We start from the raw sequence: 72,089 nt of genomic DNA, 5'->3' as shown, positions 1-72,089 counted from the left end.
AGTATCGCATAGCGCCGCATGATATTGTGTTTTTCAGGTCTTTTAGTGGCAGCAGACGGTGGGCGCGAGACAAGATCCTTCGTCGACTTGGCGCATGCATGCATCTCATTTCAGGCCCAGACTGATTGCAGCGCTAACATCACAATCAAATTCGCCACTGTCATGTGCACGACGATCCTTCTGTATCTCTTCCCCCAGACTCACGGATCCCGAGGACAGCGCGGCCACAGCAACCGCCAAAGGGTGTCATCACGACACCGCGGGGCGACCCTATAGAGATGGAACCTTCGCCTCCTATGCTTCCTCTCGTTCTACCGATGGACCTGGACCCGTCCACGCCACAACGGCCAACACCTTCTACATCATAGTATCTCAGGATGTGGATACATACCCTACTGATGGTGATGTGATGTTTGGTTTGTGGGGCATTGAATTGCGCAGTCATCAGCGCCCATAAAAAGTTCCAATTTCTACACAGTCCAATCTAGCCACCGCCATGAATGATGATGATGATGATGATGATGATGATGATGAAATGATGACAACACAACCACCAAATCCCCGGGCAGAAAATATCCCCAACCTGGCCGGGAATCGAACCCAGGACCCTGAGACCCAAAGGCAGCAACACTTGACACTAGACCACGAGCTGCAGATGTACCCTTCTGGGCCTTTTCCGGTGGATGTTTCCACCAAAGGGAAGGCCGGATAGTGGGTACAACCGGAAGCAGTAATAGCTTCAAAAATAAATTGAAATCATATCTCCTTGACAACTCCTTCTATACCATAGATGAATTCTTGAATAGGAATAAATAAATCTATAAATATAGTATATGCATTTTGTACCATTTGAGGCCTCCCCCCAAGAACCATGGACCTTGCCATTGGTGGGGAGGCTTGCGTGCCTCAACGATACAGATAGCCGTACTGTAGGTGCAACCACAATGGGGGGTATCTGTTGAGAGCCCAGACAAACGTGTGGTTCCTGAAGAGGGGCAGCAGCCTTTTCAGTAGTTGCAGGGGCAACAGTCTGGATGATTGACTGATCTGGCTTTGTAACATTAACCAAAACGGCCTTGCTGTTGTGGCAATGCGAACGGCTGAAAGCAAGGGGAAACTACAGCTGTAATTTTTCCGGAGGGCATGCAGCTTTACTGTATGGTTAAATGATGATGGGGTCCTCTTGGGTAAAATATTCTGGAGGTAAAATAGTCCCCCATTCAGATCTCCAGGCGGGGACTACTCAGGAGGATGTCGTTATCAGGAGAAAGAAAACTGGCATTCTACGGATTGGAGTGTGGAATGTCAGATCCCTTAATCGGGCAGGTAGGTTAGAAAATTTAAAAAGGGGAATGGATAGGTTAAAGTTAGATATAGTGGGAATTAGTGAAGTTCGGTGGCAGGAGGAACAAGACTTCTGGTCGGGTGAATAAAGGGTTATAAATACAAAATCAAATAGGGGTAATGCAGGAGTAGGTTTAATAATGAATAAAAAAATTGGAGTGCGGGTACGCTACTACAAACAGCATAGTGGACGTATTATAGTGGCCAAGATAGACACGAAGCCCACGCCTAATACAGTAGTACAAGTTTATATGCCAACAAGCTCTGCAGATGACGAAGAAATTGAACAAATGTACGATGAGATAAAAGAAATTATTCAGGTAGTGAAGGGAGACGAAAATTTAGTAGTCATGGGTGACTGGAATTTGACAGTAGGAAAAGGGCGAGAAGGAAACATAGTAGGTGAATATGGATTGGGGCTAAGAAATGAAAGAGGAAGCCGTCTGTTAGAATTTTGCACAGAGCATAACTTAATCATAGCTAACACTTTGTTCAAGAACCATAAAAGAAGGTTGTATGCACAGAAGAATCCTGGAGATACTAAAAGGTATCAGATAGATTATATAATGATAAGACAGAGATTCAGGAACCAGGTTTTAAATTGTAGGACGTTTCCAGGGGCAGATGGGGACTCTGACCACAATCTATTGGTTATGAACTGTAGATTAAAACTGAAGAAACTGCAAAAAGGTGGGAATTTAAGGAGATGGGACCTGGATAAACTTACTAAACCAGAGGTTGTACAGAGTTTCAGAGACAGCATAAGGGAACAATTGACAGGAATGGGGGGAAAAAATACAGTAGAAGACGAATGGGTAGCTTTGAGGGATGAAGTAGTGAAGGCAGCAGAGGATCAAGTAGGTAAAAAGACGAGGGCTATTAGAAATTCTTGGGTAACAGAAGAAATATTGAATTTAATTGATGAAAGGAGAAAATATAAAAATGCGGTAAACGAAGCAGGCAAAAAGGAATACAAACGTCTCAAAAATGAGATCGACAGGAAGTGCAAAATGGCTAAGCAGGCATGGCTAGAGGACAAATGTAAGGATGTAGAGGCTTATCTCACTAGGGGTAAGATAGATACTGCCTACAGGAAAATTAAAGAGACCTTTGGAGAAAAGAGAGCCACTTGTATGAATATCAAGAGCTCAGATGGAAACCCAGTTCTAAGCAAAGAGGGGAAAGCAGAAAGGCGGACGGAGTGTATAGAGGGTCTATACAAGGGCGATGTACTTGAGGACAATATTATGGAAATGGAAGAGGATGTAGATGAAGATGAAATGGGAGATACAATACTGCGTGAAGAGTTTGACAGAGCATTGAAAGACCTGAGTCGAAACAAGGCCCCGGGAGTAGACAACATTCCATTAGAACTACTGACGGCCTTGGGAAAGCCAGTCCTGACAAAACTCTATCATCTGGTGAGCAAGATGTACGACACAGGCGAAATACCCTCAGACTTCAAGAAGAATATAATAATTCCAATCCCAAAGAAAGCAGGTGTTGACAGATGTGAAAATTACCGAACTATCAGTTTAATAAGTCACGGCTGCAAAATACTAACGCGAATTCTTTACAGACGAATGGAAAAATTGGTAGAAGCCGACCTCGGGAAACATCAGTTTGGATTCCGTAGAAATGTTGGAACACGTGAGGCAATACTGACCTTACGACTTATCTTAGAAGAAAGATTAAGGAAAGGCAAACCTACGTTTCTAGCATTTGTAGACTTAGGGAAAGCTTTTGACAATGTTGACTGGAATACTCTCTTTCAAATTCTAAAGGTGGCAGGGGTAAAATACAGGGAGCTAAAGGCTATTTGCAATTTGTACAGAAACCAGATGGCAGTTATAAGAGTCGAGGGACATCAAAGGGAAGCAGTGGTTGGGAAGGGAGTGAGACAGGGTTGTAGCCTGTCCCCGATGTTATTCAATCTGTATATCGAGCAAGCAGTAAAGGAAACAAAAGAAAAATTTGGATTAGGTATTAAAATCCAGGGAGAAGAAATAAAAACTTTGAGGTTCACCGATGACATTGTAATTCTGTCAGAGACAGCAAAGGACTTGGAGGAGCAGTTGAACGGAATAGACAGTGTTTTGAAAGGAGGATATAAGATGAACATCAACAAAAGCAAAACGAGGATAATGGAATGTAGTCGAATTAAGTTGGGTGATGCTCAGGGAATTAGATTAGGAAATGAAACACTTAAAGTAATAAAGGAGTTTTACTATTTGGGGAGCAAAATAACTGATGATGGTCGAAGTAGAGAGGATATAAAATGTAGACTGGCAATGGCAAGGAAAGCGTTTCTGAAGAAGAGAAATTTGTTAACATCGAGTATAGATTTAAGTGTTAGGAAGTCGTTTCTGAAAGTATTTGTACGAAGTGTAGCCATGTGTGGAAGTGAAACATGGACAATAAATAGTTTGGACAAGAAGAGAATAGAAGCTTTCGAAATGTGGTGCTACAGAAGAATGTTGAAGATTAGGTGGGTAGATCACGTAACTCATGAGGAGGTATTGAATAGGATTGGGGAGAAGAGAAGTTTGTGGCACAACTTGACTAGAAGAAGGGATCGGTTGGCAGGACATGTCCTGAGGCATCAAGGGATCACCAATTTAGTATTGGAGGGCAGCGTGGAGGGTAAAAATCGTAGAGTAAGACCAAGAGATGATTACACTAAGCAGATTCAGAAGGATGTAGGTTGCAGTAGGTACTGGGAGATGAAGAAGCTTGCACAGGATAGATTAGCATGGAGAGCTGCATCAAACCAATCTCTGGACTGAAGACCACAACAACAACAACCATTTGAGGGAATGGGGTAAATAATAGAAATATTAATCTTTAACTCTGTAATATATATATATATATATATATATATATATATATATATATATATATATATATATATATGTATATTAAAAAAATCTTGTTTCATATGTGCATTTCTTGTTCACTTGACACATTCCACATCATAATGGCTACTGTACCGTGTGATTGATCAGTGGAACATGCAACCAACTAACTAACTAACTAGTCTGCCACCCCTGCAGTCACTACTTCTACTCCATCAGAGCATCCACACTCCTGCCTTCCCCCTGTTGTCGAGCTCCATATATGAAGTCTGTCGGTCGCTTTTGGGGGGGGGGGGATGTTATGGCGTAACGTCAGCGGCAGCTCGCCAGTCAGTAACGACAGGGAGGAGAAGGCTATGAGAAGAAGTCAGCCAATCACACTCTGAACGAACTCCCTCCAGGACAACAACGTGACAGCAGTGGTGCCTACGTGACGACGACATAGGCGCCGCACCTCGCTGGTGGGAGACCACTTCGATAGCAGCCACTTTTGTAGCAGAGTCAATGTCCACTTCGTTAGGAATCTATGTAGCATAGACTTGCATTTGTCTATTCTGAGGAAGACTGATTACTTTATATGTCGCCCTTTGCTTGTGATACGTATATCAAAGTTAAGTATTGTATCTTGTCTTATTGTAATAAAACTCATTAATATGAATTGTTTGATTATTTGTCTAGCGAACCGAGTATGCAGGATTCCTAGACACAACACTTCCGATAATGAAATTTCTTAAAACCAAAGTAGGCACAAAAGCTTCTTCAGTATTCTACCAGAATCAGATGGTTCATCCCTCTATCACAGCCAACTAAATGTTACATGTTTTACAACTGCTGAATTACCACTATAAAGGTAATGGACGACAGCCAGCACGTCTACTCCTCTTTATATTTAGTCGTCAAAATTTCAATTACCTTCTGTCATGCTCTGGCACCCAGAGAGATGATTGAGCACCTTCATTATTTTTTTCCATTGCCACACACCTCTATTGACACAGGTTGTAAACGTATATCAGTATTCAACTGACACAAGTTTTATAATAGAGGTTGGAGGAAAAAATATCACAAAATTACCTGTTTAATATAATTTTACTCTGTACCACGGATTCCTACGATCTAATACTATGCCAATCAATGAAGGGTTCAGATGGCTGACGTGGTGAATGCCCACGGATTTCCCTGTTGATGACTGCTGTTAGGGTTAGGTGGTCGACATTCAATGATCTCGCCTTGTACTCTGTCTTGTTCAGGAGCAAACTCACTGTGCCTGAACTATCTCCTATTATCATTTTGACGTTAGTGTTGGTTGTTATAGACTCCTGTTTGACGTGGGTGGTTGCTGTCGTGTTTGTTAACACGTGTGGTTCCATCTCTGCACGCCCTACTTTCCAATTGTTTCCCTTCTGCCAGGTGTTGTATTGGTGATCAAGCTCATGTCTTCTTTCAGTCGTGCTCTGTTCATCCAACGTGAATTCTGATTCTCACGTGGTATTTTTAAAGGCTTCAACATCGTTACCACATTTGCAATCAATATTTGTTGGTGGTGTGGTGGGAGCTTCATACGGCAGAAGCAGATTATTTCGAAATTGCTACATGGTTGTCAAGGAACTGTTTCTGTTTGACCAGAGCCTTGAAGAATTTGGCAGGACTTTTAAATCCTGAGGCGACCAGATCCTTGCAAAACAGGATTTCGTATTTGATGCGTTCCTGCGTCTTGGTCGACCAGTAGTTCGCCAAGACATGTTGCAACAATTGTACACATTCTTTCTCCCACACTGTCCTCGGGGTGTCCACAGACAAAATTTAATTTGCCGTCGAGTATCCACTATGGAGGTAGCGAGGGGTCAAACTGAGAAATGATGGACTTCGATTATAGGGTATTCCTGTTGCCTCTATAGTTCTGGAATTTTCTGACGGACACAAAGTGTTTAGAATCGAATGTGTCGTCCTTACGTTTGTGTAATGGTGTTCTTAGCAGACTGTCTGGTACTAACTACAGACTCATAATGCCAGTGACGCTTACAACATGACTCGCCACATTGTTGATGTGCTCGTCAGTTCGGCGTAGTGGTATGCAGTTGTCTGTACCACTTGTCTTTCTGTCGTCTTGTGATGAGGTGGCGCAGTGGTTAGCACACTAGATGGTTCCTTTGAAAGGGCGCAGCCGACTTCCTTCCCTGTCCTTCCCTAATCCGATGAGACCGATGACCTCGCTGTTTGGTCTCTCCCCCAAACAACCCAACCCCAACCCTCTTCTTCTTTCACCTCCAATTTAATCTTCTCGATCACGACTTGTGCCCTCTGTTCTGCTCTCTGCACTGCCAAGCCCTCCACTTCTTTTCACCTTTGCACTGCACATGCTTCCATTTCATTTTCCCTCTGTTTTGCCCTCTTGTCTGCATCTTTTACCTCATCGTTTAGTATTTACTTGAATTCTTGTTCCTCTCTGTTGCCCTTGTTTCCATTTTTTTTAAGAACATGAACAAATCATCCCTGCTCTGTTCGTTTGCCACCCTACTGCCACATGAGGATATGCAAGAATTTTATCATGAGATTGGCCGGCTAGGAATGCCTCACTATCCAATCTGTCTTCTGGATCATTCTCAGGTCGTGATGCGACTTCATCATCGTCCTCATCTACATTATCATAGATGTGATGGGCGTTAGATCTGATTCCACTCAAACGTGTGATCGACCCCCTCATTTCACATGCACTGAGCATCCATTACATATGAATAGTAATATTAGGTGCAAAAAAGTAGTTAACTTCCTTCAGGAGATGGCGTCAAATTGGGCATATGCAAATCTCATAAATAAGGTTTCCAAAAAGTAAAAACACATTGTACTGCACATTGATGCTCACGCCGCCATTTAACGAGAGAAAATATACCATGTAAGAAAGGAGTGCCTCATTGCCTCCAGTCGTTTTCACAATTACAGTGGACCGAATTATATTGTCTCATCTTTCACGTCACTCAGACTTAAAAAATCCGTGGTCCCCCAAAAAATTTAAGCAAACAAACCAAATTATGTGCACAAAAAATTACACATCTGTTCCTCTTCTTTTGACATCCCCTACGGCTTACTCAACACCTTCTCTACCACGTCTACCTGTACTGGCACTTCAACCATGACTGAATCCTCCATGCAAAAGTCTGCCTCAGCATGCATGAGTGCTCTTAAGTGTTTCATGTCTGTCTTACTGTACTCCATATTCGCTATTGTCAACTTCTACTAAATCTTTCTGTACTTGTGCCTTACTAACTGCAATCACACACTGCTTACAAATTTCACTGTAAGACACAACAGAATAGCTCAATCACTGATAACCTTAAAGGTACCTAGATACCATTAATGAATAGAGAACAATGACAATATCCTTACAAATCAAAACGTTGATAAAAAAAGCCATCAAACGACATAGAGACGTGATGCAGAATCTTCAGAACCAAAATACATAGCATGCACTAATAAATGAAAAATAGGCACCAGCAAATTTAGGCTAGTCTAATACTTGCACGGATCTAATACAGTTTGCCTAAAATATTTGCAGAATAGAAATAACAAAATACACTTGATGTACTTACTATGTGATATATTATAAGAGAAAATGTTAGTCTGCCCACAGAATCTCCCAATGAACAAAGACTGAACAGTGTCTACCAAATTATGCAATATCGTGCAGTGCACGAGACTGTGACACTTATCAGAGACTGGACCTACCCACAGTCCACCCCCCCCCCCCTTAAGACACCATGTTAACTTTAAATTACGCAACAGAATCGCTATCTTGAAATGCCCTAACCTAGAATCATTAGGTGGAAAATTGCAATGATCATAGTATATAAATATCCGTCAGTCAACATAATAAATGCGTGAATTGAAGGAACTATTTGTGCTTCAAATAAAAATGCAAATAAAATGTAAATCAAACATTTATTATATTAAACAATTACAAAGAATTAGCATCAACATTCTGTGAAAAACAAAGTTAATTACTTTGTGGAGGGATGGCTACTGCATGCCAGCTGCTCATTAAATCATTAATCCTATATATTCCAAAGATTAATTTAGAAACTCCAGAGGTTGACTGAACATCAAACGATACTGAGGAACGAATTGAGTTTAGCGGAACTGTGGCATTTGTACGGTTCCTATCGAAACATTAACACCCATCTAGTGAGCCGTGCTACTGCATGCTCTTACCAGTTTGCTGTGAAGGTAAGTTAGAAGACTGTAATCATAGTGAAGAACCAGAATCTCACTCATCAGTACTTGGACACCTCCAAGTGCCATGACATCTCGAACCAGTGACCTGTCTCCATCCACAATCGAACCAAGAGTGTCGATTTTTACTTCACTAGCTCCCCACTCAGCAGTTTGCGCCAATCTGGCCACAAACGCCGATTAAGAGAAATGTTACTCTTTTCTGCCAATAGCATGTCAATACCACATTTAACAAATCCCCACACCAGAATGCCATCAGTCACGGGTCAATCAGAGTACATCTTCCTCATTAGTTTGTTCTAGAAATTCCCATCTGACATCAGCTAGCAGTGGGAGAATCAGAGTGTAGTTTACCTCATTGCCAAGACTTGTACTTTTCCGACATAAATTGTGGTGTCCCAGCAAGTACTTGAAACTGTTGCTCTCGACCATCTTAAGAGGCAAGTCGTGCCATAGGACTCTAACCCCAACTTAGTGAAAAGGACTGATAGGTTCTATGAGCTTCTGTCAGTAGCCACTTGACATTCGCAAGGCAGCACAAACCTTTGAGTGACCATGACATACTGCCGCATTCAGAGCAGTTTTCAGACCGTGCTTATCTCACGTATTTGCAAACTAGAAATGTTACCCTTTTTACCTACGACCACTGAAATGTTATAAGATACATTTCTCCATAATAAATGAACGTAATGAAACTTTAAGTAGATGCAGCTAAAGTGTCCTGCCTGTCGTCAGTCGTGACAAGAGCCAGATAAATTTAGTATAAATGGAATAAGGAAAGCCAGACGTCTTGTAACCTTCCACTGTTAACGGAAAATCATTGCAAGTTCTACCTGTGATGGCTGTTTCGCAGCACACAGAGTCCAGTCTGGCATTTGATTTGGATCCACCAGGATTTGGAGGTGGGTCATTGCTGTGAACTAGTACTGTTACCAATGGTTTCCTCATGAATAAACCGTTTGAGTTGTTGTTCCAGTGTCTGTGACAGGTGTTGTAGATGCAGAGTTTGGCCATGTCATACTAATTTTTTGCAATGTGAAAAATAAGTAACTAATCAAATCAGCCTCCCCACATATGTGGCTTAGGAGAGTGACCAATTTAGCAGTGTCATCTGTTATTCCATACGTGGCCATGATGCATTCAATGGCAGCACACTGTGTAGTGGTTGAATCAGCAGAAAACGGTGGATGCTTCAATGTCGAATAAAAAGTAGATGAGTAATCCCAATCTTGTAGGTATGATGTAGGTCAGAGTCCGAGCAGAAGCAGCATGTGAAAAACCGGCATGGTAGGCACAGCAGCAGTGTTGTTAGCTAAAGTTTGCTTGGCTGTACAGTCTGTTGTGATGTGGGCAGTGGAATTGTAGACATGCTCAAAGCATTAGGTGCGGGATACGCAGGTGAGAAAAACAGATCAGGACAGTGCAGTCTGTTATGCAGAAAACACTAGAAAAGTCATGAGGCGGTAGGAACACCATGCACACTCGACAAAACATCTGTCTGACGCCATTGTTCAGGTGGGAGTGTAGAAATATGCGACATTGTAGGCGTGACACACTCACGTGCAGAAAATGGATCAGAATGTTCCACAGCCTGAGGTGTGGAAATACCGAAAATGTCAGGGGTACGGTAGATGCACCATGCACAACTGACAATCAGTTTGTTTGACGCCATTGTTTAGGTATGAGGTCGACATTGTTCACCATCGAGACATGGCACTGCTGCATTCCATCCTCGATTTTAGGCACAGTCTGATGAGAGGCACGCTGTTCCGTGGTGTTGTAGCATGGCGTGTAACATGAAGTAACAGGGAAGTCGCTGTCTATTCACGATAATTGCACAAAAATGGCTGCATTATTACTGTTTATTTATTGGCGCGGTGTTACAGCGAGAAAATGCAGTCAGACATGGTCGTCGCAGGTCACCAACGTGGTTCTTTTCCACAGTGGTTGTTAAACAACGTAATTAATACACATACAGCTGGTATAAATAACGATTTATTACCGAGCTATAGGGCACGTACCAAGTCAGAGAACACCAAAAAGAGTCCACACAAAACACTGCTGTGGGAACCAAAGAGGTAGTTTTACTTCACAGCAGCGATGTTATTAGCTGAGTTCCCACATGCCTAAGATGTGTGGGTTGCGGCCCCTCATGGCCCATTAGTATGGGTGCTCTTACATGATATAAAACGCTGTTTTTCCTTGATAAATATATCATCAAACTAGTTCTTGTCCACCATTATGTAAAAAACTGCATGTGAATGCCTAGTCAATAAATTTTCCCTGTTATGCACAGCATGTTAGTGAACTTGGGTGCAGTAAGGATACCCAGTTCTTTCAAGAAGAACAGTGAGACGGCCTACTAATTCTACCTGTTATCCTCATGCCATTTTTCTGCAATTTGGAAACTGTGTCCACGTATTGTAACTTTGATACCTAGAAAGCAATCCCATATGTAAGAATTGGGTGTATGTAGCAACAGCATGTCACTGTTAAGACACTGGCATGATAGAACCCTAAGATTATAATATTCTGATGACATTCGTTTTGCCAGTATGCTTATGCATAATATTAATTCCATGATAACTGACAATCAACATTCAGTTGTTTATCCTTAATTTGTTGCTAGCACTGACTACCACACTGGAACCAAGTTCATTATCACTGCCCCCATGAGACACCATTGTTATGAAGTTAATTCTCGTGAATTACGACTGACGATACTACACCGAAAACAATGGCATGGGACAGGCCATTTTTGACATTATAAAACGAGTAGTCGGATCTTCTTTCATCATCCCAGAATGGATACCCAGTTCGCGCTTATTGAACTCCAAAAAGTAAGCTGTACTGTTGCCGCGAGTTGCCTTTGACAGTAACCACGGAATTCGAAAACTCTACGATCATGGAGGTGCCTCCATGTCTACGATAGCAACAGCTTCAAAATCACCACTACTTCTAAAGTTAGTATCGCTGGTTTTGTTATGTGTCATCGGAACAGTGGGAGGCAACATCCTGTCAAGTTAGAAGAGTCTGTCTTGATTTGTTTGTTCTCGTTAAATGCTGGGAAATTGTTTGACTCACTCATTATGTGTCATTCCTAAACGCAAGTAGGTTTCATCTAATCTAACAAAATGCACAGACGCAGGACGAGAAACAACTTCACTTACGTTAGTTCGTGCGTGAAGTACATGATATTCTTACTGAATTTCGTTTTTTGGGTAAGGCAGTTAACAAATAAAATTCAGCTGCATTTTCGATAATGTTGTATTTCTGCTTGCATGGAAATTTCAAAAATGCAATTTGTACACCAGTATCATTTTTTTCAGCTTTTTGGAGGTCTTTTGATTGGAGTTGGTCTGTACGCCTTTGTTGATAAATGGCAAGCAACAGGTCTTATTAAAGTTGAAACAATATACGATGTTGTTTTAAATATATCTCTTGTTATGGTCATCGCTGGCGGAGTCATTTTCATAGTGAGCTTTGCTGGGTGTGTTGGAGCTCTACGGGAGAACACTTGCCTTTTAAAATTCGTAAGTACACTACAGTGTATAAATTTGTTTCTTCGACGGTGTATCTGCATGTCTTTGTGTTACATGCAACCAAAAATTTTGTTCACTTGGAAGGTTTTGTGTAGCTGTAAACATGGCAACATACACTAGAATGTACTGTCTCAATTGTACCTTTACATCCAGCATAAAGCATCAAATAAGGGGGGGGGGGGTGAGGGGGGTGTATTACGAATATAAGCAGAGCTGGCAACATATTTTTTTGTTTCTGTATAGAGCCTCAGTTTATTTTTGAAATTATGCAAAAGTATCGTGCGTGATCTGGCAGAATTCACTTAACTGTCACTGAAGCACTTGTTTGTGATAATCATTGTGAGAAGGGTACTCGTTTCTACATAGCAGGATGCAGTAATTATGGAGATTCTGAATCTGACTTCCTTGAAAACACTGAAGTTACAACCATCTAGATTTTATAAATACATAAAGGACTCATCAGTTTAGTAGTGGAGGGAAGTATGGAAGTTAAAAATTGTAGAGGTATAACAAGAGATGAATACAGTAAGCAGTTTGAAATGGCTATAGGCTGCAGTATTAATTCAGAGATGAACAGGTGTCTACGGGATAGCCTAGTGTGAAGAGCTTTTTTAGATTAGTCTTTGGACTGAAGACAGTTACAAATTTCTTCCTGCGTTGTTGTTGCACCCTATTTGAGTCTATCAATGAAATCATTTCTTTTTAACTAGACAGGTTTAGCACCGAGTGTAATGATGTTAGCACACTGGAGTCATATATGGGAGAAGTGGATCTAAAACCCCCATCAACATGTTAGATGTGGTTGTCTTAAATCAATTACAGTGATTGCTAGGCCCTTCCCCTGCCTTCTCCATTCCAGTGTTATGTTTTTGTTTCTAATTTGGTTGTTAGTTGGATGTGAGACCCTGATCTATTGTCTTAGAGAGGAAGAAAATTAAACACAGAATGAATACATGAAGTATTCAACAAATCACGTGAAGGTAGGAATCTCCATTAGTTTATAAATGTAGGACAAGTATTTCTGCAACAGGATTGGTTCTTTAATTTTTAACGTATTGGTCAGTCATTAAACTTTTCACTTGCTGTTATAGCAAGAACTCCCCACTTATAGGCCTATTTGTTGCAATTTTTTCCTTCCATTTTGTGGCATGTAATTTGGAGTGCCCAAATGTTAAGAACTCGTATGTTAATATTTATCATTAGTACAGGCTGTGTTCAGTTTCCTTCTCACGTATTGGGGATGTGAATAAGTTGGTCCCAAGGGTTACTTGTTAGTATGACAAATTAACATGAGAGAAAATGTAGTTTCATGTGTCAAGGTGGAAATGTTTCATCGTTTAAAGATGAAAGATAAATGTTTCTGTAAGTGTTACCATATATCTGAATGAGGTGAACAAGAAACTTGCATTCTGGAGAAATGGGATCAAATACCCATCCTGCCTTCTGTATTAAAAATTTTGTGAGTATTCAATCACTTCACTTAAATACATGTGACAGTCCACAACATAATTTCTTTGAGTACAAAGTTCATGTGATATAGTCTTTGGTCCCCAACAATGTGACGAGATATATCGAACAGAATGACCTCCTTCGTGCCAACCAGTATGGATTCCGAAAATATTGATCATGTGAATCCCAACTCACGTTTTTCTCACATGACATCTTGAAAATCGTGGATCAAAGCAGTCAGATGGATGCAGTCTTTCTTGACTTCTAAAAGGGATTAGATTCATTACTACACAACGTTTATTACGAAAGTATGATCTTGTAGGGTACCAAGTGAGATTTGTGACTTGACTGGATTGAGAATTTCTTGGTGGGGAGGACACAATACATGTGTTATCTCAGACAGGTTAATTGATGTATAAGGAAGTAACTTCAGTTGCAGCTCAGGGAAGTGTTGGGGCCCACGCCGTGTGTTGTGTGTTAAGGACCTACTAGACAATATTCATGGTAACCACAGACTTTCTGCAGATGGTGCAGTTGTCTTATAAAATAAAAAAGAGCTGCACAAATTTATCAGTTGTCGATAAAATTTGAAGGTGGTGCAAAGATGGGCAACTTTCTTTATATGTTTATTGTATCACTTATTGTAGACATTTTCCAGGAAGACTCGTCAAAGGTTTCTTAGTTCTGGTGGTAGGTTTTTGGTGTCTGCGGTGACTTTTGGCACAATGGCCGAAGATGTTCAGAACATCATATTTTTGTACCAGATGGTGTGACTAAGATCATGCAGATACATAAAGAATAATGAGGAGGACCACAGGGCTCCAACAACAGTCATCATTGGAAGACTCTGTTAGTAAGAACCTCCTCCAGCAGGTGCAGACACACCTACCCTTCATGGGCTACCAAAGCTATGAAATAAATTACATAATGTAGTTTTGTAAGTGTCTGAAAATTCTCAAAACTGGCTGATTTATCATGTAATTGTACAATGAAATAAGAGAAAGATTGTTTTGAACTAAGGTAGGCCTACTGTCCTGAAAGGGTTTTAAAACAGTACAGTTTAGTTTGACTACAATTAACGATAACAGTACTAGTTTATCACAGCACTCGCGAGTGTTCGAGATTTCACGATACAAACAGGTATTTTTAGAATTGATGAAAGATTACACAGTAGCGATGAGAACAGTGAAATATGCAAATCTAGAACATTAAATCAGCACATTGTCTTGTGCACAAAGTCTTCCCCAAGGAAAATTTCTAACTTTTAGTAGCATTGATAATTACCTAAACAAAACTGAAGGTGCAAGGGGAGGGGATGGGTATAGCAGGTTGATGAGAGGTGAAGAAATATACTGAGAGTAACAGTGTACACAGGGCTCAACATGGTGTACCAAATGCGGATTTTCACTGCAGTGGTCACTTAGTTTTATTGGCAAATGAATATTGACACAATAAATGGCAAAAAAGTGACATTATGAAAGAGTTATGCAAATTGGTCACGAATTTATATTTTTACAGGTATTGTCAAGAAAAGCAAAATTATAAACTTTGATGTTCGATGGATGAATGTGTGACGCTGCAGCGCAATTCCGCCATGTAGCTGGCAAGGATAGTAAACAGTGGACATGTCAATACCAGGGCATAGTCTTTGTGAATTTCATTCTGTTAGACAGTAACTATGCCTCACAGACAGGCACATGGACAATATATGCTGATGTCAGCATTTGGGACATGATGTAGCTATGCTCAGAAATGCTGATTGGAGGAATCAGCAAATTGCTTGACAATTGAATAAGAGTAATGCCATTCTTCGACAAAGTTGACTGGAATGGGTGAACCATTCTTGAACACAGTATCAAGAAGAAAGTGGCAACCTAGAGAGACGACAGAATGTGAGGACTGAGCAGTCATCACAAAAGCACTTGGATCACCAGATTCATCATCATCATTGATCTCACATGCAACTGGTGCTTCAGTGACCACAAGAACCATTAATATGCGGCTCACAGAAGAGGGCTGACCTCACGGCACCCCGTATGCTGACTGCCATTGACATCTGTGCACCAACAAACCTGTTGACAGTGGTGTTGGGCACATTCAGCCTGGCATCTCATTGACTGGAGTGAAATTGTCTTCATAGAACATTTGGAGCATTATGCGCAGGATTCTCCAAACAGCTTGTGATTTTGATGATGTAATGTGCCATTTGGACAGAATTTGGCACAATATCCCTGAAAAGGACATCCCACAAATTCATCAGTCATTGCCAAGTCGAATAACTGCTTGCATAAAGGCCAGAGTTGGAGCAATGCATTACTGATTTGTGAAGCTCTCTCTCTTGAATAAGTCATCCAATTTTTCTGAAGCTGCACTCATTTGTTTGCCTGTACATGTACATTGCATTTACGTATTTCTGTCCCATTTGGATAATTGCATTGCAGTGCATCTGCTTTTTTCAATTTTTTTATTTATTTAATTTTTTACTGTATGTGCATTTGATAAGTATTCTAATATTCCAACCATTGTCAACAATATTTAGAAACAGTTTCTATCTGCAGTTCTGTCTCTTAATCTTATGATGGCAATAGATCCAGTGGAGGTGTTATGCTAATTATACTTGTGAGCAATTGAGCTACACAAACCTACCAAATATACCCTCAAACATCTTGAGTAAGCTGGTAACACATTCTGCCATGGCCCTCACATAGCACAAAAAGCATTGGGAACCATTTTTCTCTGTGATCTTTCAATAGCTCATAGATATAGGTCAGAATTGTCCCAAGGTAGCTGGATGAAGAAGGGGGGGGGGGGGGAGGGTAACATAGGAAACAATATTAATAAAATCTTCTTGAGCTACCAGCCACATCAAGTGGTTGAAATGTGACAAGCTTTTGACTGAGCTCTGCTTGAATATAGTTGGTAAATGACTGCTGTGTCACTGTGGTCTTTCCATTATGTAGTCATGTGCAGGCTGTGACATTATTGGTGCTCGCTTCTTTGCCCAATGTTGTAATGTTTCATCCCATGTCCAATGTGGCTGCTTCAGTGTTGCTATGGCTGGGTCCCGGATTGTGCTAAGCTGCAAACTACTGACGTGGGTGGAGATGTTCTCAGATATTTTTGTTTCTGTAGATTCTTTTATAATACTATTTCCAAATCCATTTGCCTCAATAATGACAGATGAATATAATGCAGTGTACATTTTCTACAACACGCTATACAAGGACTCATTTTTCAGCATAGCATAATTGTTGCTCCATAGTGCATACTGTTTTCTTGACATAGTAGCAGCCACATTGATTTGGTATCTTGTGAACTCCAGGCATTCTGAGCCCTGGATCATCCTTCACAGGCCTCATGAGCTGTTGTGTTTTTGCTGGGGGCCTGAACACTGATGAAATGTTGCGTTCCTTCAGGAGACAGCAAATCTTCCCAACATTCTGCCACAGAAAGGCAAAAATTGCAAGTTTCTTGCTGTCTTTTTCAGTGGCAGTTTTCTTGCACATCTTGGCAGGAGTAGCCTGCGATACTGGGCATTGAAGTTTGCCATTTTCGCAAAAGACTCTTCAGAAGTGTCTTAGTTCTGTTGACAGGTTTTTGGCATCTGAGATGACTTTGGCATGATGGATGAGGGTGTTCAGAACACCACGTTTTTGTGCTGGATGGTGGTGGCTGAGAGCATGCAAATACTGATCCATGTGTATATGTTTCTGTAGACTCCATGGCTAGGTGCCGTTGGTTTTTTGGTGAAATGATGTAGTTTTTAATGCTATTCAGGTGTTATGAGTTATAGTTCTTTACATGAGATGATAAATGTGTAGTCAACATGTCAATGAAAGCAATTTGGCTTTGTTGGAGCTAGGTTGAAGATGATGTCTTCAGATTTCTTCATGAAAAGGTTGGCTACGCATGGAGCTAACAGACTCCCATTGCCACACTGAAATACTAGTTCACCATAGAAAATACAATGATGTCAGTGTGTGCTTAAACAGTCCCACAACTGTACTGTCAAGGAATTGGGAGAGGAGATCTACACAGTATTCCAGGAACACACGTAAATAGGGAGAACACATCAAAGTTGACCATTATATTACCTTCCTCAAGATGTAAGTACTAAATTCTGTTGATAAAATTGTAGGTGTTTCTCATGAGATGCACACAGCAACACACATACCGTGTAAGGAGGCTGACCAGATGTTTTGCCAGTGTTGAAATTGGTGATCCAGTGGGATTTACAATGGTATGACGATGTGAACAGGTTTTGTAGAGCTTAGGTAGCCCATGAAGCATGGGTGGTCTCAGCACCTGCAGGAGCAGGTTGGTAATAACAGCCTCTTCCAGTGATGACTGTTTTAGGAGCCCTGTTGTCTTTCTCATTATTCTCGGTATATCTACGTTATATTATTATTTTTAGTGTATTTTATGGTTTTGTAGACAAGATTAGCTTAAATTCTTGGTTTTCAAATGATATATTGAAATGCCCATTGAAACTAAAATCACCTTGTGCGTGTTTTGTCATAATATCTCGGTAAAGATCTGTGGCAGATTTCTTGTTGCATGCTATTTGAGTATATTGAAAGTTGCTTATTTGCAGGTTAATTCACCTATCTCACCAGTGTCTCTCCAACTCCATGTTGATGTAATGTAGCTGAAACTTTCTATAGTAATTAGAATGACTAGAGAGAGTAATATTTATGTTTGAGTCTCAGTTATTTATCAAAGATGAGCACCCATTTATTTCTTGCTTGAATACAACTTTTACTCTTGCTATTGAGTTGTAGTACATTATATTCACAATTATAAGTTCCCTCTATCTTTATCAGAGTAAGAACAAAATCAGAGTCCTTATCATTACATTCAACAACAGAGATAACACAATGATAATGTTCACTTTTCTTATGCAAGGAGTAATGTCTTTGGTTCCTACAATGCAGTACAGTATCTGATACAGTTATTGTCATAATAAAATGTAATATTACAGCATGCTCTTAGCCACTACTATCTGGAACAAAAATGTGCCATTCTGAACACCCACATACATCATGCTAAAGTTGTCTCAGATGCCAAAAACGTGCCACTAGAACTAAGCTACCACTGGAGAATCTTCCTGGAAAAGGACTGCAATCATTAAGACATACCACAGGTATCTTCTCATAAGACGCAATGGAAAAACACCATTGAAAAAGGGAGCAAGGAACTTGTGTTTTTGCCTTTCTGTGGCACAGTGTTGGGAAAGATTAGCCAGCTCTTGAACAGATACAACATTTCGTGTGTGTAAAGGCCACCAGCAAAAATACAACAGCTCATGAGAATGATCTAAGGTTCAAATGCCTGGAGTGTACAAGATACACTGTCACTGTGGATGCTCTTACGCTGGGCAAATAGTATGCACTGTGGAGCAACATTTATACTACCCTGAAAAAGTGAGCTATCACAGACAAAGCTGGGCACGCTACCACCACCACCCCTCCCCAGCTCTCAGGGAAAGGAAAAAAATACAGAAATACAGGGTATTCAGATGTTTTTCTTTCAAGAAAATGATTTAAAAGTCAGTATTACATTGGTTTTTAACATTGTCAAATATGATTTTTTAGGGCTACTGACAAGCTGCCAGTCATTTTCCAAAATATTAAGAATATACCATATACCCAGGTCTAGCCCCTCTCCCACCCCCTATCCCACCCCACCCGCACCCTTTAAAAAAAAGGCAAATAACCTTCCTTTACCCTTGACAAATCAGTCTTCTGCTCCATCTCCAATGAACTTGTCAGGAGGATGTTGTGTAACTTTCTTCAGTCTTCCTCTCCACATGGCAGCCAAAAGTAAAGGAAAGCAAGGAAAGAAGATGCTGAAAACACAATACTATGGAAGAGGCTATTTGACGAGTGCACTCAACCGTTGTGAGGCAAACTGAGGAGCTAGTTGAGAAGTAGGGGCTCTGGTCTCATGAACTGACATATGGCTGGGAGAGCAGTGTGCTGACCACATGCCCCTCCATATCAGCATCCAGTGATGCCTGTTGGCTGAAGATGACACGGCAGCTGGCCAGTGCCGTTGGGCCTTCCAAGACCTGTTCAGACTGAGTTTAGTTGTAGTTTTTTAGTAATTCATGACAACAGTTGAAGAGAATGAATGAATGTAGAATCATCACGTAGAAACTTGTGCCTCCTTGAAATAAATACCTCTGTAAGAATGGCTATTGCCTGACAAAATAAGGTAACTTAATGTTGCTGTACATGAAATTTTAATTTTGGTGAGAGAGATTCTAGCACTTTCTGTATTACCCTTATATAAGAGTAGTTTGTGTGCACTTGAGTGATTCAGTGGGGTTAAGTGCTATAGATTTGATTTTCTGGGGTGCGATCCCTGGTCGGTTCCAAATTTTTATCATTTTCTTCTCCCTGGCCAGTGATATGTTGATATGTAGCATGCTATGTTACTCTTTCGGTCAGAGTCCATATTAAACTATACAGTTCAGATGTTGAAGGAAGATAAGAAAATAATTTCCAGTAGGACTGTGCTTTATAAATTAATGTGGTGTTCAAATCAACCTCCAGGTGATGACAGCTTTATCCTTTTTATGATGTTACCGTAGTTGTAATTGATTGACTGACACATTGGTTTGGTGTATGTTTCTGAATCCATAATAAATTATTTAAAAGATTTTTTATGGCTGTATCTTAATTGCAATGAGCAATCAGCTAATTTGGACTAAAATATAATTTTTAAGTGAGCATCTCATTATGTATTTATGAATTGTGTGTGTAATTCTCTCTCACTATTTGTTTGCTGTCTAGTGTGTGTGTGTGTGTGTGTGTGTGTGTGTGTGTGTGTGTGTGTGTATGTGTATGTGTATGTGTTTTAGAGAGAAGTAGGAACAAGTGTTCATGTGATAGCTCATGACTAGTTGGGATAATTTTAAGAAAAGCCACGGAAAGTGGACTGCAGGGCTTGAAACCAGGGACATACAATTACCAAGTACAAGAAAGAAGTCACACCAACTAAGTGTGGCTGAAAACATGTTCAACAAACAATTTTATCAATAAAATGAATTGCAATGACAGACATAAAATGTACTAACAATTTCCAAGCGTGGGTAACATGTTACATAAGTAGACAACGCCCACCCAAAATATAGGAAGGGTAGCAAGTCATGCCACTGATTGTGGCTGTTGGAAAGTCCTCAACAGTGTATAAACCTTAATAAAAACAAAAGTTAAGCAATAAAATACACAATCCCCCAAACTACAGGCAAAGCAGGGAAAGCATTCAATTTAAATGGGGCTCCCAACTGGTACACATCAGCAGAAACATTGATAATAACCGGTAATAAAAGTACCGTTGCCCAAATACAAAATAAGTTGGGATTGTGCAATTCAGATGTGACTCCCAACAAGTACATGCCAGCAGAGACAATTGCCCAAAATACAGGGTAAGCTGAAAAGTACAGCAGATGGCCATCGCAGCCAACAAGGAACAAGCAGGCAAATTTCACAATGTGTGGAGGTAGCTAATGACTGTGGATCAAAGTAAAGGTTCAACAGTTTATATTGATAAGTAAAAGGCCTTAAAACTTAATGAGCTCCATAAATAGCAATAAGGGTGCAAGGTTTAAATGAGTAGTTAGAGCTGGTATAGTGAGGAAGAACTTAAGGCTTGCAGAACGCACTTTAAACCTCAAGAGGTTACTATATTCACCAGATAGAACAGACTAACGGTCCCTGATTAATCGGCTACACTCTGCTGTGGCACGCACCAATCAACTTCACTTTGCTTGAGCCACCACGATGTGGGTGGTAGAGGTACCAGATTGACAGCCAACCCAGACATCATGTGATGATTAGCAAACGTGTCTCTGCTCTAGGCCCAGGGAACAGGAATGCATAATCTGCTGCTAAAGCTACCCTACCGACACACATCAGAAGGAACAGTAATCTGTGCAAATAAGGCTACTGACAAGAATGCCCAAAATGTTGGAAATCTCAGTGAATTATTATTGCGAAAGTGACTACACATACAAGTTTCAAGTGCAATACTGCTTAAAATTATTTGTAAGTTAGAAGACGAAATCTCTGTGCCTGCTATTGCAATGATTAAGACATACTCATCTACAAAGAGTGGCTTTGCTTCTGACACGGATTATGTTACAGAATTAATTTTATCAATTCAATTTTTAACAGAGAATACTCACATGGAATATGGCCCAGAACAACAAATTGCCATCTGTTAACACTGACCAATGATACACACAAGCACTCGGAGGCACGTTAATATAACAGGTCCAATTTCATATCAGCACAGATGTGGCCTAGCAATATCAAGCACCCCAAACAAATAGAAAACAACATTTAACTCCACTCAGGTGTGAAGCAGCCATGACTTCCAGGATTCCAGCCCTGGGTGTTATTGCCTCCAACCCATACAGACAGTCTTTGAGGTGCTGTAAAATTTAAGTAGGCTGGGAGCTTGTTGATCAGGTTGCATGTGATGTCGGCAGCTCTTACCACAACTCACCACTACCAGTCCTTAAGTAAGTAAGTAAGCAAGCCAGGCTTGCCACCTGTCCTTGAGCCAACTGACTGTACCATGACCCTCTAAACACATGCCTCAACCAAAAACTCTAGCTCGTGACGTTTGATTGGCAACCCAAGTAGTTGCGTGAGCAGAATGCTGTGCTGCCAAAATAAAAGCTGCTGTGGCTCAACATAAAAAGGATTCAGTTTGTTAGCTAATTCAGCCATTCTGATTTGTGTTTCCATTGTTTTTTCTGTATAATTCCAGTGAATGCCAAGATAGTTATTCTTGTACAGTAGTTGTTTCTCACTTTTTCATACCTCAGTTGAACATCTAGTTAGTCCTATATTTTCTACAAAAAATACGGGGCACATCTTGTGTAATATGATCATGTCATTGATATAAAGATAAAGAAGAATAAAGTTTAAAATATTGAAAATTATATTTGATGCATACTTTCTTAAGATTATTGAAGACTTGCATAGCATGAATGTCAGAATATTTGAATCATGTCTTACTGCTGAGTTAAACAGACGAGAAATTAATATTTTCTTGTTCATTCATTTTCCAGTACTCCCTGTGTCTACTCGTCTTTTTCCTTCTAGAAATGGCGATTGCTATCATGGGTTTTGTGTTCCCTCACACCATGCAGTCTGTTTTGGAAGAATCTTTTACAGATAAAATAATTCACACCTACAGGGAGGATGCAGATCTACAGAATTTAATTGACTTTGCACAACAGGAGGTGAGTGACGTTAACTTTATCTTTTTATTTTTATTTTTTTAGCAGTGCTTTAGAAGCAGCTAGTAGACAAGTAGACGGGAAAAAGGAACAGTTAATATACAAACATAGTGTTAACTATACAACAGAAGCTTCCAAGAACCCCAATGATTCATGAAACAGTATGTGCTTTGTATTGTGCCAGGTGGCAGTGGTGATACACTGAACTGCTATTTAGGAAGGGGGGGGGGGGGGGGGAGAGAGAGAGATCTCACTCTGTGTTTTGTGAGACACACACTCTACAGAAATCTTTACTGGTTTTGCAAAGGTTTTTATACTTTGCATAGTACGCTGAACAACAGAGAGGAAAGGAATTACCACTTTGCAGGACAAAAATCCTGGACGAGCCCCCAATTGCGGGCTTTCAAATAAAAAAATGTGGCTCTCAACTACCTACTCTCAGACTTAGAGTAGAAATATTAAAAGTTGTGGCTGGTTTCATTGTCTAGGGGCTGGGATTCATAGTTGCCGCATTACGTGCCAAATACTGCTGAGTCTACAGTATACAAATGAATACACACATGAATCGAATGGTCGAAGGTTCATATCACTCAGCAAATGTGAATTTTGAATGTAACATAGAAATTTATAAAAGAAAGACTACAATTAAATAAAATCTGCAGAAACTATTTTAATGACTTTAAATGATGAGTATGATAGCAGAAGTACCTTTAAGAATGCCATTTATTACTGCAAAACTCATATTGGTGTCGATGGCCCAGCAATTAAAATATAAGTTGAACAACAGGGATACAATATATTCCTACTTCACATAATTAGTTACGAGCAACAACATAGCTCGTGAGACATTCACTTCTAAATACATACTATGTCTTCACCGCAGAAACCATGGAAATGTCACAAGTGCACAAGTTGCCACAATGAAATATTTCTATCTCCTGCGACCATGTGCAAACTGCTCAACACTCTCGAAGTATTTCCTGTGCCCGTCTGTAGTGCGTTCCTGTCCAGTACTCCTCGTGTCCTGTGTGCACCCAATCCTCCCCCACTTTCCATCCAGTCTCTCCATTGACTTTGGTAGTCGTCTATTGTAGTAACGAGCACTGTGATTGGCTCGAGCACTCCCACAATGTCACCAAGCCAGTGCACACTCACAAACATATTGAAACAAATGCAAAATACTGGATTTACATTTAAATAACTTGAAATTAAATAAATATTCCTACAGCTGAACCTTAAACACGCTCTAACACACGTAATTAAATACATATACAGTTTTAAAAAACATATATCACAGGCAATACTGACCTTACGACTTATCTTAGAAGAAAGATTAAGGAAAGGCAAACCTACGTTTCTAGCATTTGTAGACTTAGAGAAAGCCTTTGACAATGTTGACTGGAATACTCTCTTTCAAATTCTAAAGGTGGCAGGGGTAAAATACAGGGAGCGAAAGGCTATTTACAATTTGTACAGAAACCAGATGGCAGTTATAAGAGTCGAGGGACATGAAAGGGAAGCAGTGGTTGGGAAGGGAGTAAGACAGGGTTGTAGCCTCTCCCCGATGTTGTTCAATCTGTATATTGAGCAAGCAGTAAAGGAAACAAAAGAAAAATTCGGAGTAGGTATTAAAATTCATGGAGAAGAAATAAAAACTTTGAGGTTCGCCGATGACATTGTAATTCTGTCAGAGACAGCAAAGGACTTGGAAGAGCAGTTGAATGGAATGGACAGTGTCTTGAAAGGAGGATATAAGATGAACATCAACAAAAGCAAAACAAGGATAATGGAATGTAGTCTAATTAAGTCGGGTGATGCTGAGGGAATTAGATTAGGAAATGAGGCACTTACAGTAGTAAAGGAGTTTTGCTATTTGGGGAGCAAAATAACTGATGATGGTCGAAGTAGAGAGGATATAAAATGTAGGCTGGCAATGGCAAGGAAAGCGTTTCTGAAGAAGAGAAATTTGTTAACATCCAGTATTGATTTAAGTGTCAGGAAGTCATTTCTGAAAGTATTCGTATGGAGTGTAGCCATGTATGGAAGTGAAACATGGACGATAAATAGTTTGGACAAGAAGAGAATAGAAGCTTTCGAAATGTGGTGCTACAGAAGAATGCTGAAGATTAGATCACATAACTAATGAGGAAGTATTGAATAGGATTGGGGAGAAGAGAAGTTTGTGGCACAACTTGACCAGAAGAAGGGATCGGTTGGTAGGACATGTTCTGAGGCATCAAGGGATCACCAATTTAGTATTTGAGGGCAGCGTGGAGGGTAAAAATCGTAGAGGGAGACCAAGAGATGAATACACTAAGCAGATTCAGAAGGATGTAGGTTGCAGTAGGTACTGGGAGATGAAAAAGCTTGCACAGGATAGAGTAGCATGGAGAGCTGCATCAAACCAGTCTCAGGACTGAAGACCACAACAACAACAACATATCACAGGAATATAAACAAAAGTAGGCCAGTAGCCTAATGCCTCTGTGCTTTCTTCATGAATAGTATATATCAGATATAAACAAAGACATTGATGAATAAATATATTTATAAGCACGCTGCTACCGGTTTTTTTTTTTTTTTTTTTTTTTTTTGTGTGTGTGTGTAACTGTGGAGTACTTATTGCCTGACGTGATCAATAGTAATCGTCCACTTTGACCTCCAATAACTCGTGTACTATTAAAGTTACATGCCTGTAATTCATACCAATTTAGGTTCACACTAATAGCTTTCTAAAGACATGTCGATCAGCAAAATCAGATGAACCATTTAGATTTTGGAAACTCATTGCTGGGTGTTACTTGTATAATTTAGTCAGATACTAAATTTAAACTAATAAAGATATTGAAAATCTGATTACACCATCAGAATCATCATGCAAAAAATGACAATGTTCAGGTTTCTTTTTAAGGTATCATGATTCCTCTGGCTATTATTAATTTCTACATGAACTGTGAAATGTCTGTCATTACGGTTTCACAAAGTCCGCCATCTTTGGCACTCCCGGCATAAAAGTCTCTTTCATTGACACAAAGAACAGCCCTCGTCACAGCACCAACATGCAATTCCCAGCCACGCGGTCAGTCTGGATCACGTGCTGGTGCTACCCACTTGCTCCCGCTACTGTTCAGCACCATGTGGTTGCTGATCAGCCCTGGCTTGCAGAGCTGCCCGTCCGGCCATGCCAACTCTGAACTTACTCACCTGTTATCTCACTCACATCCACTTATATTAACATTCTGACTTGCCAGGTTGTTCAGAAATAACACCCTTCAGTTCATACAAGTACATATAAAACAAATTACAAAGGACAGAATTAAATGGTTAAAACACCAGGCCAATGGTGTTTACAAAATTTTTGTAGTGGTATGGGAGCAGCATGAATTTCGAAATAAACTTAAACTTAACACAAATTATGAACGAAACTGCATATTAAATAATGCCTGCATTTCAGTTATGCTTAAACAATTTTTTGGACAAGGCACCTTCGTGCACTAATTCTTCCGTTGCACTACACATGCTCACATGATTTTAGCACGAAGTATTGATCAACTCGCATCAGTCTTTTGACCAAGTGCCTCGCAGAAATTGTGTCTGCCTCTGAATTCCGAGCCCCACCGTTTATCGTGACATATTTGTCTACAACGAAAACCAAAAGTAGAAACATGTCAACAAACCATTTCCCAAACCCTTGCTAAAGATTCCCACCAGCAGAAAACAATACTTTAGGAATAAAGTCAAAAGGCAAACGATTGAATCACAGTAAGCTCAAATTCCCACAAGTTCTATTTAATTGACTTTAATGAAATCTTCCTACTTCCCCGCACCAAAAACTGCATCCACAAAAAATTACAATTTTAATATCCTTCAAATTGACCACTAAATTCTTTGCCACACTCTTATACAAAGCATGTAAATCAACACATATTTTACTTAATCCACAAGGTCCCCGACCTCCACGCACCCTCAATGCCTAAACTTCCCCCTCATGCACATGTACAGTGCCACAATAAACTAACAAATTACCAGTGAATCCCCAAGTAAAACATACAAAATCGTCCCTCCAAAATTACTACCACTAATTACGAATAACAGCTTTTCATTTCTCCCCTTTCTCTATGTACAGTCTCAACTCTGCCACATTTCTTAGACCCAAAGGTTTTCCAGAGACAGGGTATTTTAAACGGTATGCATTTGGGTGAGGGCACTCTGCACAACAAATAGTCCATAGTATAACTCAAATAATTTCTTTATCTCTCCGTCCACTTCATTGGAATGCTCTTTGGTGCGTACAAGCACTTTGTCCCCCACTTTGCACTTCATTGGATTGTATCACCCATCGTGTCGCCTTTTCCTTTGAGCGGCTAACTTTTTAATGTGGGCCGTTACTACCTGCTCTCTTTCAGCAGCCAATTCAGCTTTTCGTGGCAGGAATTTTACTGTTTCTGTGAGTAGGAACTTTGGTTTCACCCCAGTCATGACTTCCAAAGGTGAGTACCCCGTATCCTTACTTTTTATGCTGTTGAGTACATCGTCAAACGCGCTCACGTACTCCACCCACTTGGAATGACAATTGCTGGCATACATCCTATATAAATGTCCTACTTCCCGCATATAGTGTTCACATGGGTTGCTCACCAGGTGGTAGCCAGATACATGGATATGTTGCACACCCTGGTCATTAAAGAACGTGTTCCAATCATTCAAAGTAAACTGTGAGCTGTTGTCAGACAACAGCCTTACTGGTTTACAATATTCTTGAAGAAATCCTTCTCCATTTTGGAGATCAGAGTTTTAGTATTCGCTCTCCATATCGGATATAGTTTAATGAACTTAGAGAACATGTCCACCACAACAAAGATGTACTTCATGCTGCCACATCCTGTGGGTAGTGGGTCAAAATTGTCCACAGCCAGTAACTCACTGACTTTAGTGGGTATAATGTTTTGCATTTCCCCTTGTTGAGCAGTCGTGCAGTGTTTGACCCGTTGGCAACAGTCGCACGCCACCAGCTGCACGCTGACCCATCTGGCCAGGTTATTTATTCTTAGACAATTTCAGTGCACTTTTCGGCCCTGTAACGGCCATGACTTAAATGGACATAGTCTATTAACTGTTCCACATACCTATTGGGGAAAACACAGTCTCTATTTGTCCGTCTCTTCATCTTTCCACCGGAATAACACTCCCTTGTATATCTTAAAACATTTGAGTACTTTCTCGTATCCCTTGCTGTCGAAATTCGCCTTAATGTGTTTCCATTCAGGATCGCCGCTTTGTGCTTGTCGCATATCTTTGCACATTGCACAAATTTCTTTGTGCCCCGCTACTCCCTTCATGTACAGTAGCTTCAATTCGTTCGGCTCCTCCTTTCCATCGTCTTCTGCTCCCGCTGGTAATCTGGACAGAGCATTGGCAGCACAATTTTCTGTACCTTTGATGTAGCGGATTTCATATTCAAATTGCTGCATGGACATTGACCAACGCATTAAGTGGTCGTTCAGTATCCTGCAGTCCTGCAGATAACTCAGTGCCTTGTAGTCTGACAACACTGTCACTTTTCTGCCCTCTAAATACATGTGGAATATGTTAAATCTGTGCACAATCACGAGCATCTCCTTCTCCGATATGCTGTATCCCTGTTTGTGTTTATTTAGCATGCTGCTGGAAAATGCCACACTATGGTGGTCAATTTTTCCATCGACTAGCTTTTCCTGAAATATCTCACAACCTACTCCATAGTCCAAACTGTCCGACGCTAAACAGAAAGGGAGATTTGTATCTGGGTAGTACAATACCTTACTATTGCAAAAGTTATCCTTCATACCCTGGAATTCCGTTTCACATTACTCGGTCCACCTCCAAGCTGCATTTTTCTTAAACAGTTTGCCTAAATTTGGAATATTCATTCCTTCTTTCCCCAAGAATTTTCTGTAGAAACCACACAAGCCCAAGTATGACTTCAGTTGTTTCCTACTTTTGGGTCTATTACATTCGGCAATGGACTTTAATTTTTCAGAACTAAGTAAAATTCCTTCCAAAGTAAGGATATGCCCCAGAAATTGAATTTCTGCTCAAACAAACTCACATTTTGTTACCTTTAAAGTCATTCCACATCATCTCAGAGCCATGAGTACCTCCTCCAAAATTCGACAATGCTATTCCGCGTTTCTGTAGAAATCAATATATCGTCTACGTATATCAAGAGTTTGCTCATTAGACTCTCCTCCAGGACACAACTCAACGTTCTTACAAAAACTGCCACAGAAATTGTAAGTCCGAATGGTGCTCCTGTAAAAGGAAAGAAGTGTACAGCCTGCTTTCTTCTACCAACGGGTTCTGCCAAAATCCTGATGTCAGATCAACACTGGACATTAAATTGGTATTTTTAAAATTCTGCAGCAGTTCCTCCATATCGCCAGGCTGGTGTAATTCCCTTATAATTACTTTATTTTTCTTGCATCTAATACAATTCTGACCGAGTTATCATGTTTTTAACAATAACGATAGGAGTGCAGTAATCGCTCCTACATTGTTTGACTATACCCCAATCCAACATTTGTTTTAATCGAGCTCTGATGGCATCCCGATCAGCTAAAGGTATTACATACGGTTTGCACTTTATTGGTTCGTGGGGTTTCACCTTTATAGAGTACTCGAAATCGGTAAGTTTACCAGGTCGATCAGAGAATAAATCCTGGTAGTGGTACAACAACCCACACAATCTTTCTTTCCCCCTTCTGATATACCCTTGACTGCATCAATCACTTCCTTAGTTCTGTTATGCATATCGCCTTCCTCACTCCAACCCTCAGTAATTATGGCATGAGCAAGATGTTCGTAATATGAGGGGTCCAGTTTTGTTTGTCATCTAAGGTTACCCCTAGGTATTTCACTATCCCCTTCACCGTTAGTTTCATCGAAGAGCTTTAGATACCAACTTGAATGTTGGATATGCTTCTTTGTGAATGGTACCACAACAGTCTTCTTGGGATTAACCCTTATATCCTGATTAATGCACCAGTCTTGCACAATGTCCAATGCCCTTGTGCCATATTCCTAACTGTGTCAGTAAATTTGCCAAGTATTACTATGACAAGGTCATCTGCGTATACTTGGCGAAAGCATTGTCTGGAACTTAGTTCCTCAATGAGTTTTTTTCCCACTAGATTCCACAATAAAGGGGACAAAACTCCTTGTGGACAACCTCTAGTGATGTTAACTGCCATCTTTTCATTCATCATGGTAGCCTCTACCTTCCTTCCACTGATCATGGCTGGGGCGCGGGCGCGTTAAGCATTTACAGCAGTTTTGTACTTGACTCAATTTTAGCAGTTGTACAGTGACATGTTGTATTGTACTGAATGCAGATGTAGAAAAACTGCAAAAAGCATTGTGACTAGGTGTCACAGACCAAAAAACAGCTTTAAGACAAAGTAGATGGCACCCAGGAAAACCAGCTTGTCTATTAGTGTTCAGTACAACAGTGCTAAATTTAGTATTAAAGTTGTAGAGGTTTGGCTGACTCTACTATGGGAATCTACAACTATTGTGTGTATGCCTCACTCCTGTTGCATGCATTGGGAGATCTTGTGTTCAGTATTTGAGTCATTACCGTGTCATTGCTGTGTGTAGTGTAGTCCTGTGTTATTTGGTGGGAGCCCTAAATACCATTGTCTCAATGCAGAGCCATGCTACATAATTCAGGCAGCATGTTCGACAATAACTGTATGTTTAAAATAGTGTTATGTAATAGTAAATGAGTAGTGAAACTTCAACATCTAGATCCAGAAAAAGTGCAGTGCTTGAGAAGAAAGGGAAATTAAAGTTGACGTATTAGAAAATGATTGAAACCTCTGGTACATGTGTGAGAAAATGAAGTTAGTCTTATTGCTAGAACCATTCTTCACCTACTCCTTCTCTGTCTAGCACAAGCTCACAACATTACAGAGGAAAGCTGAAGAAAACACCCCCCACCCCATAATTGAAAGGTTGTATATACATTTGAGTGGAACTTGGCTGGTTTCTGAGCTGGTATAACGAAGTTAAAAATTCTGTTGCTGTAAAAGCTTTAGTAGTGTGTGTGTGAGTGTTACTTCTTAAGATCTCATATTTGTTTGGACTAAGTGGTTTGTTGGTGGCATATCTTCATTTTGATATAAGTTTTTGATTAGCAGTGTTTATTTTTAACCTCTTATCACTCCTCACCATCAGCACTCAGGTACAGGAAAACAGGTTTGTAAGCTCCTTCGACAACAATTTCATGTGTGTTTCAGTGTTCAGGCTATATAGACATCAGAAACAACTTTCAGCTATTTCTCCTTCGAAACACTGACACGGTATTGTTGTTGTTATAAACCTGCCTTTGAATTCTGTTGAAAACTTCCAGTGATTATATCCCTGTTTGGACTTCTGTTGAAGGAGTAACAGTTCAAAAGTACTGAAAATAAAAGAAAAAGAAAAAAAAACACGAAAGCAAACTGATTGTCAAGGTGGGTGCGTGTTGTTGACATTAATTCCTATTTGGTATTGTGATTGACAGGCTACAGTTGTACTCCACAAATCACTGTAAATGCATGACGAAGATAATTTTATTCGTACTGTAGACAGTTTTCTTTCTCTCCCCATCATAAACCGAGTGTTGGACATGCTGTTCTTAATCTAATTTTACATTTGCAGTCCATATAAGAGTATTATCTGAGAAGCTGAAGAATATTCAGAGATTCTGTCTTGAAAACTGCTTCATGGAATTTTCCACCCAGTGTTGGGAAAATGTGTGTCATTCTTGAAGTGTCTGGCAATTCATATTTTGTTGTATTTCCTTAAACCTTGCTAACCCATAAAAATATATTAACATTTGCCCTGCATTTCTGTTTATAACTTTCTGGTGCATATGTTAATACAACCTATAAATGAATCCCATACACTTGCTTGCAGATTATAAAATTATGTTATAAGCAATCCATTTCATATAATCTTGCCTATAAATCAGTCTGCCAGTCATTTAATTGATCATTGATTCTACACGATTGTCCCACTTCATATCCCCATACATTGTTCATTCCAGGTGTTTGTATAACCAATCCAGGTCACTGTATATGACTGATACCAGCTGTAATTATGAACTGTAGAGTCATAAGTTACTACTGTTTCATATACAATGAAATCCATGACTTTAAATTTTCCTATGTTAGGTGCTAGTTGTTTATCATTAGATATAGTCAATAAAATTTTTATATAATTGAATATTATTACACCTTTTATCAGATAATACTTCCTCATAGATAACATTATCTGCTAAGTCACTAACATAAAACATGAGCTATAGTGGGCCATCACACATACCGAGAATTGCTTTGTGGTACGTTACGTCCATCAAGAAGCCTTTTATACAGGTACAAACCAGACTGTACATCTTTTACTGGATGTTAATGATATTCTTAATCATGTTAAATTGTTGCATTTTAGCAGTTTCAGCTGGTTTTCAACACTGCTAACATTGATATGTGCAATGAACAAAATTAAGTGGTACTGTGAAGTTTTAGTTCATACATTGTTCAAGAAGTACTAACATCCTTGTACAGAGAGGGAAAAGGCTCAAGCTCAGAAGCTTCTCATTGAGAGTGAGAAGATGCCATGATATTTTCTGAACTGTATCAACTGGTCCACATCATACTGAACAAGGCAATGCAGTATTTAAATCATTGGACCCACATTTAGAAAGATCAAACACCCACCATACGTATCAAGTTTGTTTCCCAAAATCACTCAAATTAAGTGGTGAAGTGGTTAAGGTGCTTCTATTACCCTTGTCCTGTCAAAACTTCAACCTCTAATGATCTCATCAGCATGGCATTAAATCCTAATCTTCCTTCTAAAATCACCATAGGTGATTGCTGAGTGTGTACCTTGAACATGACTGCAATGTGTTTATTCTCTAACAAATAATTTCAGTGAAATATGTAGAGTGAAAGTAAAATTGAAGCAGCCCAAATTCAAAGAAATTTGGAAGAATGATGAAAACTTCACATAGCATGTTTTCCCACGTCATTAATGTCAGTGTTCATCCATTTATTCCAGTTCTCGTGACTGAAGTTTTGTCTTTATATGTGATATTAATAAGCAAAACACAGGTCAGTAGAATGGATTGCTAAAGATATAATTCTATGTCATAAGTGAAATATTTCTGTTCTCATGAATGTTACAAAGTTGTACTTACCATAAAGATTGCAGACAGGCACAGTTAATACACTTACGAAAAGCTTTCAGCCACAGCCTTTGTCAGTAAAAGAGAGACATACACCATTCACACAAGCAAGCACACGTCAGGCACACATCTTGGGCCAAGATGCTAGAGTTGGTGGTTGTGTGTGTGTGTGTGTGTGTGTGTGTGTGTGTGTGTGTGTGTGTGTGTGTGCTTGCTTGTGTGAATGGTTTGCGTCTCTCTTTTATAAATGAAGGCTGTGGCTCAAGCTTTATGTAAGGGTCTTTTAATTGTGCCTTTCCGCAACTTGATGATGTGTCTTCATTTCGGTAAGTAGCAATGTCTTTTTCCTACGTTGTTAAAGTTGCGCTGAGTTATTTGTAATACTTTGCATAAAATTATTTACTTATTACTGAAAATTACATAAATATTTGCCTTTTTCAGTTTAAATGTTGTGGTCTCAGCTCAGAAGGCTACATGGATTGGTCAAAAAATGAATATTTTAACTGTTCCTCGCCCAGTGTTGAACGCTGTGGTGTGCCATTCTCCTGCTGCATGAATGCTACAGATATCAGTGTAAGTTCTTTTGTATGTCAAATTTTAATGAACCTCTCTCCTTCGTTTTTGTAAAAATGTTTTTGAATTTTCCTTTTTATGCTCATACATGTGTGCAAGAGACTGTGAGGATTGACAGTGTATGGAATAGAGTTAAAGTCCAGAACAAACTCAGAACAAATACTTTTAATCAACAGTAATACAGTATGCAGAATTACACTAATTATTTTCCCCATATTATATAATTAACCTTCAACATGTAACCAAATTATTAAAAAATGAAATTTTTGCTTAGTGACTATCGGAGCCTGAGTCTAAACACATTTTTCTATTGTAATTAAAAATGCTTTCTGGTATCTGAATCAGTCTAGTATCAGATCTCCCTGCTGCCAAAATTACTAAGTTACTTAACTTTTATGTTCATTGGAATTACCTTTTTTATTTGATATCAATGCCAATCAGTTGCTTTAATCTCATATCAACTGAAGTGGTGCATACTGAAAGGGACTCGGTCACAATTGAGGACAGTCTCAGTTTGCCATCTCTATTTCATAACCAACATCCAGCTATCATTTGCACATTAAATAATATTAAGTGTACTGGTGGCTATAGTGCTGGATATTATAAAAAAAAAAAAAACTTAAGACGTTATAAGGGAATTATACTTCTTTTCTTAATTTTACTCTACTCATGTAACTCGACTGGGGTCTTTCAGTACAGATCAGTTCTATTGACAATGGAGATGATTTTTTGTTCTGAGTTGCCACAAAATTCGTAGCATTGAAATGTATTTGTAGTCTGATTTTTTTTTCCCCCCCCTTAGGTAGCATCCCACTTATCTTGCCTTGTAGGACACCTAAATAAAATGGTGGTAGAAGTAGGGCAGAACACTTCCTTTAAAAATTTCCATTTTGCTCGTTCCTGTCTTTCCAATTCTGTTTTATTAGTTGAGGAATTAACTTTTTATGTAAGTTATTTCTTTAATGAAAATCAGTTATATTTTGTAAAATATCCTCCTATTCAAGGCAGTAGCTTCATGGAAGGCTACCAGTGTCTTGCTGCATATTCAAATCAGATCAGTGTTGCATGTAATGTCTAGTTGATTAATACCTGAATATGGATGTCAGTGGCCACATCCATAACACTGTTGAGAGCTACATTTATGACAGCCATAAATAAAAAGCCGTCTCCAGCCACTTATTGCCTCTGCTGTTTACAAACTGTGCCCATTAACTATCACAATGGACATGCTGCAAAATATTTGATAAAATCTTATGTGCATGAATGACTGTGGTAAGTATGAGACAGTGCATTGCCAGATAATGAGCTAGGTGTCACATTTGTGGACTCAACACTACCTAAGTATCTGTAGATGATTAGATTAGATTAATACTAGTTCCATGGATCATGAATACGATATTTCGTAATGATGTGGAACGAGTCGAATTTTCCAATACATGACATAAAGGTTAATTTAACAACATACTTAAGTTAATATAACAACTTTATTTTTTGTGTTTTTTGTTTTTCTTTATTTTTTTATTTTATTTATTTTTTAATTTTTTTTTCTTTTTTTTCTTAATTTATATCTAAAAATTCCTCTATGGAGTAGAAGGAGTTGTCATTCAGAAATTCTTTTAATTTCTTCTTAAATACTTGTTGGTTATCTGTCAGACTTTTGATACTATTTGGTAAGTGACCAAAGGCTTTAGTGCCAGTATAATTCACCCCTTTCTGTGCCAAAGTTAGGACAATCTTCACTATTCAAGATTAAATCTTTCTCCTAGTATTGTAGTTATGCACACTGCTATTACTTTTGAATTGGGTTTGGTTGTTAATAACAAATGAGTATACAAGGGTCACACTGTGAGTTTTGACACGCGAGGACTAGACAGTGCTGTTGAGATGTGACATAACTATTATTTTTAAACTTTTTGTTTGGTATTGTTAGATCAATAGGAGCTCAGAAATTGTCAAAGTAGATTGTTTACAGTGTTGTGAAAAACAGCAGCTCACATTGCTTCATTCAGATTTTGCCAGTCGATCACCTTCAGGAAAGTTTGTTTACAGTCTGAAAGTCTCACCATGGTCATGCTTCTGGCAGCAAGGGAGTTTGTGAAGGTCACCCAAAATTGGGTGATATTCCAAAACGCCATGTGTGATGTGATCAGAGAGGTAGCCATCAGATAGAAAGCAAGTTTGATTTTGCATAAACACTTGGCTATAAATAAATATGTTTCTGGAAGATTTTGTGCAATTTCTTTGAAGGTGAAAATTGGCTTTATCGGTCAGTTGGGTCAGTTCGTTGTAAGGAAATGCTCAAAAAAATTTGACTAAGAAATGCAAAATGTGTATACTACATTGCAATTGGGAGCAAAACTTAGATATGTTCTTACAGGCAGGAATTTAAGCAGCAGTCAAATGTTTAGGTGTCTTTTCTTGAACGAAGACTGACAACAGTGGTTCATTCATGAAGCAGCTCCAAAAGCATTATTACTTGTTTCTTTGATTCCACTGGACATGCCGTGACAGTTGTTTTAGTAGATCATAATACGGTTAATTCTGAATGGTATGCAGCAGTTTGTTGGCTTCAGATCATTGACAAAATTGGGAGAGATAATCGAAAACATTGCATCTTTCTTCATTCTTCATTCTGACATTACCGTCTGTCACATGCTAGATTAAATGGTTGATTATTTGATGGAAGAAAACATTGAACTAATGTATCATTGCCTATATTTGCCTGATCAAGTAAGCACCTAATGCTTCAGTTTTGTTTCCTTATGTCAGATGTGTGGACCATGATTTTCATTGCTAAGAAGTTGTTGAATCCTTCCAAAACTGTTTAGAGAATAGAAAAAAAATTTTCAGGATTGCTATCAATGCATGGAAAAATTGTAAAATTTTAATGACGAGTGTTATGAGAAACAATAAAATGATTTCTACTATGAACGAAATATCCTGTTTTTTTTTTCCAAACAATCCTGTTGGAGGAACATCCGCAACCGAGCATTATACCAGAGGTTGAAAATACCGCTACAGTTGTAAAGTTCTTTTACTATCAAATGACCAGTTTCAGGTTCTTATACGCCCATCTTCAGGTGTTGTAACTTGATGCTGTGACCCCAGAGTGCCACAGTGGACGTGTACGAGGCACAGTGTGCTACCTACATAGCAAAGCATGCTTTGTGCTCACAGGTAGCACACCGCGCCTCATACACGTCGCTCTGGGGTCACAGCACCAAGTTACAACATCTGAAGATGGGCGTGTAAGAGCCAAGCATATAAGAAACAGTTACTACAAGTATCATTGCTGAATGCGCCCTGCGCAAGCGTGGTATGAACTAAGGAATAACCAAGCGTAGACTGTACATGTTTAAATGAAACGTCTGTTATACCAAATACAGAAGGCAGATACCACTGAACAGTTTAAATCAGGCCTCTGTAATAGTGTGTATATGGAAGTGCTTAATCTAACACATGAAATATATACAGGCATTTTCGTGAGCAAATAATAGTACATCATAAAAATGGAAACCATGAAATGGCATCAAAACCTTCAGTACACAGTACCTGAAAGAACTGAATGACAACACACAATTTCTGTGTGGCAGACCATGGTCTCTTCCACTTTGGTTGTCTGAGTGGGGCATTCCTTCAGTCAGCAACAACTTCCTGCTTACTGGCATTACGGATTTCAACTCGCCATCATTGTCACCATCATTTTCCACACCGTGCTCTTGCAGATAAACCCTTCTCTGTGTGAGAGAGGTCACAAGCAGCATTGATAGGGAGTATGAACAACATTGAATTACAGTTCTGGTGTTGCCGACCTTGGCCATAGTGCTGAACACAGCTCATACTCACTCCTCCCCCCCCCCCCCCCAATCACACACACACACACACACACACACACACACACACACACACACACACCACCACCACCACCACCACCACCACCACCACCACCCTTCCCTCTTGCGCTCCCTGCTGAACAAACTCCAGAATCAGCCCTTACAGACCTGGCTTTACCGGAGTTAGTTGTGGCCAGATCTCCTTCCCTGTTTGGAGTGTCTTCAAATGATTGTGTTAAAAATTCTTGAATTCCAAAGGGTCCATAGAATGTGGGCAACAATTTTAGCTTATTTTTTCTGAAGCTTTGCTCACTCCTTTGAAATTCTGGGCAAATACCTTGTCCCCAATTTGGTAGCTGTTCAGCTGTCGCCCCCTCATTGTATCATGTGGCTGCCCTCATATAACCCTTCTGAATATTCCTCTTGACTTTCCTCCACTGTACAGCCACCTGCTGAGCACTTTTTCTTTCAGGCAATAAGTACTCATGGACCTTAAAGTTTTCACTGGAGATGAGATTTGGTAACATAGAAGCAAATTTCTGACTGTGGTCTGGTAGTTCTGGTGGCGCACAGTGTTAAATTTCATGGTTAAGCAAAGCAGTGAATGATCTCATTGACTTTGGTCTTTGGTGCGATGTGCTACAAGAGCAGATGCGAGGTTCTCTCATTTTTTTTTATTTATTTGTTTGTTTATTTATTGTTCCGTGGGACCAAATTAAGGAGAAGTCTCCATGGTCACGGAACGAGTCAATACATGAAATTATAACACGATATTAGAAACGGATAAAATGAAATATAAAAAAACATTCAGATGACAATTCGTAAGTTTAAATAAAGAAAATCAACAATGTAACACTGGAATTTGCTTAATTTTTTAGCTCATCCAGGAGCTCCTCGACAGAATAGAAGGAGTGAGCCATGAGGAAACTCTTCAGTTCAGACTTAAAAGTGTTTGGGCTACTGCTAAGATTTTTGAGTTCTTGTGGTAGCATTCCTTTCTGCACAAGAGTCAAGGAAGTGCATTCCACATGCAGATTGGATTTCTGCCTAGTATTAACTGAGTGAAAGCTGCTAACTCTTGGGAATAGGCTAATATTGCTAACAACAAACGACATTAAAGAAAATATATACTGTGAGGGCAATGTCAGAATTCCCTGACTATTGAATAGGGGTCGACAAGAGGTTCTCGAACTTACACCACATATAGCTCGAACAGCCCATTTTTGAGCCAAAAATACCCTTTTTGAATCATAAGAATTACCCCAAAACATAATACCATATGACATATGCGTATGAAAATATGCGAAGTAGACTACTTTTCGTGTTGAATTGTCACTTATTTCAGATACTGTTCTAATGGTAAATAAAGCAGCATTTAGTTTCTGAACAAGATCCTGGACATGGGCTTTCCACAACAGCTTACTATCTATCCGAACGCCTAGGAACTTGAACTGTTCAGTCTCGCTTATAATATGCCAATTCTGTCCGATCAAAATATCGGTTCTTGTTGGATTGTGAGTTAGAAACTGTAAAAACTGAGTCTTACTGTGATTCAGCATCAAATTATTTTCCACAAGCCACGAACTACATTATTTGATACTGTTTCAATATTACACACAAGATCCTTCACTACCAAGCTGGTGTCATCAGCAAACAGAAATATTTTTGAATCACCTGCAATATTAGAAGGCATATCATTTATATAAATAAGAAACAGCAGTGGCCCCAGCACCGACCCTTGGGGAACGCCCCACTTAACAGTGCCGCATTGGGACTGAACATCACTACCACTCTCAATATTGCGGAGAATTACTTTCTGCTTTCTGTTCTTAAAGTAAGAGGCAAACCAATTGTAAGCTACTCCCTTTACTCCATAATGGTCCAACTTCTGCAGTAATATTTTGTGGTCAATACAGTCAAAAGCCTTCGTTAAATCAAAGAAAACACCTAGTGTTCGCAACTTTTATTTAATCCGTCCAAAACCTCACAGAGAAAAAAGAATATAGCATTTTCAGTTGTTAAACCATTTCTAAAACCAAACTGAACATTTGACAGCAAATTATGTGAATTTAAATGCTCCAGTAACCTTGTATATACAACCTTCTCAATAAATTTAGCAAACACCAATGGCATAGAAATAGGTCTAAAATTGTCAACATTATCAATGTCTCCCATTTTATAAAGTGGCTTCACTACCGAGTACTTTAATCGGTCAGGAAACCGACCACTCCTAAAGGAAAAGTTACAGATATGGCTAAGTACTGGGCTAACATACATAGAACAATACTTCAGTATTCTGCTAGATATCCCGTCATATCCATGAGAGTTCTTGGTCTGTAGTGATTTAATTATTAACTCAATCTCCCTCTTGTCAGTATCATGAAGGAGCATTTCAGGTAACAGTCTCGGAACACTTTTTTCTAAGAGCGCTTTACGATTCCCTGTTGGGACTAGGTTTCTATTTAGTTCACCTGCTATATTCAGAAAGTGATTGTTAAATACTGTACATATATGCAACTTATCAGTAACACGGACATTCCCACAACGCACTGATTCTATATCCTCGACCTGTCTCTGCAGACCAGCCACTTCCTTTGACTGACCATATGGTTTTAATTTTATCCTGAGACTTAGCTATTCTATCTGCATACCACATACTTTTTGCCTTCCTAATAACACTTTTAAGCACCTTACAATACTGTTTGTAATGGGCTGCTGCATTTAGATTTTGACTGTTTCTAACATTTTGATATAATTGCCACTTTGTTCTACAAGATATTCTTATCCCTCTAGTCAGCCACCCAGGCTGCCTGTTTGTGCTAGTACCCTGTTTTGAACGTTCTAACGGAAAGCAACTTTCAAAGAGCACGAGAAAAGTCTTGAGAAAAGCATTATATGTTTATCATCTACTGTATCAGCACTATAAACATCTTGCCACTCTTGTTCCTTGATAAGGTTTACAAATGTCTCTACAGCAACTGGATCAGTTTTCCTAAACAGCTGATGACTATATTTAACACGTGTTGCAGCACAAAAATCTTTTAGAGTTAAAATTTGTCCATCATGATCTGAAAGGCCGTTCACCTTTTTGCTAACAGTATGCCCTTCTAGTAATGAGGAATGAATAAAAATGTTGTCTATGGTTGTTCTACTGTTCCCTTGCACTCTCGTTGGAAAGAATATGGTTTGCATAAGATTATATGAATTAAGATGGTCTACCAGCATCCTCTTCCTTGCACAATTACTTATGCAATTAATATTGAAGTCACCACATATAACTAACTTTTTGTATTTCCTATAAAGTGAACCAAGATCCTCCTCTAGCTTTAGCAAAAATGTTGTGAAATCAGTCTGGGGATCTATAAATAACACAACATTCAAACACCTTTTCAGTGCAGTACTTTGAAACATCAATTGACTTAAATGGGATGCCATTTTTCACATACATGGCTACTCCCCCACACCGCAAAGAGCTCCTCGAAAAGCTGCCAGCCAACCTGTATCCTGGTAAAGGAAGCCTCTGAATTATCTCCTTATTTAAGAAGTGTTCAGATATACCAATAATTTCAGAGTCAGCATCTATAAGCAGTTCACTAACTTTATCTCTAATACTTTGTATATTTTGATGAAATATACTAATTCCCTCATTACTCGGATACCTAAGCTTTTTCAAAAGTGGTTCCTTTGTTAGAGAGACTTCCCTTAAGCAAGAATACCTATCAGCTGACTTCAATCTAAAAAAGGTGCAGCTCTAACACCCACTACTGCAGCAATTTTCCCATGAGTGATCCCACCAACCCCACCTATGCTGTCACCTATAAGCTTTGCCAACCTCCCATCCCATACCTGTTGAGGTGCAGGCCATGTCTAGTGAAACCCGTCCTGCTGATAGACTCCACCACCACTGAAATGTGACCCATGCTTTCTGTCATCAGCGCACCCCCAAGTCTCATGTTATTATGCCTGACGGCTGTATTAAGACGAGTCCGATCGTGACGCTGAAACAGTTCCACGAAATGCACATTTGTGTTGCCAGTCTGAGTGGCTATCTTTTCCAGGTTACCATCTATGTCATACTTCCCATCCCTATCAATACTATTACCAGTCCCACCCACAATCACTATCTGATGCTCTTTAGTAAAATCCCTACATAACCCCCCTATGTTAACAGTCACCTGAGCCAATCCTGCATTAGGCTTCACAATGCTGGTGACCTGGTACTCACTCCCCAGCACTTCCTGCAACTGCTGGCCTACACCACTGCCATGAGAACTACCTAACAGCAGAACCTTCTTCTTCCTCTTCGACTTTGCAACTGTTCTAGCCACCGTAACTACTGAGGTCTGCTGCATACTTCCTACATCTACAGCTACAAGAGATTCCTCTCCACTAGACTCTGACAGTTGGTCATATCTATTGTAAACACCAATAGTAAAACTATCTGAAAATCTTCTTCTCCTAGCAGATCTCTTTCCAACAGCCAGCTCCCATTCCCCAACCCCCTTGTCCCTCCTCATCCTATCTAGCTCCTCCTGCGCAGTTTTTCAACTGCGCCTGAAGGGCACAGATCTTACGCTCAATCCCTTCCATGTATGAGGGGTTGGTACAATATGGCATGGTGGTGTTATATTGTACACCCATTGCACCACAGAATTGCTTGAATTATTGTGCTGTGAATGCAGTTGCACTGTCAGTAATATGGACTGTGGGGGGAGAAAGGTACCAAATATATCTTGCAGTTTCTGAATGACATCTTGTGTGGTTGCTCTTCCAGTTGGTAACAACTAGACAAACCAGGTAAACGTGTCCACACACACCAAAATGAACTTATTGCTGGCCTTAGATCTAGGTAGACCTAACAGAATCAATGTACATCTATTGGAAGTGTCTGTCCACCATCTTGGAAGCTAAATATCCAACCTTATTTTATTGGTTGGGTTTGCTCGTCCCACACACAGGTGTGTGGGACGAACATTTCAGTTCTTGTTATCCACATCTGGCCATATAAATTATTGTATGATCTATCCTCTTGTCTTATATACCCCACCGGAGGCTCCTGAAAATATTTGAGTGGTAATGGGACCAGTTACCCAAGCATAACCATCTCAACACCCCTACCCTCTGGGGCCTCACCACTTTGTGGCGAGTACATGCTTGGCTACACGGGGCCCTTGCCTTTACAGCACTACTTCCTCTTTCTGTGGTGCAAATCTACACTTTGATTATCTCTTACTTCCTCTGACTTTCTGTCAAATAGTCCTTTTGGTGCAGACCCTGCCTTGGTTTGGCCATAGTGCCATAGTGTCTTCCATTAACAATTATATGGTCCATTATTGGGTTTGACCTGCCATCTTTTCCAAATTTTACATAAGTGCGTATTGTGCAGGGAAGGTTGCCCACTGCATTGTATGCTCAATGTCTTTACCCTGCCAGCCTTCCTACTTGTTGCCACAGTATGCCCAAAACCCAGCATGGTAGCCATCCCAGCGTGGAGCGGTTGTCAAGTACTTGTGCAGAGGTAACCGCCTGACCACACAGGAATCACACTGTTGGTGCATGCACTTTACACTGCCCATGTATGCCATGGAGATTGTGTCCATAATGTTTGGGGTACGAAGGCTCCCAGCAATTGATTACTGGCCAGGTAGCCCTTGCTGAGGCTGGGTAACACCCATGGGGAGAGCCCCCATTTGAAGTAGGTGGCACTGTGATGGATAGTTCACACATGAAGCGACTTAACGCTTTCTCCCGCTCCTCATCACGTGGCCCCAGCAGTCTCTTTGAATGGAAAGACCTCGTACTGTGCAACTAAATATAGTCCCAGCGTGTTCCCTTCTTCGGCCATACTGTGGGAGGAACAAAGGATGAAATGACAAGGAGAAAAATACTCCCTCTGATACCTGATCCGTACCAGGACTGAAGGGGACACCTTTTTGGCCACAAAGCCCTTATTTTCTGTGGAACACATTGAAGACAAATATGGGGAAGTTGCAGGCATCTCTAAGGTCACAAGCAGTTCTCTCTGGATTAAAACGTCATCTCCTAGTCTGTCACAGGCACTGCTCTCTTGTGAAAAGTTGGGTGACATTCCTGTGACTGTCACTCCCCACAAGAGTCTCAATAAGGTCCAGGGCACCATTTTTTGTCGTGATCTTATTTTACAACATGACAATGAGCTCTGGGCCAACTTAGAGCGATGGGGTATGCATTTCATCTGTCGTGTCCACAAGGGACCAAGGGAAAACAGAATTGTTACTGGGGCCTTCATCTTGGCTTCTGAGGATGATACTTTACCTGAGAAGGTCAAGGTGATGGTCTACCAGTGTGATGTGAAACCTTATCTTCCTCCTCCTACGAGATGCTTCAAGTGTATGAAGTTCAGACAGGTGTATTCCCATTGCACCACTACTACCCCTTTCTATGGGGATGTAGACATTCGTTGCATGCAAATGTTCTTTGTGCCCCTTCCCCTATCTGTGTAAGCTGTTGGCATGCTCCATCCTCCCTGCTCACCAAATGACTCTGTTTTTAAGCATGAGGAGAAAATCCACAAGTACAAGACTCTCGACAAGCTCAGAAAAGGTCAGGAAAGGTGTGAGTGTCTTAATACCATACAAATGACACAATCTTAAGCTACATCCTCAGTGTTGTTGCCTTGTCTGTTGGTACTTTCCTGCTTTGTGCCTATTACAGTGGGCTCTCGGAGCCACCTGCTAATGACTGCCTCTCCTTCCCCTCCCATTGAGGCAGTTGGGGGCCCTCCTGGTGCTTCCACTGCACCCAGTTCGGGAGCATTGGCTCCCTGCCTGCTGGGGACACTGAGCCCCATCCCCCAGCTGGAAGTGCCTCATCTTCCTGTGGCTTCTCTGGCTAGGAAAAGGTCCCTCAAGGCTCTCCCTCCTACGGTTTCTGCTGGTCCACAACTAGATGCCAGATCATGGCTGAAGGAACCACAGGCTGCTGGCCGTTGGACTTCTAGTTCTTCCTCTATCCCTGCAACCAATTCAGGAAAACCTTCTCAGTTCTCATTTTCTGAGGAGGAGGAAGAGGAGGAGGAGGTGGAGGCGGACAAAAGGAAGTCCTGTAAGAAGAAGAAAACACTGGTGGTCCTCACACAACCAAACTCTGCATGCACTCCTCCTATGCCCAAGGTGGAGATCCCAGTGGCCACTGAGGCACCATATCTCCTCAGGCAATGTGCTGCAGAACATACGTCAGTGGATCTCCTGATGTCTCAAGTGGTGGCAGCACGTGGTCTGTGGTCATAACCTGACCAACCGCAGTCTCCAGGCCCCTTTGTGCCCCCATAGTATGCAGTCGGATCCTCCAGTGGAATAGTAAGATTTTTCCACCACCTGACTGAGCTATGGCAGCTTTTAAGCACTTATCCTTCATTCTGTACTGCCATCCAAGAAACATGCATTTCCAGCAACTCGGACCCCTGCCCTCTATGGCTACTGAGGTTATTTTAAGAATCATACTGACTATGAGGGGGTATTGGGTGGAGTTTGTATGTATATGCAGGACTCATATATAGTTACCTTGTGCCTCTTGATATGCCTTTGAAGGCTGTGGCTGTGTTCAGGTAAGGACACATCAGGATTTTACCATCTGTAATGTTTATCTGCCTCCCGATGATCTTGTGTCCAAGAATGTACTGTCTCAATTACTTTCTTGGCTTCCCCCACCTTTCCTAGTGTTGGGCAACTCCGAAGCCTATAATCATTTGTGGGGTGGAGCAGTAATCACTGGCCATGGTAAAGACATTGAAACTTTCCTGGCACTGCTCGATCTCTTCCATATGAACTTGTGTGCCCCCACGCACTTCAGTGTGGCACACAGAACTTATTCACCCATTGATCTTCCTTTTGCAGCCCTGGACTTCCACCATCTATCCACTGGAGAGTCCACGATCTTCTGCCACTCCTTCAGTATTTCTCCCCAGGACACCCTCCCAGATGGCTTCTCTGCAATGCTGATTAGGATAGGTTCACTTCTGCTGTTGTCCTAAGCTGCAAGGCAGTATCAATGCAGCTGTTCAGCATACAATGGCAACTCTTTTGACAGCTAACTGAGGCATCATGTCTTTTTCAGGATACCACCATTGAAAGCAAGAATCTTGGGAACAGTGTGTTTCCACCACGTGTTTTTCCACTGCAAGTATGAGTAAAGATTAGATGTCTCTATAGCTTCCACTGTGCTGCAGGTGTACCAAATACTTCCTTAGATGGTTCCATTTACACTGATCCAGACACAGTCACCAACCATTTTGCTGAGGGCTATGCTTGTGTACCTACGTCTGAGAACTACCACCCCACCTTTCTGCTAATTAAACTGTAGGTGGAGCAGATGCGCTTCTCTTTCACTACCCGCTTCATTGAATGGGAACCCTCCAGTGCCATAGCCCATTGCCCTAATATTGCTCCAGGGCTAGACCGCATCTACAACCAAATGCTGAAGTGTCTGTTAGTGGATTGTCAGTGTCACGTCCTTGCCCTCTTTAATCGTATCTGAAACTAGGACAAGTTCCCAGTGGCAGGAAAGTGCATAGTTCCAGTACTAAAACAGGATCAGAACCCCCCTAAAGATGGACAGTTATCGCCCAGCCAGCTGTACCAACATTCTGTGTAAGTTGCTCAAACGCATGGTGAGCAAGCGGTTGTGTTGGCTCCTTGAGTCTCGGGGCCTTTCGGCTGCATCTAAGGGTGATTTTTGCAAAGGCCACTCTACTGCTGATAATTTGGTTCATCTGGACTCCACCCTCCGGATGGCCTCTGCATGTCCTCAGCACCTCATAACTTCTTTTTCAACCTACAGAAGGCTTATGACACAACATGGTCACCACATCCTTACTATGTTAAATGAGTGGGATCTCCAGGTTCACTCCTGATTTTTGTCAAGAACTTCTTGTTGCACCATTTATTCCATGTTCAGCTGGGTGCTTCATTCAGTACCCCCAGCATCCAAGAGAATGGCGTACTGCAGGGATCTGTACTGAGCGTCCCCCTCTTTCTGATGGCCATCAATGGTCTAGTTGCAGCTGTGGAGTCTTTGGCATCGCCCTCCTTATATGCTGACAATTTTTGCTTTTATTATTGCTCCTCTTATGTGGATGTTGCTGAGCATCACCTACAGGATGCCATATGAAAGGCTCAGTCATCGGCTCTCACCCGTGGCTTTGTTTTCAGCTACCAAGACTCGTGTCATGCACTTGAGCATTAATATTGAGGTCACCCATCTGGCTACATGACTGATCTTTCTGGGCATGACCAGCATACAGCTGAGCACCTGCTTGTCAGTTTCTAGGGTGAATTGCCTATGCTCAATGTAGTACTTAATTTTCTCCTTACCACATGTGCAGTATGTCCAGAGTTTATAATTCAGAGATTTAATAAAATTTCTGTAAATCATTCAAACCCCTTGAAGCGTATGTTCTTTCTCTGCAAACTCACAAATAAGTGTTCTGAAAAAATGGCTATCCTGGCAAATATGGGTGCTTCCTTCACATTTCGTAAGATGGGATACCGTCTGATTGCTTCAACTCTTTCCAGATTGATGGAAATCTCTGTTGGAGACCATATGGCCTAAAAACTTCATGGTAGGACAAGTGAAGTCACCTTTTGTGAATTAATGCTATGCTCTGCCCCTCCCCCCCCCCCCCCCCCTCAATCCACAAAAAACTTCTCTTGTGTGTTGAATCAATATGTAGGACCAGTTCATCAAGATAATGAGAGACATACTGAAACTTGATATCGGAAAATGCTGCAGCCATTAACTATGAGAGCACAGCTGTGCCTGTAGTCAACCCAAATGGTAAATGATTAAATTCAGACAGGTTCTAATCTGTGTCAGAAATGCTGTTACATGCTTAGACTCTTCTTCTAATGGCATTTGATAGTATGCCGGATTAAGATCTACTGTGGTAAATATCTTTGCCTTCTTAAACCATCCATCATAGATATAGATAATATCACCACCTTATTTAAGTCCCTGTAGTCCACAACTAGTCAATGTCCGCCATTAGCTTGTGGTCCAAGAATATTGGAGCAATGTATGGTGACTTCCATAGTCATCACATCTTGTTGCATAGAGTGCAGCTTGATTAGGTCATGATGCTGTGCCGTTACATACAGCATTAATATCGATAACCTTAGAGTTCCTTCATATGACAAATAGAATACAGTATCTTATAGTGTACCTGAAACAGGCACTACAAATTTTCACTGCCATATGCGCCCTGCACAAGTGTTCTATGAACTAAGGAATAACCAAGCATAGACTGTACATGTTTAAATGAAATGTCTGTAAGATACACATACAGAAAGCGGATAACACTGAACAATTTAAATTGGCAAATGCCTCTGTAATAAAGTGTGTACACAGATGTGTTGAATCTTTACAGCTCATGTAGCTTATGAAATATGAAATGGTGACATAACCATAAGTACACAGTACCTGAACGAATTGAATGTCCAGCACGTTAACGACACAGTTTCTATGCATCCAGCTTATTGGCATTCCATACGTGTCCAGTGTGTTTGTGCCAGGCATACACAAAGGTAGTCCTTTGGCTGATAGACCGTGGTCCCTTCCGCTTAGACACAGCCGAGTAAACACACAGTCTATCCGTGTCGGGTGTTCTTTCAGTAAGTGATGACTGTCTGTTTGCTTGCATTACAGATTCCAATTCTGTTGCTGTCACCACCTCTCTCTCCCCTGTGCTCCTGTAGATAAATCTCAATGTTAGAGAGGTCACAGGCAGCATTGATGGGGAGTATGGCGAAACTGAAATACAGTTAAAGGTGTTTGAACTAGGCCAATGTGCTTAACATGGCACAACTTATTTTCTATTTTTATTTGTGCCAAATGAAATCCATTTTGTAATGCCACTAAATTATGAACTGACCACTGCAACTGAACTTGATTTGATGCACAAAATTTTGCTAGTCAAAGTTTATTCCACATCACAGTAAAATTAATGTGTGATCTTTCTTTATACAAAACGAGTTCAGAGTTCAACTCGATTGGAGTTAATTTCTTTATTCTATTCTATGGTCAGCTGCTTGCTGCAATTTCCACTTTGGAAGGAAGGACGTGGGTAAAAATTGTGTGTTTACAATACTTCCCAAAAAATTAAAAGTAACAGTAATTTAAATTTCCACCCTTCAGTTTTGATTGTGCTGTCCTTCCTCCAATAATCAGTGCCATAAAAATGAAATTTCTCTTCATGTTTGTGACACAGTTGAAAATGATACTAAATGTCCCCTTTGTTGCATGCTAAAAGCAGAATTATCACATATTTTAGTTTAAGCATGTGGATTAGATATTTAAACTGAAATCGCTTCTTCCCAAAAAAAGGCAACTTAATAAAATAAAAGTACAGTGTTATGTGGCACAAAGGAGAAATTTTGTGATAGCTATCAGGTTAAAAGTAACCAACATCTTTTGTAGGGATCTTATTTCATTGTTTAGAAATTTTGCTTGCATATTTTAGTATATTAATTATAACATTAAGACTAATAGGATTTTGTTTTATGTTTATTTCAGAGTGGGCTTATTAACATAATGTGTGGCTATGGCGTCCAAGAACTCTCGGTGAGTTTCATTTATCATATCATTTGTTGTAGGTTATGATCACTTGTCATTTTAATCTATCAGAAGGATTTCAAAAGATGATGTGAAGTTGTGTAGAGGAGAAGGCAAGTGGACAAAATTTCCTGGTCTGAAATTTAAGTGATGAACAAAATAATGGACACATTTGATAGTTATTTGTTTATTACAAGTGTGTTGACAGTTTAGATTTCATTCGCCTTGTATTTGTTTTGGACCAGTTCCAGACAGTGAACATTTTTAAAGTGGATTTGCTACCTGTTTCATGAAATACACATTTTCAGAGACAGGGCTATTTATTTTGTGTTAACTGCAGTTATTAATAAATCATTCAGCTTAATTTTTGTAAATTCAACTTGCAGAAGAATATTCCAATTTCACAAAAGTCACATTTTTTCAACAAAAGTAATTTTGTGTAAGGCTGTTTATATAGATCTTTTTCAGTAAATTTGTTGTTTGGACATAAAATTTATTTACATGTTCATTTAACAACTTGAATGTTTTAAAACAGATCGGTTAACATACACTTAAAAGTTAACTGTGCTCGTAAATAATCTAGTCATACATTAGGACACATGACTTACTGTAAGATTGTGCAGTAAGTATAATGTTACAAATTTTGCCCAAAGCTAAGTTCAGAAACAGAGTTGATGTGTAAGTAAACAAATGAACATTTTTGTTTCTGCATAATGTGTACCTTTCTTGCACAAAGTTGTGTAGCAGTGAGTTAAGTGTCACTTTTCCTCACGACATTGTAATTGCACAGACAAGTAAATCTTTTCCTGGAATTCTCTTTATATACGTGTTAACTTCTGACTACTTCTGTTAGTAGCAGTAAGGTGTTTATACAGTGGCCACGAACCACTCAGGTTGGTTTGCTGCCGTTAGAACTAGTCTGAAGATTTTCTTCAAATTGGTAGACTTGCACATGCAGTAACTGTTCCTTCCCCCCCCCCCCCCCACCTGCCCCCTTTGCCGTATTCCCCCTCCCACCCCCATCTCCCCCCCCCCCCCCCACACACACACAAACAACAACAACAACAACAACACCTGACACTGCACCTGGCAGTCTGTAATCTCTGCACACCCCGTCAAAGAGTACTCTTCTCTCCACACAGCCATACCAAGCTATTACTCTCCCTTGCCCATCCCTCTCCAGATTACTATTCACGTGACAGTCTCATCCTGGTTGGAGCTGCCAGCAGTGGCAGCCGAATGTGCATTAGGTGTGTTTCTGTGAATGTGAGTACGTTCCCTTTGCTGAGGAAGGCTTTAGCTGATACCTGCATGTGTAACAACAGTCTTTCTGTTATGCCTGTCTGCAACTCAGCAGGTCCTCTTTAAGATGAGTAGCAATCTGTCCTATTCCTTACATTGTTGGTATTCCAACATGGAATTTCCATTGTTTGATTTTGCCTAACAGCTTTTCTTCCATCCCACAACCTTGTGTTATTTTCCTTTGTTACTATGTGTAAAGCACCACTCTTCTCATTGTGTGTTCTTTCTCTTCCTTCATGTATATTTTCATCACCTTACAAACTGCACATGTGCTGACTTCAGAGCCACACTGTGTCAATGATCTCGTCCAAACACCACAAATAGCTATGTGACTACTCAGATTGTTGGCGCAGCATCTCATGCCCCTAATTCCTCCCACCGATAATTATAATTATTCATATTGATCATACTACCACCTCCTTCATCCTCGTGTATTTTCACATTTTATTTTCCTCACATACCTGTACCACATGAACTCCCACATCTATATAAATCCACTATCCCCACTCCATTTTCTTCCTTGTTCTCTACTGGTCACTGTTGATGCCACTTCCCTATATGCTAACATCCCTCGTGCCCATGGTCTTTGTGCAATTGAACACTACCTCTCCCAATGTCCTTCAGACTCCAAACACACTACCTCATTTCTCATTCACCTAACTAACTTTATCCTAACTTATAACTACTTCTCCTTTGAAAGGAAACTATACAAACAAATCCATGGCACAGCAATGGGCACTCGCATGTCACCCCCCTATGCCAGCCTGTTTGTGGGCCATCAAGAGGAACCCTTCCTAGTCTCCCAGACTGCTAAACCCCTGACCTGGTTCAGGTTCATTGATGGTATCTTCATGATCTGGACTTCAGGATAAGAGACCCTATCCTCATTCCTTCACAACGACAACAACAACAACAACAACACCTTTTCTCCCATCCACTTCACCTGGTCCTCCTCAACCCAGCATGCCACTTTCCTAGATTGTGATCTCCTACTCTCTGGTGACTGCATCCACAACTCTGTCCACATTAAACCCACCAACTACCAGTAGAACCTACATTTTGACAGCGGCCATACATTCCACATCAAAATGTCACTCCTTCCTGACAGCCTTGCTACCCAGGGATGGTGTATCTACAGTGACAAGAATTCCCTTTCCCACTATATAGAAGCTCTAACCATGTCCTTCACAGACAGGTACTACTCATCAGACTTAGTCCACATTCCCCCCCCCCCCCCCTCCCCAATCCTCCCACCAGCCCCCATGAGCCAGCTACAGAAGTGTGACTCCTTTGTCACCCAGTACCATCTTGGATTGGAATGACTGAACCACATCCTTTGTCAGGGCTTTGATTATCTGTCATCATGCCCTGAAGTGAGGAACATCCTACCCAAGATCCTTCCCATCACTCCTAAAGTAGCGTTCCACCACACACCCAACCTCCACAACGTCCTAGTCCATTCCTGTGCCGCTCCCAATCCCAACCCCTTCCCACAGGGATGAACAACCTAGGTGCAAGACCTGTCCAATCCACCCACCCAGCACTTCCTATTCCAGTCCTGTCACAGGCTTGTCGTACCCCATCAAAGGCCTGGCCACCTGTGAAAGGAGCTATGTTGTTTACCATCTCTACTGCAACCATTGCACAGCTTTTTAGATTGGTATGACTACCAAACAGCTTCCCACCAGAATGAACTGCTGCTGTCAAACTGTGGGCAGAAACAAAGTTGACCACGCTGTTGCACATCAAGCCGCAGAACATAACATGCTGGATTTTAGTGGCTGCTTCACAATCCATGTGACGTGGATCCTACCCTCAACTCCTGGTCTTCCTGAACTGCACAGATGATAGTTACCCTTACAGTACATTCTCCACTTCCAAAATTATACCAGACTCAACCTACAGTAACCTACTGCCTCCACACCTTCCACCCAACAATTTCTGCCCCCTTGCCCCATCACCGTCTTCCCTCTCACATTCCCACATCCTTGTTGTGTGCCGCTCTCTGCCAATGTACCTGTACACCATTTCTCCTTTTCTGCTCCCCCGCCTTTTCTGCTCCCCATTCTTTTATTTGCCCCCATCCTCCACTCCCCACCTTCCGACGCTAGGCCTGCAGTCTATAGTCCCTTTCCTTATATTGTTATTTTGTCTAGTATTTTGCACTTACTCATTGTCTCTGTTTAAGTCAGTATCTTGTGCAGCATTCTTCAGGGAATCTGCATAAGCGAAATTTTTCCATATAGGTCATTTTTTTGTTGTGTCCTAAAAGAATTAAGATATTTGGAACATTCAAGTGATGTAAAATAACTTCATGGAGAAAGTTACTTTTGTTACAAGGAGAAAGTAATAATAAAAAACTAAATCTTTTCATACATTTCAATTTTATTTATTTATTATTTCATTTTGCCAATGGTCTTGCCACAGTGGTAAGACGGATTCCCGTCAGAGCACCAAAGTTAAGCGTTGTCCGGCTGGGCTAACTTTGTGATGGGTGACCATCCGGTCTGCCGAGCGCTGTTGGCATGCGGGATGCACTCAGCCCTTGTGAGGCAAACTGAGGAACTACTTGATTAAGAAGTAGCAGCTCTGGTCTCATAAACTGACATGGCCGGGAGAGTGGTGTGCTGACCCCATGCCCCTCTATATTTGCATCCAATGATGCCCATGGGTTGAGGATGATAGAGCGGCCAGTCAGCCATTGGGCTTTGCAAGGCCTGTTCAGACGGAATTTAGTTAGTTGTTACTTCATTTAATCTGACCAGGCTAATGCCTTCAGGTCCTATTACATAGGACCTGGAAAATTGTCTAACTCTGTAAACCTAATCAATAATACAGTGAATTGGTAGTGTGTGTTAGCAAATTTTACTGCCTGTAAGATAGTACTGACAGGGAGAGATCCTCAACGGTGTGATAGACTTTTTGAAACACTCTGTATGGTGATGTAAATTAAGATCCCAAGTATGACATATTGCAGCTATTTATCCTGGCAGGCCCTCATTTGCAAGTAATTGACTTTTTTGTGGTGCTCAATAACATTAAAAAGTTGTTTCATAATCTGTGTAATGGGATAGAATAACAGCTTCATGTGCAGAAGGTTGGGGGTTCAGATCTCCTCAGGTTTCTTTCCCTTTTATCGAAATGACTTTGATCATCATTTTCATTCAGTTAGTTGATTTAAATGTAATTTTTTAATTCCATTCCTTTGTCACATAATTTTAATCATAGTATCACTTCTTTGATCGGTCCCATTTTTCTGCCTATCATTCTTTCTCTTTGAACCTTTGTTCATGTGTTTTTAATTACAGTGTTATGTATTTATTTCGATTTATTTATTTGTTTATCCATCTGCATTATTGCTTTCATTATATGTATTTCTCATTTTGCTTGAATTTCATTTTACTTATGAACCCATCTTTCATTGAAGTTTTCATTTGCATTGTTTTGTCCACAATGTAATAAGCATTGAGGTATGTTTTAAATGCTCACTGCGCAAAAAAATTGCACATCTGGTAACAAAAATACATTTTTCATGCCATATCACAAATATAAATAATTTCTTCTCTTGTTTTTTAACTGATAGAATGGAATTTTCAAATAATTGAATATTATGATAAATAAATGTAATTAAATTCATATTCACAAAAATTCTGTTTGAAATAAGAATGATATAACAGGGTGTATACGACCCGGGAGAACCGGGAAAAACCCAGGAATTTTTTAGAATTCCGGGAACTTTCCCTTGTTTTAGTTACCAGTTAAATTTTTGTGATTTTGACTGGTAAGAACCAATACTCTAACGAAGAATATTAATGTATCCCACTTCTGCAGAATAATGCTGCAGCAAAAAAACATGAACGAGAGAAAAAATAATGAAAATAAAACATAAATTGCAAAGGAAATGTCATATACAACAACAAAACACAGTGCTCATACAAGCATCTGCCAACCAAAGTATGTCAAAGGCTTTAGGAAGAATATGCAGTGCTTCCTAACAACAAATTGCCTCCGATGAGCGTGACATGACAGCTGTTTACATTTGATTCATTTGAGCAGTTGCGGGTGGGCTCTTGCGCATGTGCAGTTGAGTCGCCTATGAGTAGTACCTTTTCCCGCTTCTGGCTACAGATGTGTGGCTGGGCGCCACTATCTAAATTGCTCCGGTTCGGAAATATTGTAGATCCGGGTATGATACACAGAGCAGTCTGAGTTGTAGTGGGGAGGTGGGTAGTCTCCACGTGACCTGTGTTTACGTTTAGTGATTTTGCTGTTTCCTTTTCGGTTATTGCTCTCACATTAAATGAAAACAAAACGGATTTATGTGGCCGCTCTCCCTGCCCCCCCCCCCTCCCGCTCTCCCTGCCCCCCCCCGCTCTCCCTGCCCCCCCCCGCTCTCCCTGCCCCCCCCCCACTCTCCCTGCCCCCCCCGCTCTCCCTGCCCCCCCCCGCTCTCCCTGCCCCCCCCCCGCTCTCCCTGCCCCCCCGCTCTCCCTGCCCCCCCCGCTCTCCCTGCCCCCCCCGCTCTCCCTGCCCCCCCCCGCTCTCCCTGCCCCCCCCCCGCTCTCCCTGCCCCCACCCCCCGCTCTCCCTGCCCCCCCCCCCCCCCCCCGCTCTCCGTAAGGCAGGGTAATCGTTTATCAAATGGAATTTTCAGCCAGCGTAGTTTAACTGAACACTCCACCAACAAAATATTTATCTTCACTTTCCACAGTAATCATAGTAATCAGAAACTGCAAATAACTGAAGTATTTCATAATTAAAATCACAAAACAATGGTTCAAATGGCTCTGAGCACTATGGGACTTAACTTCTGAGGTCATCAGTCCCCTAGAACTTAGAACTACTTAAACCTAACTAACCTAAGGACATCACACACATCCATGCCCGAGGCAGGATTCGAACCTGCGACCATAGCGGTCGCGTGGTTCCGGACTGTAGCGCCTAGAATCGCTCGGCCACTCCGGCCGGCAATTAAAATCAAAGTATACAGTCTTTCTAACAGACAACCACTCATTATGATGTACAGCATACAGACTGACATGTTTGAAGTATTCATTTATGGCAATTAAAAAAGAAGTTAAGCATGTACTCTAAACAAAATGGCAATATATTCTACCAGCAGCTGGCTGTCGACTAACACCGTTCCTCTGACCAGTGTGGAGGTTGCCTCCACAAAGTATTTGTGACAGAGTTGCCCCGGTCCCCGTATGTGAGAACATGAAACAAACAATACACATTTTGTAGTAATCTCATGAAATCAGAATTTATAAAAACTCTTTAATGAGATATAGATATTGTACTGTAAAGATTTTGTTTTCTCTCTGATCACTTTCAGTAATAGTATTTGTACTTTTCAATGTTGGATTACATATGTCTTATCCATTCAGAAAGTACCTATCTGCCACAATTTTGAGTTAATATTACAGAATCAGAGCTGGAGATATTATTAACTTCCATTTTCCATAATATTCACAATAGCTTTATTTCCCATTACTTCATATCAGCAGTTATCATTTTAAATACACTACACACAAGAATTAGAGGGTCACTTTTTTAAACTGTGTCATTTCTCCCCATTGTTACACACATTTGGCTCAATGGTGTCCACAACCTACTTCTGCAATGGTGCAAAAGCATGGCGTGCTGCAATATCACCCGTGGGCTCAGTGTTGCTTCAAACGACTGTGTCGACACTTAAAAAAAAGTCAGAACTCAGAAGTTCATGTAAGGTGGGTTAGTGATGTCATATTGATCCCAAATTTCACCACAGTTGTGCTCAGTGCTATTGTAGATGTGTCGGAAATAATGTTAAGGTCATCATACACACACCCTTATCAATATATCACCCCCTTCTCTTGACACTTCTGTGATGGTCAAAATTGCGGGACTCACATTGAAATCGCAGTTTTCTTATGGCAGCTGAGGAAAACATTTCAGGCACACTGCTGCTCACAATTGACATGAAAAGGCCTCTTGAGGAAGCATGTAGAGCACCAGGGAAACCATCCCATTGTTCAGGCATTCATTCACACACAATTAACACTCAGAAACGACAGTTTGCTGTGACATGCAACAGTACAATGTTCTTGACAGTCTTTGATACTGCTGACACTGACCAGGTGATTCAACCCTGCACTAATGACATCGTGGGACTGCAACCACACTGAATGTGATGGGACCTGACCTCTTTGGAGGATAGTGCAGCTGCAATTTTTGCACTGGTGTACAGGTTGGAGCAGTTAGGGACTGTTCAAATCCATTCAATGAAAACTGAACATGATCCAAAGCAGTAAAGTGTATTTATGCCTTTTTAACCCTCCTGTTTTGCAGCCATCTGTGACATGATCACCCTGTGGGGAGGGGGGTCACGCTTGAATAAAATGGCAAAGATTCCCTTAAAGACCCCCTCCCCTCAGTTTGTGAGCACCTTCTGTACCACCTGAGCCTTTCTTAAGCAGGCAACCCTTTAAACATTCTTCACATTCCACATGCTTACAACCAGGTTCTAGAGCAGCAGTGCAGTGCTACTCTTCTGTAGGTTGTCAAAGGGGTTGCCTGCTCACAGGCACTTAAGAATCGGGCAAGTGTTCTCTCTGTACAGGTACATTTTTAAAGTTCTCAACAAAGTGTGCATGCAAATGGCACAGTGGGGTTGCCGAACTCGGGGTTTTACAGGGACACTTTGCTGTTTTGTTAATGCATCTGTCAGGGTCACCCCCACCAGTGATATCGCAACAGGAGGGACAAAATAAGAAGGCTGGAAAAGCATACACACTCTTTGCTGCTTCACATCCCATTAAAATTTCATCATATAGTTTTGAATGGTCACTTGTGGTTCCGCCTTGTATACCAGAATGAAAATTGCAGTTGCACTATGCTCCAAAGGGGTCAGATCATGTTCAGTGGGGTTTCAGGCCATGATGTCTTTAGAGGAGGTTTGAATCATGTGGATGGTGAGCATTGACAAGATTGTCAATAATGTTATGTTGCACATCACACTGCAAACTGTCATTTAGATCACGAAATGTGTGTAAATGAATGCCCTAAGGGAATGGGTGGGTCCATAGACACCCTTTATGCCACATCCTAAATCCTTTTGATGTTAATTTTGAGTTGTTGTTGTTGTTGTTGTTCTTGTTGTTGTCTTCAGTCCTGAGACTGGTTTGATGCAGCTCTCCATGCTACTCTATCCTGTGCAAGCTTCTTCATCTCCCAGTACTTACTGCAACCTACATCCTTCTGAATCTGCTTAGTGTATTCATCTCTTGGTCTCCCTCTAAGATTTTTACCCTCCACGCTGCTCTCCAGTACTAAATTGGTGGTCCCTTGATGCCTCAGAACATGTCCTACCAACCGGTCCCTTCTTCGTGTCAAGTTGTGTCATAAACTCCTCGTCTCCCCAGTTCTATTGAATACCTCCTCGTATGTCAGAAATGTTTTCCTCAGCCACCCATAAGAAAACTGTGCGATTTCAGTGTTGTGTATTGTGGTTCTGACCTCAGAGGCATCAAGGGTATGGTTGAGATATGGGTAACAAGGGCGTGACAACCTTCCTATTGTGTGGCATGTCCAAAGTGACATTGGGCAGAATTGTGGTAAGATTTGGCACCAATGTGACATCTTTAGCCCCATACACTTACATGAAATTCTGTGAACGATCTTTCCTCACATGTTCAGATTCCTTGCTGTTTGAAGTATCACCAAGCCTGAGGTTCACGTCACAGGGCACCTTGCTTTAACACTAAATTAGAAGAAAGTTGTAGGCACCTTTGAGCCAAATTTCACAGTTTTAGATCTCAGTGGGGGAAAATGAAGATTTGAAAAATGACTCTTTAATTCTATTTTGCCATGTATTTAGATTCCACAAGGAAAACAAAGGTTCTGAATTCTGTCTACTTTCAGAAATCTGAACACTAAATACGTCAACCATCACACAGCTTCATGCAGATCTGTTATTAACACAGAATTCAATGTATACCACGTACTTAAAACTTAGTCAGTGCGTTATACATATGTTGACCCGAGTGTGTCATGAACGAGAACTAAATATAGTTCATTATATAGAGGGTTTCATTTATTTTTTACGTTGTTAAAGTAATGAACAAAGAAACAGAGTGCTGCCTCTGGTGTATTCTTGCAATACATAGTCATCGACCTGGTGAAAATTTCATCCAGCAACAAAAAATTACCTTATGCAGCACGAAGAACTGCTTTTTGCACCCACTACATTGCTGCATTGCTCACACAGTGTGCATATATATAAAAAACGTATTTAGTGTTTAGATTTTAAGTTATTACTACTATAAATTCATTAGCAAACACAAAATAAATTAAAAAATTATCTTACCAGATATCGTAGAGAGTAGAACTACTGACAGACACATCAGTATACAGTGTATGTTTACACACTGTTAACATTTGCATGAATATCCCATTTCATGTGCAAACAGTTGTTTATTTTGCCATTTTCTTTTACCTTGTTTCATACATGCAATGTCGTTTTGTAGTTCACACTTTCTACTAACTGACAGTAAATAATTTGTGTGTGTTTTTAGTTATTTTAAGCACATACATGTGAATGTAATTTGAGGGATGCTAATAGTAGTGACCACTTCCAGTTCACATGAATTGGTCCTTAGGATTTACCACTGTAATATGTTTGATTCTTCGGGTGCCATCACATTGATGAAAGTTCATGTACACAATGTACCCTAAAGTTTTGGCATCAGAATTGCACAAATGGTAGACGATACTAATCTGAGAACTTCGTGAGAGGAAACTAATGGTCAGAAATGGTTAATAAACTTTTTTAATTGTTGTTCTACTGATAGCAATGCTTTGGTTTCATAACAGATGTTCAAAGCAACAACTGCCAATCTCTGTGTTTACAGCATGTCATCCATTGACAGGATCGAACTCTGGGTTCAAAATCATTTGGCTCCATTGCTTACATACATTGTTTATGGTATGGATGCAGTTGCTGCTCCATGTAGTGAGAAGACATTATTAATATGGTATAATCTTATAATGTAGCCAGCAGTACACATCTAAGGTGACTTACTTGATCTTCGTCAGTGAGGAAGGTACGCCCACAAAGATTGTACCCCAAATACGTCAGAATATAGTTTATAATAGAGGGAAACATTCCACATGGGAAAAATATATCTAAAAACAAAGATGATGTAACTTACCAAATGAAAGCGTTGATATGTTGATAGACACACAAACAAACACAAACACCACACAAAATTCAAGCTTTCGCAACCCACAGTTGCTTATCAGGAAAGAGGGAAGGAGAGGGAAAGACGAAAGGATGTGGGTTTTAAGGTAGAGGGTAAGGAGTCATTCCAATCCCGGGAGCGGAAAGACTTACCTTGGGGGGGAAAAAGGGACAGGTATACACGCGCACGCGCGCACACACACACACACACACACACACACACACACACACACACACACAGGTGATCGACGTGAAAGGAAGTGCTCCATCGCAGCGAGGTCCTGTACGTGTGGAATATTTGTGTATAAGGAAGTGCCATCAATGGTTACAAGAATGGTTTCCGAGGGTAACAGACTGGGTAAGGATTCCAGGCGTTTGAGAAAGTGGTTGGTGTCTTTGATGAAGGATGGGAGACTGCATGTAATGGGTTGAAGGTGTTGATCTACGTAGGCCGAGATACGTTCTGTGGGGGCTTGGTAACCAGCTACAATGGGGCGGCCGGGATGATTGGGTTTGTGAATTTTAGGAAGTAGGTAGAAGGTAGAGGTGCGGGGTGTCGGTTGGGTCAGGAGGTTGATGGAGCCAGGTGAAAGGTTTTGTAGGGGGCCTAAGGTTCTGAGGATTACCTTGGCAAAATTTGTATGTAGTGTTGTCTGAAAGCTGAAGCAGTCCCTCAGCCACATTCTCCCGACGATCAAGTACCACGGTCGTGGAACCCTTGTCCGCCAGAAGAATGACGATGGATCGGTCAGCCTTCAGATCACGGATAGCCTGGGCTTCAGCAGTGGTGGTGTTGGGAGTGGGATTAAGGTTTTTCAAGAAGGATTGAGAGGCAAGGCTGGATGTGAGAAGTTCCTGGAAGCCTTGGAGAGGGTGATTTTGAGGAAGAGGAGGTGGGTCCTGCTGTGACGGAGGACGGAACTGTTCCAGGCACGGTTCAATTTGGTTTGTGTTTTAGGGAGTTGGATCGTTAGGAGTAGAATTAGGATTATTTTTCTTCGTGGCAAAGTGATATTTCCAGCAGAGAGTACGAGTGTAGGACAGTAAATCTTTGACGAGGGCTGTTTGGTTGAATCTGGGAGTAGGGCTGAAGGTGAGGCCTTTGGATAGGACAGAGGTTTCGGATTGGGAGAGAGGTTTGGAGGAAAGGTTAACTACTGAATTAGGGTGTTGTGGTTCCAGATTGTATTGATTAGAATTTTGAGGTTTTGGGGGTCAGTGGAGCTGGAAGTGGGAGATTGAGTAGATGGGAGAGACTGGGTCTGTGTGCAGTGAGAGGAGGTTGAGGTTTGCTGGAAAGGTTGTGGAGGGTTGAGTGAGTTGCCTTTCCAGAGGTGGGAAACCAGGAGATTGGATAGTTTTTTGAGGTGGAGGGTGGCATGCTGTTCTAATTTGCGGTTGGCCTGTAGGAGGATGCCCTGAACAGCCAGTGTGGATGTGGGAGAGGAAAGATTGAGGACTTTTATTAAGGATTGGAGTTGACGGGTGTGTTCATTGGCTGAGTTGATGTGTAGGTGAAGGATTTGGTGGGTGAGGGCTGTGGATTGTTCAGTTTGGAATTGGTATAGGGACTGATGGAAAGAAGGGTTACAGCCAGAGATGGGAATTTTAAGTGTGAGGCCTTTGGGGGTAATGCCAAATGTCAGACAAGCCTGAGTAAATAAAATATGGGAGCGTAATCTGGCTAGGGCGAAGGCATGTTTGCGCAGGGAATGTAAATAAAACTTAGTGGGGTCGTTGTGGGGATGTTGTGAGGGTGACATGGTATTAGAAGGTGGAAAATGTAACATGAGGCTGAAATGAAAATAAAAATATATGGGGAGAGATAAAGGTGAACTAGAAAGCAACTGGAGATCTGGTGTGAAAAAAGTCGAAAAAGTGTTGGTAAAAGCTGAGCTATGTTGATCCTGTGGTGAAATTGGGTTGGTGAACAACGATGTGCACAAAGGTCAGGTGGTTGTGTTGCCGCCAAAACTCGTTAAAGGGCGGAGAAATTTGGGAAAATTTCGAAAAAACTGCGTGTAAATGTATTAAAAGGAGTGGTTTTGTGGTGGCAGATTATGAAAATGAAAATGAGGCTAACAATTGTATGACAAAGAAATAATGATGTTAACACCTGTGGGAAGCCGCTAAAAATGATCAGTGATGTGGGAAAAATGGAAATAAAGCGAAAGTTTTTAGAACTAGCCGAAATGGTTGTTTAATAGGTGAAAGGAACTGTTTGTGAACTGGGAACGGTGGATTTTATAGCAGCGGTAGTGTTGAAAGCGTAAAAAAATTTTTTTGGTTATGGTTGGAAGTGAGTTACGTATTATTGAGTATATATAGGCAGGATAAAATTGTATGGTGGATTACGGTAAAAAGGAGAAGGTGAATACAAAGTGAAACTACTTGCACAAACAGAAAGAGAAAGTAAGATGACAGAAAAGATTTAGAAATGCAACAGTGACAATAAGAAACGTAATTGTTGGGTTCAAATTAACCCTTAACTACTATCGACCGTCTCTCAGACCACTACTAATTTTTGTGTTGAGATATTTCTCACACCCCTGCAAAGCCAAATGGACTCTTCCATGTACCTTCCTATTGGCTGTCAAGCTACACGTGCCAGTATTCTTGCATTGGTACTGCTCTTTGTTTCATAATTATTAGCCTTGAGAGGTCCCACAGGCGTACCATAGTCTTTGCGTGCCGCGTTTTTATTGCATACCACTGTTTCTCCACGGCGGGGAAAGCTGGGCCTTCTGTGCAAAGTGTGTTATGTGAGACAGATGTCTTCACTTGCAAGATGAGCCTCAGACACCGAAAGAAGAATTTCAAAATCGAAAAAGTGCACCTTTTGCCCTCCTCACCTGAAGAGGAAAACAAGGTACCCATGTCAAAACAAGGTATCCATGTCAACAACGTGGTGTTCCTATTTGTGTGGAGTGTTCCAGGAAGGTCTGCGTGAAGTGTTTGCAGGTGGAAATTGACCAAGTATGATTCAGTGGCACATGAGAACAAGTGTTTAGTTTGTACTTGTAATTTTAGAAGTAAAATGGTGGCAAAGTTTCTCCATTCATAGACTTATGGACTGAAATATTCGCTGTACATTGCAAAGTGAGTTGTAAACTGAAAGCTGACTTCGCACACAATTTATCGTAAGTCATATCGGATTTTTCCACCTAGTTACATTGCCAGTTTGTAATATAATCCCTCTCATGAAAATCTATGTGTGAGTAGAGAGCTAACTATTTGCTGTTATTTTCATAACTCATAAAATAAAAATATACTCCAGATTTCGCTTTGTTTTAATTGTCGAAGTGTTTAAAATACCGCAGTGTTTTTAAAAAAAAATCAAATTTCTACAAAAGCCACCTCTAAGAAGCGTAATGAATGACTGGAAGACAAGAAACTATATATATTCAGCAAAATTCTGGTTTGATATATAAAACAGAAAAATGCAGTCTGAGAGACCCCTCCATAGTAATTGTGTTCCTGTGAATGACCATAGTAGTTAAGGATTAATGATATAAATATAATAGAGGGAAACATTCCATGTGGGAAAAATATATCTAAAAACAAAGATGATGTAACTTACCAAATGAAAGTGTTGGTATGTTGATAGACACACGCACAAAATTCAAGCTTTCGCAAGCCACGGTTGCTTCATCAGGAAAGAGGGAAGGAGAGGGAAAGACGAAAGGATGTGGGTTTTAAGGGAGAGGGTAAGGAGTCATTCCAATCCCGTGAGCGGAAAGACTTACCTTGGGGGGAAAAAGGGACAGGTATACACTCGCTCGCACACGCACGCGCGCCCTCACACACACACACACACACACACACACACACACACACACACACACACACACACAACAGACACAAGCAGACGTGTGTAAAGGCAAAGAGTTTGGGTAGAGATGTCAGTCGGGACGGAAGTACAGAGGCAAAGATGTTATTGAATGACAGGTGAGGTATGAGCGGGGGCAACTTGAAATTAGTGGGGGTTGAGGCCTGGTGGGTAACGGGAAGAGAGGATATATTGAAGGGGGCGCGCGCGCGCCAAGAGTCCTGTAGTCTCAGCTATACTCCATGTCTTCCAAGCCAAGATATTAGCATCAGGGAAGGCTTCAAGGCCACCATAATCTGCTTGGTTGCCCCATACAACAGCAAGTGTCAGCCACGTACTACCTCCAACCACAGCCTGAACATAACAAGTGAAGTTCAGATGCAGTCCACAAAAAACATTTGGGCTTCCAATCAATTTCTGTTTATTGAACTGCCCAGCCAAGTCAATATCTATGGCCTTCAAACTGCGATACACAGGTACTCTGCGCCGCCAGCGACATCGCCATGCACGTTGCAGAGGCATTGCTGTGGCGCGAGTGTATACCTGTCCCTTTTTCTCCCCGAGTTAAGTCTTTCCGCTCCCGGGATTGGAATGACTCCTTACCCTCTCCCGTAAAACCCACATCCTTTCATCTTTCCCTCTCCTTCCCTCTTTCCGGATGAAGCAACTGTGGGTTGCGAAAGCTTGAATTTTGTGTGTGTGTTTGTGTTTGTTTTTGTGGCTATCAATATACCAATGCTTTCGTTTGGTAAGTTACATCATCTTTGTTTTTAGATATAGAATATAGTTTATTTTTGAGAAGTTCTTGTATGCTTTTGTGTCCTGAAAGTGGGTGTAAATCTGTTATATACCAGTTAAATTCTGTTATTTCTCTAACCGATTCTGAAACCAGTTACAACCGGAATAGTTGAATTTTTCATTACTAGGCTAAAACAAAGATTATGTTCCGCTGTATTCTGTACTATCTGTAAATTCAGATAGTCATAGTGTCTTTGTTCTTTAAAAACATTTAATTAGTGCACCACCTGTTTGTCTGTAAACATTGACCCTTCAGTTTTAAATATTCACTTATAAGAGATATGTGCCTATAACCTAATGAAATTTTCATGAATTTGCACCTTTTAGTTATAATTTGTGAGTTATGTTTTCACCAGACATCATCATTACTTCCATTCAGCTGAATAAAATAGTCTCTGGTACATAATATCTTGCTTCCATATAAAATGCAAATTGTATTTAAATCCCAACATTCACTTCAATTAACAGTTTAAAACAGTCCAACTCAACAAAAGTTCAGCCTCAGTTATCAATTGGGGTTGATTTCTTTCCACCAAACATATTAACAAAATCTATTTGTTCGCTGGTGTAAACTAAGGAACAAAGATTAATTTTATCTTTTCATGAGCGACAAATTGAATTTGGTGTTCAATAAAGTGTGTTCATAAAATGCCATTACTGTTTCCAATGTCATGTCTTCCAAAAATTCTGTTGACGGGATTTGCAAAATAAATCGAAACACTGTTATTGTCAAATTAATTTCAACAACTTCACAAATGTTTTATTTGTGCACAATGTGTATAGAGTCGAGTACAATAATGACAAGATCAGAATACAACCCTTGGTTTTTCTAGATGTCAAGACTGACTCGGAGTTTTTGTAATACAAATTATATGTTCATTTCTTTTTATGTTGTTACAAAAAATAGGCGTAGCAAGAACTTGACACTATTGACATCATCTTCGTCCTTCTGGCTGCCGACTTGATTGAAAATGTGTCCAGCACATTAACTGTTTTCTCGAATGTGAAGACTGCCCTCGCTGCCAATTTCTTGTTGTGCCGCTTACGAATCAGAATAGACTAACATCTTCTGTGGTCACATGTGAATACTCCAAAGTAAATAACAGAAGATTATAAGTAACGCTTTCGTTAAAATAGGAATTTGACTTACATTGTTGCTGCTGGAAAGACCAGTAATGATAAGATTGAATATTTCGTATCACTGATCGTACACTTCCTACTTTATTCTTTGGAGGGTACATTTCCAAGACAATTAGACACGTGTTTATTGATGAGATTTGTTGTATACGACCTAAAATCCTCTCCTTAAATTATATGTGCAAGCAATTCTTTGTTTAGAATTGTGGTCAGCTGTCTATGACCAGTTTCCTGTAAGTTTCTAGCCACAGTGATCATTTTTTTTTATAATGACACCTGTGTTTTTTGAAGCCTTCAGAGAAGGTAGAATATTCAGTCACCTTTCAGGTATGCATTGGGGAAAGTATTATTTCTGCTTCTGGTATTTCAGTTGAAAACCTTAGTCATCTTCAAGGTTGTCTGCTAGCAGAATTTAAACCACTTCACCCAATACTGTAGAATAAGCATGCATGCATCAGAGAAATTGGTAACAAAAGTATCACTCCTAGATAAAAATTTATGCTTGTAAAACTAAAATAAAACAAGTGCCGAGTCAGCAAATCCACGGTGCCTTAAAATTAATGTGATTTATTGTTAAAATTGATTTCCTGTGCTGGACTGCCAGACAGTGAAGACTCGGAACAATTATTTCTCTGAGAGTGCAGACATGAAACGAGTGTTCCACAATTTGTCCAGCTGAAAAGCCTTATCTTGGTTAAGCACATTGTCTGCTAATTGTTTTTCCATAGCTTCCTTGATCAGTGAATCTCAGTAGGATGAGGCTGTCACAAATACCTTGACCTTTCCATTGGCCTGGGGAATACAGTGTTCAGGACCCCGGCCTCATCCTGCTGGGATTTAGTTGTTAAGGCAGCTGTGTAAAAACAACTATCACACAGGCTACTCAACCGAGATTAGGATTTCCAGCTTGACAAATCATGGGAACCACACTGCTCTAAGAGGAATTATTGTTCAGAGTCTTCACTGTCTGGCATTCCAGCACAGCATCACTAGTAATAATAATAATTGAACATATGATTTGTAAGTGCTGTGGATTTGCTGACTTTGCACTTGCTGTTTTATGCTTAAACACACAAAGTTTAATCTGTGATTGACACTGACACACACACACACACACACACACACACACACACACACACACACACACACACATATTTACTGCACAGCATTGTACCAAGTGATTTACATTAGGCTAGCAACTCACCTGAAGATGAAATTTTCACTCTGCAGCGGAGTGTGCGCTGATATGAAACTTCCTAACAGATTAAAACTGTGTGCCAGACTGAGACTCGAACTTGGAACCTTTGCCTTTCGCAGGCAAGTGCTCTACTATCTGAGCTACCTAAGCACGACTCATGCCCTGTCCTCACAGCTTTACTTCTGCCAGTACCTCGTCTACTATCTTCCAAACTCCACAGAAGCTCTCGAGGTCGTGCTTGGGTAGCTCAGAAGGTAGAGCACTTGCCCGCGAAAGGCTAAGGTCCCGAGTTTGAGTCTTGGCCTGGCACACAGTTTTAATCTGCCAGGAAGTTTCATGCCTGAAGATAGCTGTAAGGTTATCAGCTGAAATACCAGAAGAAGAAATAATACTATCCAAGATGTATGTCCAAAACTGAATAAGTAGAATGCCTGTGTAAATACTTTGCTGTCTGGCTCTGTGAACTGCTACACTTCACATGTACATCTGCAAGGTCCAGCAGATAAATAAGTATCTTCACGAGAGGGGAGGAGGATGGGGGAGGGGGGGGGGGGAGAGGAGAGAGAGAGAGAGAGAGAGAGAGAGAGAGAGAGAGAGAGAGAGAGAGAGAGAGAGCAAAGGGTGTAAAATAATGTTTGTACTGTAATCTGGTTCACTCATTTACAGGTTGCAGAAGCTAGTAAGAAAGTGTGGACAAGTGGCTGCATAGAAATTGTGCGTTCCTGGGCAGAAAGAAATTTATACACCATCGCAGGCATTGCTTTGGGCATAGCTTTATCCCAGGTTGGTATTATGCTAATTAAGTGTTCTGAAACTGTTTGATTCAAGAACAGTATATTGTTAAAGACTACATGGAGTTTCTTAGTTGCCTTTCTTGCCCTGTCTTTCCCATTTTGACATTGAGAGCAGTCTACTACTACTACTACTACTACTACTACTATTACTATTACTATTACTGTTGTCTGTCCCTATTCAGTTCTGGAATGTACTCTTCATAAATGGCAATTTATCAAGTGTGGAAGTCATTTCCAGTTTCTTCTTCTGCTTTTATAATGCAAGTTAAAAGGGATAATGCAATATAGTATAAATCACTGAAGTACAAATGAATGAATTTAATACAATGAGTCTACATTGATAGTCTGTCATTTAAGTCCATTTGATGACGAGTGAAATCTCAGTTGTAAATACAGACAGCAAATCGAATATAATGTCTGAACAGATGAGGAGACACATTTTCTACCAGTTTTGAATCTGCAGAAACTACAAGTTGTATATAGGTAATAGTTCTATTTCTGTTAAACTTACATGTAAAACATAAGTGGCGAGTTGAAGTTTAACTGCACCAGACGACAGTCTGAAAATTGAAATATAAGTAGAGGGAGGTAGGCTTTGGTTTATTTTGGAATATGTTATACAATGAAAATAAAACTTTGCAAGCATACTAGCATTGATTTGATGCAGTGTATGTAAGTCTAATTCCAGGAAATGATGAAAACAAAAGGAAATAGAAATGCTTATGGCATTACTTTTGGTTGTAGCTTAAGCTTGATTATATGTTTAATAATAGAAACAATCATGATCCTTCAACTGAAGATTTGACATAGGCATGATTTTCAGCTTTGCCTTTTATTATAACCCTTCATGAATGTCTGCATGCTTAAAGGCACCATAAATTACAGGTAACAAAAAAGACTACATAGTTTGTACAAGTGCATCACTATCAAAAATGGCTTCCAAACAAGCAGGCAACATTGTTAGCAGATTATTTGTAACCACTTTGATGGTATCAAAGCCTGGGGCACGGTATGGTATTCCTGAGCTCATTGTGGGACATTGGATAAAAATGTTATCAAGATATTGGAGAATCTAATAAGCATGCATGAACTGGACTTTAATGTTTAACAACACCCATCGAGGATAATGAACTTGTCAACATGTCATGATAAAATCATTTTTTAAACCTGGTGCAGTTAAAAAGTACTGATACATTTCCCAGGTCATTGGATACAGATTGGCACCGGATTTGACTCTTTGGACTACTCAGAAAACATTCAGGCATCAAGCACCAGCTACATGACCCTTCCATTTAGCGCTTGCCAAATTTACTTGTCAATCTTGACTGGCAGAATGTGATATTTTCTGATGAATTGTTACTGTTGTTGGTACTATAATAAGTTTGGTTGCATAATTGATAGCATAGAATGACAGAGTAGAGATGTGATAGCCTGTGTGTGTGATATATACTTATTGTTTCAAATTTTTTCATATACAGCTGTTTGTTATATACCTGGCAAAAACATTGGAAGGACAAATAGAAATGCAGAAATCTCAGTGGAATACATGAAATATTGCCTACCGCCTCGGATGAAATATTCGGTAGGTATATCTCTGTTATAAAAAACCAAAAATCTATTTACAAGGACCATTTATGCCGGCCATAAAACTTTGCCTGTGTAACTGTGTGGACAATACTGGAAGAAGTTAATTACCGTAGCGTCTGCTGTGTGCTTCTTCTGAAAAGTGAAAAATAATAGTAAGCTTGTAAATATGATGATCCGTTTTGTGTATAGACTAAACTGTTTCAAGCTTGTAAAATTTAAAGTATTATGTTTGCATTGAAAAGCATTGTATTATTAATAAGCACATAGACCCATGGAAGAATCCTTGTTAACAAAGTTTGAAACAGTGACTTGACTGAATCCAGTCTAGCAAAACTTGAGATTTGCATGACTAAGATTAGTTGTTTACAAGATAGTGCACACAAAGAAAGGAAAGAAGAATGAAACGAGAGGATCACAAGAAATTTCCAATATTGAATTTTTTTAAGAGAAAGGGTGTGTGTTTGCTTGTGTTTATGGGACGGAAAGTCTTGTTATTTTACTATTAGAAATGCACAGAAGATAAAACGTCCTTGTGATTGACCCGTAGGGGAAAAGTATGAAATGGTGGAACTTCTTGATATCTCCTATAGCAAGACATACTGCCCTGTTAAACTCGTTAACTACATAATGTGCCTCTAACCCAGATTCTTTAGCATTTCAGAAATAGCCACCTAATGTTTCTGACAGCTGGGTAATTATTCAATATTTCATTGAGACTCAGACAGTTACTGTCTTATTGACTGAACATTTTTTTAAACTCTGTCTATACCATTTTGTTGAATGGCTTCACAAATGTAAGAACTTAAGTATACCATGAAATGTATTATATTTGCACATTTTGTATGTCAAGAAACTATCAGTCTTCCTGAAAAATGTTGTATCCTTGCAAATGGAAGACAAGATAGTCAGTATGAAAGTGAGGAAGTCAGTTTAAATTGTGTAATTTCGAAATTTTTTGCTTTAAGTGACAGTTGTTGTTTAGAATCTCAGTACATTTTACTTGTTTTATTCATGTGTGAAGAAAGAATCTGTATCCTGATAATGTTGAAGTTGCTGATTGTGAAGAACTGTTTTCGAGAACTATGCTCTTAAACAGTTACATAGTTTTTAGTCACTGACTTTAAGAATCATGTTCTGTAGAATCTCAACTATGTTGCAATTAATTTTTAAAATTAAATAGATCTATTTTTGAAAACTTGTATCTGCTGTGGATAAAATTTCATGTGTTTTGAAGCATTCCAGTATGTTTTTGCTTTACCACATATAAAAGAATACAAAAATTAAAAATACAAACTCTGAGCTCTGCAGCCACCTTTTGTAATATATTTTTAAACTTTTATCCAAAACATTCCTATTTATTGAATATTATAGAGTGTTAGTTATTGCAAGTCTTGAATTTTCTGTTGGAGACTTCAATTTAAATTATTACTAAAATGGTTTGTTTTGATAAGAACAACCAGCTTTACTAAAGGGTAATATTGTTTTCCTATTGCTGTTTAATTGTGGTAATGTACAAATATTGCTTGACTTGTTTTCATAATAGATGACTTTTTTCCCCTCAGTAGTTCATTTCAAAAGTTATCTGGCTGAATGACTCACTTTTAGTATCAGCATTCTCATCAAAAACCCTGAAAAATTTAATGTTTGTTTCAAATAAATTAGAAAAAAGTGATAGTTCCTTAAGTCCCCACATTGCAGAAATATTAATAATAGTACAGTATTACACTAAATGAAGTATCTACTTGTACTTTCTATTTGTCTGAAAGCAAATATCTTCTCCCTACCTGTCTTTCTCTGGTTTCTACTGTGAATTATTTCCAAATTTTTTTTAAAAAATTGAAATATTGTCCTTTTTTTGTTCTTCATTATAGGCTACCATGTCATCAATAAAACATTGTTAATTTCTTAATTTGAATATCGTCAAATAGTTTACTGCGGTGAAATGTGTAATACTTTGCCATTCTGATAAAGGCATGTGCATTTTCAAGTTGTCAAGGAACCAGCAATCTGGCTGGAGGCTTTTCACTGCAAATTTTCAAAAGCTTTTAAGATCCTTGGGAAATCACTGACTGTTGGCTTGTTACTATAAAGATGATACATATCACATGGTAAAAGCATTTGAAGTCAAAATTAACTGTCCCCGTTAAATGTTGTGTGTCATTTTTGTACATGACTGCAACAATATGTGTTAGTAAATAAATTCTGATTAATTTACAGAATATTTTACTAGTTTCACTCTTAACATTCCAGTAGATAGCTTCAAGTCTCAAAAGTATTAAAACTTTCACTGTTGAGTGTGTGAATATTCTGCTACAAAAAGTGCACAAATTCAAACATCATTAAGCAGTTACAGTAATTTCTGCACTACTCCAACTGCAGTATTAGTCTTCAAACAACATTTCAACTAACAATTGTTAGGGTAATAATCCTTCATGTGTCGATCTTATGTTTCACCGCTTGTTTCCATAACTAACAGATTTAAGTTTCTGAACACTTGAAATTGATCTTTTTGCTGTATTATCTGAAACACATTTTTAAGGGTCCATATTATCTGAAACACATTGGGTGATTTGTCTCTTGCAGTTCATTCTGGCTATGTCTCAGCTCAGTGCTGCAATAGAGAAGATACAGCCCGATATCTCTCTCTCTCTCTCTCTCTCTCTCTCTCTCTCTCTCTCTCTCTCTCTCTCTCTCCCTCTCCCTCTCCCTCTCTCTCTCCCGCCCCCCCTCTCTCTCTCCCGCCCCCCTCTCTCCCGCCCCCCTCTCTCTCCCGCCCCCCTCTCTCTCCCGCCCCACCCCCCTCTCTCTCCCGCCCCACCCCCCTCTCTCTCCCGCCCCACCCCCCTCTCTCTCCCGCCCCACCCCCCTCTCTCTCCCGCCCCACCCCCCTCTCTCTCCCGCCCCACCCCCCTCTCTCTCCCGCCCCACCCCCCTCTCTCTCCCGCCCCACCCCCCTCTCTCTCCCGCCCCACCCCCCTCTCTCTCTCCCGCCCCACCCCCCTCTCTCTCTCCCGCCCCACCCCCCTCTCTCTCTCCCGCCCCACCCCCCTCTCTCTCTCCCGCCCCACCCCCCTCTCTCTCTCCCGCCCCACCCCCCTCTCTCTCTCCCGCCCCACCCCCCTCTCTCTCTCCCGCCCCACCCCCCTCTCTCTCTCCCGCCCCACCCCCCTCTCTCTCTCCCGCCCCACCCCCCTCTCTCTCTCCCGCCCCCCCTCTCTCTCTCTCCCGCCCCCCCTCTCTCTCTCTCTCCCGCCCCCCCTCTCTCTCTCTCCCGCCCCCCCTCTCTCTCTCTCCCGCCCCCCCCTCTCTCTCTCTCCCGCCCCCCCCCCTCTCTCTCTCTCCCGCCCCCCCCTCT

General features: G+C 40.5%; 1 protein-coding gene across 1 annotated transcript; it reads left to right on the top strand.

The window, feature by feature from the left end:
• The first annotated feature begins 11,389 nt into the window (after positions 1 to 11,389).
• On the top strand, positions 11,390 to 70,955 carry LOC126475132 (tetraspanin-33-like). Its single transcript, XM_050102726.1, has 7 exons — positions 11,390 to 11,644; positions 11,753 to 11,956; positions 22,500 to 22,673; positions 33,319 to 33,450; positions 48,831 to 48,878; positions 67,020 to 67,136; positions 68,626 to 70,955. Exons 1-7 carry the CDS (start codon positions 11,558 to 11,560, stop codon positions 68,695 to 68,697), a joined length of 834 nt encoding a protein of 277 aa, XP_049958683.1. The 5' UTR covers positions 11,390 to 11,557; the 3' UTR covers positions 68,698 to 70,955.
• Positions 70,956 to 72,089: the final 1,134 nt, after the last annotated feature.

Source organism: Schistocerca serialis, chromosome 4 (assembly GCF_023864345.2).
Source record: "Schistocerca serialis cubense isolate TAMUIC-IGC-003099 chromosome 4, iqSchSeri2.2, whole genome shotgun sequence".
NCBI classification, from domain to species: domain Eukaryota; kingdom Metazoa; phylum Arthropoda; class Insecta; order Orthoptera; family Acrididae; genus Schistocerca; species Schistocerca serialis.
The sequence above is the reverse complement of the archived record's forward strand: the minus strand, read 5'-3'. Positions and strand labels throughout refer to the sequence as shown.

Bases quoted from the DNA above. Each gene is read 5' to 3' on its own strand.
- LOC126475132 (XM_050102726.1), top strand. From the start codon at position 11,558: ATGCACAGACGCAGGACGAGAAACAACTTCACTTACGTTAGTTCGTGC. The intron at 11,957-22,499 runs GTAAGTACACTA...TTCATTTTCCAG, and splicing joins ACACTTGCCTTTTAAAATTC to TACTCCCTGTGTCTACTCGT. The intron at 67,137-68,625 runs GTTGGTATTATG...TTTCATATACAG, and splicing joins TGGGCATAGCTTTATCCCAG to CTGTTTGTTATATACCTGGC.